Genomic DNA, 72,089 nt, shown 5'->3' on the forward strand with positions numbered 1-72,089 from the left:
TACATGGTTTGTGTACTTCATGTAGCACTGTTTAAATGGTCATAACTTCTCTCAGGGTAAGAGAGGTATATATCAGGAGTCTTTTCTGTTCTGAGACCGAGGTGGTGGAATGAACTTCCCATAGATGTTGGAACAGCTGAGTCACTGCCGATCTTTAAATGACGAGTGAAGACACTTACACGTTTTTTTTTTTTGTTTGTTTTTATATAAAGACATAAAACAAAGAGTGCTATAATTCCTCCCAACCGAGTTTTAGGCTGATGGCAAGTTTGCAACCTAACAAACTACTGTTTATTAATTTATTGATAGAGGCTTCAAAGCACTTTTGTACGTTGTTCTGGATAAGGGTCTGCTAAAAGCTGTAAATGTAAATATTTATCTATCCTATCATTGGAAGAATTGGAAGAGAGAAACGAAGACGCCCCAGCCATCCATGGCAATACACTCTGGGTCCGTTTGGGCATAAGTGATGTCCAAATCTCTTTCCAGCCAACTGTATCAGTCCTTCAGCTCATGTATGTAGAAGAAGGCAGAAAGCATCTTTCTCTGAGCAGGCTATGCTACGCTAAACATCCATTTTTAGCTACAGGTGTATCATCATAAGCAAGTGTAAGACTTTATCCATCCTATTTGCTAGCTGTGGGAACTGAGAGATGACCATATTGTTGATCAAATTCCATCAGTGCTTTCATGTGTAGGTTGTAGGTGATTCTATTTATCATTAATAAATATTACACCGCCTACACAGCCACTGTTGCCTTTTTGTCTGTAAAAAAAAAAATCCTGTTCCATACATGTGCAACATTACTTCTGATCAATCTAATTTAATCCCAATTATCCAACTTGAAGCTTTGAGCAACATTGTGCCATAAGCGGATGAGAGTGTGGTCACAAGAGAAGGGAAAGATTGCTTGACTGATTTGCATAAGGCAATGTGTCTTTGGGTTACACATCAGAACCACCATGATTAGACTGTTGGGCCCTTGAGCAAGGTCTTTAACCCCATGTAATCCAAGGGCATTGTATCATAAATGACCCTGCACACCAAATTCATTTCAAGTCAAGATACACTATATGGACAAAAGTATTGAGACACCTGAGCTTTCCTGCCAGATTTGGTTCTTCTCCAAACTGCTGCCACAAAGCTGGAGGCACACAATTGTATAGGATGTCTCTGGATGAGATATAAAATTTTGCATTTACTTGAACTTGAAACCCAAAGAATGGTGCACAAAGTGAGCGCCATGAAGATCTGGTTAACATAGTTTGAAAAGAAAGATCTTGAGTGGCTTGATATAGAGTTCTGATCTCAACCAAACTGAACACTTTTGGGATGAATTGGAACGCTGACTGCACCCCAGGCCTCCTCACTCACAACTCTGTTGTACCTCAGTTGTAAGTGAACACTCCTGTGGCTGATGAACACAAATGTCCACAAGCACACTTTAAAATCTAGTGGAACATCTTCCTAGAGGAGTAGACGGAAAAAGAGCAAATGGGGTCTAAATGTGGAATGCGATGCTCAAAAAGCAGATACCATACTTATGATCAGGTGTCCAAAAACTTTTGGCAATAGGTGAATGTGAAAAGAATTTCATTCTTCAGAGTTTTATTACTTTGATGTGGCTTTTCAAATCCAAGGAATAGGTTTTAAAAAATTGTATTCTAAACACATAACATTGAACCCACCCCATCTTTTTGGTCCATCTCAAAGCCAGTAATCACAGTGTCCATATTTTTTTTTTCTCTCTCTCCATTAACCATCCTTGTACCTTCCAATTCTGTCATTTTAGTGTATAGGACATGACTTTGGCTCAAACCCTGGCAGCACTTATGGCACAGAGCCCAACCTTCTATTGTCCCCCTGACCCTCATGTGAACCAGTAACTAATCAACAGGCCACTCCGGGTGGTTTGGACAGGAGTGATTAATGTTGAGTGCTCGGCAGAACAACACCTTTCTCGGAGTGAGAGCGAGAGGAAGAGCAGCTATGGTGTTAAAGAGAAACGCACTGTGCGGACAACATAAATGACTCGTTTTAACAAGCACTTTTCAGGCCCCTTGTGGCTTGATTTTGGCCCCCAATCTTGAGCTACCAGATAAGCGCTGCCTTTGTCTCTGCCAGCATTATGTAAAATAACAGTCTTCAGACAAACGCTACGAGAAAATGGAGTTTTAAGGTCACAGAGCTTCGAAATGTTCATTTTTGCTTTGGTTTTAAAAAAAAAAAAAAAAAAAGACCTTGAGTGTGTGAAAAGCACAAAAATATAAATAAAAACTACTACTATTTTTTGTAATCTACTTCATTGGGCACAAATCTGGCAATACAAAAGCCTATCAAACAAGTGTGATATAATAGACCTGAGGGCAACAAATTCAAATTTGTTTCTATTTCAGGTTTTTACCTATAAAAGATTTCAGTTGATTGAAGTTAAATGATTTTCATGTCTACACACGTATAGGAATTAAAATTAATTAAAAATGCATAAAGGGTATTTACATCCAAATCAGCTGAATGGTGTCAAATTTACACCAACTTCTAGATTTTCCCCTTTTCAAGGTAGTAAAAATGTATTGGAAAATGTGCTGTTCGGCAGTTACATAAGGTTAATGCTATTTTTCTCATTATTTCAATTACAAGTAAACAGATCAAATGTCTAGGGTTGGATTCAAGTGGAATTCGAACACATCGTAAAGATAGTTGACAATTGTTTAGTACATACAAATAAGGACACCAAGTTCCTAAAGATAAAAAAAAAAAAAAAAAAAGATAGTTACACTTACTTGCTGATCTGCCCCACTGTTGACTGTAAAAGTCAACAATGACGAAAAGACCACCATAATAAATGGAGATATTGTTTAATCTAGGGGAAAGCTTTTAAAATGATTAGAATTTGGCCAAAACCTCAAAAAAAGGCCCATAATGTTCTGGAACATCATCCTGTATACTGATAATACAAGCAAAAACATGTACCAGAATGATGAAAAGAACAGGAAGAAAGGAAGGAACTACTCTTAATCCAAAGCATAATGATATCTTATGCCATGAGCTAATATGTCTGCCAATAGAACTAGCTCCCTTGTTCATACTGATGATGTGATTGCTGGAAAGCAGCAGGGTGATTTTTTTAAGCGCATAAGGCTGCATTATCTACTCAGATTTAGCCAAATTCTTCAAAACTGAATGGTTTTAATTTTTTTTTTGCAAAGTGAAGACAGTGACCAGAAGAATGATTCCAAAAGTAAAATGTTTTGCAATGGCCAAGGCAATAGCATGACCTGAAATTAACTGTGGCTGCATTTCACTTGAAGGCAAAACACTCTGGAATTGTAGACATCTGCAGTAAAGCAATGGTAGAGAAACAGCAGGGGAAAAAAAATGCAGTCATTAGTTCCAAACTTCAATCAGTCACACATGTAACCAAAGAGACACACACTATATGGATAATAGTACTGGAAACCTGATTTTTCCAACTGTACATGGTTCGTCCCCAAATTGCTACTACAAAGTTTGCAGCACACAGTTGTATAGGATCTTTGGATTCTGTGGCATTAGATTTTCCCTTCACTTGAATTAGGAGACCCAAACCTGCTCCAACATGACCATGTCCCTGTGCACAAAGCCAGCTCCATGAGCATCTGGTTGGAATGGAAATCTAGATTGGCCTGCAAAGAGTGGAGTGGTTATTATTATAACAGCAAATGGGGACTAAATGTGGAATGTAATATGAATCTTATAGTCAAGTGAAGTAGTTCCAACACTTCTGACCGATTTGGACAAATATACCCTTACATAATCGAGACAAAGTCTCTCAAAGTGCAGACTTTCAAGTCCAATTTAATTTCAACTTGTATATAGTGTGGAAGACGGCTATAAAATAATGGGAGAGAGATGTATCCAGATATTTATGAACCCGACTTTAAAAACAGCCTTAAAGTGAAGAGCAAAAAACAGATCATAAGTGAACTTCATAAAAAAAAAAAACACTATGTTCAATATTCCATGCATCCTTTATTCCATTATATAGCAATACAACATCCAGTGGGTTGCTCTGAGGCAACAGCCAACATCAAGTGAGTAATAAATCTGTCTCACAGCACATTTAAGGCTTTTTTTCATTTCATCTAAGGAAAAAAAAAATAAAAATAAAAATTACACTAGCACATTTTGTACCAACTATTTTTTCTTCTTTTTTCCGGCATCATACTTGCATACAGCAATTCCAGTGTCAAAATCATTAAAAAGACTAAATACAGTTTCCCGTTTTAACGTATCTATCGACGGGAGAGATGATGTGTACAGTACGATTATCTTACAAACCAGCATTAAAAGAGGTGTAAAGATAATATTAATAAGTACTGGAAAAACGTTGTTTAAAAACGTCGGTATCAAAAGCAAGAGCGGGGCTCAGTTAGGGCTGGGTTCAGTGGATTCCTAAGAGTGGTCTCCGTAGCCCCCCACCCCCAAAAAATGAAAAATCCCAAAACCCTCCACTGAGGATAAAGAAAAAAAAAAAAAGCTTCATACTTGGTTCAGGACTTGTGGAGAAACACGATAATGTCCTGTACCACGTGTATCTGCCACTGCAGTGTTATCTTACAGCAATACACAGATGACAGACCGATAAGTTCAGCCCATTTGCTCAAAATAAAAGAAAATATATAAAATACCCTTCAAAAGTTGCAACACATTAATTGCAGCTACTTTGAATAAACCGAGTTCCTTCTTGTTAATTAAACTATTGTATCTTCTAGTGTCTAGTGCTACCCCTGAATACATTAACATTTGCAAAGCTAGCACTGAAATATAAGCACTTGAAGCATTTTAGTGTTATCATGTCTCCGTGTTTAGGGTTAGAGTCCATTCGGGTCAGTAGATGATATCAAGAATGAGGAAGCAGCTGCAAAAATTTGGGGTGGGTGAGATTTTTTTTTTTTTTTTGGCTCAATATGATTCACCTTGTACCCTTATTGTTTTGCCAGTCCAGTCTCACAGTGATTTTATTTTTCTCATCGGAAGAGTAGCAGCTAGTATTAAACCTTGAGAAAAGCCGGCTCCCGAGAAATGATAGACGGCAGAAATGTCCGAGAGCGTAAGGCTTACTGTGGCACTGGCGCCGAAACGGAGACCGAGATTTTCCCATATATGAACAACCTTATTTATGTAGTGTGTATGCACAAAACAATGCCCTGATTACTGTAGTAACACACAGCACCATGCTCCAGAGCCAGAAACGATGTAGTGGTTCGATCAGTCATGTGACATTGATGCGTTTTCAGTGGTAGTATTCCTTCACTTACTGGCTAAAAAAAAAAAAAAAAAACACACACACACACACACACACACACACACACACACACACACACACACACACACACACACACACACACACACACAATTTGTGAGCGAATTATCTTTCACCTTAGTCAAGAAAATCTAACTTGACCAATGGAATGCCTAGAAATGATAAAAACTGAAAAGAAAAATTGGTCACCCAAACATCGCACAATAAAAGTGCATCCACCGACTTACCCCTGCTGGGTATTTACACACACAGACAAGAAAAAAAAAATTAATAATCAGCTTCACAAATCAAAAAAACACAAAATATATAAAGTATGTGGTGCACTTTAAAGTTTTCTTCATTCAGTAGAAAAGAATCAATAATTAAAAAAAAACACATCAATAAAAGGCTTTTCCTTTACGCAGAAATGGAAATGCCCCACTCCTTAATACACTTAAAAAAACAACAAAAAAAACCCACGAATAGTCCAGAATTTGTGTCAGCAAGTGCAAATCCTTGACGCTGATCCTCGGCTCAGTGTGGAAAGAGCCGAGAGGAGCTCATCGCAGTGTGTGCCGTGATGTTGTACAGTGTGCTGCGGTGTGCTTTCAAGAGGTAGCCAGCTCGAAAGAGATGAACTGCTTGAGCCTCTCCAGGTACTGCGCGTACAGCTCGATGTCGTTGTGCCCCGCGCCCTCCACCCACAGCGGCTCCACGGCGCGCGGGCATCGCTCATAGATGGCGAGGCCGTGCGAGAAATCGATCACCTCGTCCTCCGTGCCGTGAATCACGAGGACCGGAGAGGCCACCTTGGACACCTTGTCAATGCTGTGACGAAAGGAGAAAAACAAACCGGGTTAGGTCAAGTACCTCCACACAATTAACACAAAGAGGCTTATTTAGGACTTAATTGTTTTTGAAGATGTCTTGAATTAGACCCATTTACATTTATGGCACTCTGTCGGACGCCCGTAGCCTGAGAGTGACTGATGATTATCTCATTTGAACAACTGAGCAGTCGACGGGTTAAGGGCCTTGCTCAAGGAGTGCGAATTCGGCGGGGCCGGGATTTGACCCTGAGCTTCAGATGTATGGCACTTTTTTTACAATAGACACTGCCCCAAAGCAGCTTTACAGAGATACGAAGTGGCATCAAAAAGTTTTGAGAAAAGAAAGTACTTCATCTATCTACGTCAAAATAGTCTCCTTGCACAGCAATACGACGCTCCCAGCATTCCTGCCACTTCTGGAATGTGTCCTCAAGTCTTCTTTATGAAGTGTCAAGCACTTTTCTCCGATTCGTGCAGGATCTGTGCAGGGTTGTCGAAACGGCAACATTTCGTCTGAATCTGACCTTCATAATTTCCTCCTGGTGTTTATTTACTCGTTTTGGCTTTTTGAGGCACTGACTACAAACACGTCCGCGACGCAAAAGCGGCGTTTTCCAATGAAAACCGTGTGGACATGGAGTTTCTTCACACGGAAACCACAACATGGAGACCTAAAATAATATTGGCAATATGGAGGCAATAATCCTAAGAACTGTTTCTACATACAAAATATAGTTTAGGATAAAATATGATTATGCTACAGTGACACTCCACGACCCTTTAAGGAACACGGATCCTTTTTAAAAAATTTAAACGAAGAGTCTAAGCATTAGCGTTAATGAACATAACGAGCAAGTCTGATCATTAGTCTAAACGCTGGCTCGGGTAGCACACTGGAGCGTTCAGTTGTCCAGCGGGTCAATGAATTTGAACATTTATGCTATTTTAATTACCAACCCCTGGGATCAACATGGAAGCACCACATTAAGAAGAAGAAAAAAAAACAAAAACATCTGTAACCACAAAGAGGATAGATTTTCTTCAAAAACATTACCAGACTACACGTTGCAGTGTCACCATGCCGGTGTGCATAAATCACCAATAAAAAAAATCTTTAGCGTTAAAAAAGAAATGATCTGTTTTCTACATGAGCCATCTGCTCATGCCTAGAGGCATTTAAGACTGAAGGCATAACTTTTTACGCTGCCGCGTATCAGTTTGGAATATTAATTCGGCGCTCCAAAAGGCTAATTAGTGTTTACCGTTTATGCATCCTGAACACGCTCGGATAAAGATTAATGTATGGAACAGTCGGATGGAATAATTACACCACAGGACGAATGGGAACGAGTATTATAACAAGATTGGGTGTGGATTCTCATGGTTGATTTCAAACTCGTAAACAGCACGATTATAGAGGGGTTTTGTGCGACGGGGTTTTATATGTTGAGAGAGAGAGAGAAAAAAAATTGCATGATACCACCAGCTATAAATCACAAAAAGGTCATTTCTGCCTTGTGAAAAGAGTTGCAATAAATAAATCGTTGGATTAAACATGCGAATCCAAAAGTTTCTGAATCTCCGGAATGGACTGGTTAGAACGTGACTATTTTGTGCTTCTTTTCGAACACAATAATAACGATCTAACGTGGTCACCCGGTAGACATGCACCCTGCTATCTGATAGGCTTTTAGTCCAATGCTACTCTGTGCTATTTATTACCAGTTTTTGCCCTTTGACCCAAAAGGTAGAACCAGGCTTTCAAGCCATTTTCCATTCAGCAGCCACACAAGATAAAGCAAACTAACAATTCTTCAAACTCCCCTCTATCTTTTTTTATTTTATTTTTTTACGGTAGTGCAGCTAAACCAGGATGGTCGGCTTCAAGCATTACAAGCCCAGCCAATGGAACTAAAAACACAGTTACAGCAATATATCTTTCACGACCACACAAGTCCTCACTTCCGTGCTTTTCTCCTTTGGCCTCGCTGTTCCTGGACGCGGTTTTAATATTCCAATCCATGCCATGCTGCAGCCCGAGAGGAAAAAAGTCCACAGAGGGTGTCGCGTCATTAAACTTTCATACATCCATTCACAGTTTTTCTCCTGCCACACACAGCTGTGAATCTCAAATTTGGCAAACGGAAAATCTGTGTCTGGAACAGAGATCCGTGGGCAGCTGGCTGGAGCTCCGCAGGGACCCGAGCGGTGAGTCAACTCATCTATCCAAAGGAGGTGTGCATGCGATCTTAAATCTCTAAACGTGTTAAGTTGATTGGGAACACGGATGTGAGGGAACGGCAGGATTTGTTGCAGATTGGCCGTCGCAGGTGGCAGCTCTGCAAGTGCTGAAGGGGCGCTCTGAAGTCAGAGGCTAAAAACAAACACGGACTACGAGGTGATTCGGCGAAAATGTCAGAAGAAAATCAGTGAGAGTAGTAGCATGTCAAGGTAAATGAAGAAACATCAATAGGACAGCATAAAGGCACTATGCAACTAACCAACTAAACAAAATGACGAGAAAAAAATAATTTTTTTCCCCCTATGCAACACACTACATATTACAGACACTTCAATCTTATGCTGAGGAAGAGGCGTCTACACCGGCAAAAACAAGTCATAAATCCATTAGCAAAACCCACTGGGCAAATAAAAAAGCTCCAAAATGCAGCCCGTGCTTCGGCTGCCTGGAAATCTACAATGGAATCCCCAATAGAGATCTAGTTAGCTAGTTCAGAGCTTTTATCCAGGCACAAACAACAGTCAGAGTTTCCCTGGAAAGCATCCACATTGTATTTGACAAGACCTCAACAAGTTCTTAGCAGACACGCATCACATGTAAAGGAGAGTCGGACCAGTGTCTATTTCGTACTCGCTGTTTTCTCAATGAGTTCCACGGCAGCTTCATGTTGCGCTTTATTTTGCTTCAGTTTTCTCAGCATTTTCTAGCTGCGTGTTCTTCGGGCTGAAAAGGTCGCGCGCCATCCGTTAATTGATCCGACTAGGTGGTGTGGAGTGTGCACTAGTCTGGAACAACGTGCACCGTATTATATTATGGCTCATTCAGAACTTAATGTTTTGCAAATTTTTTTTTTTTTGGGTGGTTTTCAATTTTAAAAGGGGAAAAAAAAAAAAAAAAGAAAAAAAAGAGCAACCCTCCTGGGTACATATGAATAAACAATAAATAAATAATAAAGCCCAGAAAGTCGTGTCTCCAGTGCCCAAGCTTCTGATTATCCACCACTGCAGACAGCATGTTTGTTCCCAAGATGAAGCCTGTCACTTGTGCATCACTTCTGCACTCTCCAACGTTGCTTATTTTGGACAAATCTAAAGCAGCACATGCAACTTTCTTGGAAAAGGTGAGACCAAATATTCACAGAGCACCCGAGAATCCTCAAAATAAAAAGGTTAAAAAGAGATACACGACAGAATGATGAATAGAATTGGTGTGAGTTTTGCACGCCAAAGAGAGGACAAAGGTAGAATTTTCACAACTTGTGTAAATTTAGCTCTACTTATCAGATTTAATCAAAACAGACTTTGAGAACTGAATAGAAAGTGGCTGTTCTGCACACGGTGGTCATTGGTCAGTCTGTCTCAACTCCATGCAACCATGATGCAAGAAAGAAGAGAGCAATTTGTTAATTCATTCCTGTCATAGAAAATGCAAACGAGGAAGCAAAGGATTCCCTTCAGGTTGTTTTAATGCTGAGAATGCCAATCTCAGAGGCGTCACATGACTTTTCTGCTGCGGTTGCCATATTAGAGCTGAAATCGAATTACTTCGACCAGGCCAATAAACAGACCCTGATCCATTTGTACTTTCCCTAAAATGGGACTAAAACTTGTTCTTTTCATAATACACATTTCTCTCCTATACAACCTTTCTAATTCCTCTGGAGTGTGTTTCGAAGCAAAGCGTCACCTGAAACCCACATTAATAGGTAAATGAATACTAGATACCGGCTGTTGGATTGGTGTGACTGTTAATTACGAAAAATCTAAAAATCACACGCTTTTCTGATTCACGTGGCAAAGGTAAAAAAGAAAAAGAAAAAGGCGGGAAAAGTGGCGGCACTGTTGCTATTGGCGATCTCGTTCGCAAAAAGGCCCACAAATGGATTTTGATGAGGCGGCAGCAGAAGCAAATACGATGAGGTAAGAAACATGAACAGTTGATCGTTGATGTCGATCTGAAACTGATTTTATTCTGGTGTCAGAATGAATTTATTTAGCTCATTACAAGTCTGTGGATAGATCGTGTGCCCTCGACTTCTTTTACATGTTTCACCTTCCATTAAAGGCAACTGATGATTATTCAGATCATACTGCTGTATAAGAGTCTTACACATTACATATTAATGAAAATTGTTCCACTGAAGTCTCTGAACGTCGACCTTGACCGAGTGGTTGCCATTTCCTTTATACAAGCACTCCAACCAGATTTGATGATCGCGAGTGATTTACGCCACAACTGTGATCCGGAATACGTTTAAGTCCTAATCGGTTTTCAAAAAAGGAAACGTTTTGAAACAATTAATACCTGCATCGGGGCTGGGCGATTTAACATTACAGTAAAATATAACAAGGCCCCCGCTGTGTTTTGTTGCAGGTGCCTACTGTTTCCACTACTATTGTAATGGAAAATCTTTGCAAAGAGAGAAATAAATCTTGCATTCATTCATCATAGATTTAAAGCCCCAGGGAGTCTAAACTGTACTGCTTTCTAATTAGATGCTTGTTTTGTGGGTGCAAAAAAGAATGAACGATACCCAGGATGAGCGGGAACCCAGCGAAGAGCAACACAGGCGTGACAAATCAATAATTGATGACTCTTTACACAGGGTTTATGCTTGTTTTTAATCTACTGTAATCAAGATGGCTGTCGCATGCATTGTGCGTTCATTTGGTGCATGAATAGTGCATGGGATTTCGAAAAATCTAATAAGAATTAAGCAGTACCACCATAAATAATTGGGGCAAGTGTAGTGCCATAAAGTCAGTGGAGTGAACAAATTAAAGCTGTGCCTCGAATGGCATAATCATGATCTATCCTAGGCGGTTTGAGTCTAAACTCCGATTTTCAGATTACAAAACATAAAAAGACCTGTTCCAGCATGGCAATGCCCCTGTGGCCTGCTATAGAGCTCTGATCTCAAGCATATTGAACACCTTTGGGATGAATTTGAACGCTGACTGCACCACAGGCCTCCTCACCTACATCAATAGCTGACTTTACCAACACCCTTGTGGCTGATGAACACAAATGTCCACAAGCACACTCCAAAATCAGGTGGAACATCTTCCAGAACAGTGGAGGCGATAAGAGCAAATGGGGACTAAATGTGGAATACGATGCTCAAAAAATACATGACCATACTTATGACCAGGTGTCCGCAAACATTTGGCAATTAAACCTAATAACTGGTTGGGTCGCCCGTAGCAGCAACAACTGCAATCACGCGTTTGTGATAACTTGCAATGAGTCTGTTACTGCGCTGTGGAGGAATTTTGGTCACTCATCTCTGCAGAATTGTTGTAATTTAGCCACATTGGAGAGTTTTAGAGCAGGAACTGCCTTTTTAAGGTCATGCCACAGCATCTCAGTAGGAATCAATTCAGGACTTTGACTAGGCCACTTCAAAGACTTCATTTTGTTTTTCTTCAGCCAATCAGAGGTGGACTTGCTGGTGTGTTTTGGATCAAGGTCCAAATTCCAGGAGTTTTTGGGAAACAGCAGAATTTATGGTTCCATTTATCACAGCAAGTTTTCTAGGTCCTGAATCAGCAAAACAGCCCCAGACCATCACACTGCCACCACCATATTGTACTGTAGGTATGTTCTTTTTCTGAAATGCAGTGTTACTTTTAGACGTAATGGGACACACACCTTCCAAAAAGTTAAACTTTTGTCTCGTCAGTCCACAGAGTATTTTCCCAAAAGTCTTGGGTAACATCAACATGTTTTCTGGCAAATCTGAGAAGAGCCTTTATGTTCTTATTGCTCAGCGGCGGTTTTCGTCTTGGAATTCTGCCATGCAGACCATTTTTGCCCAGTCTCTTTCTTATGGTGGAGTCATGAACACTGACCTTAACTGAGGCAAGTGAGGCCTAAAGTTCTTTAAATAATGTTGTGGGATCTTTTGTGACCTCTTGGATGAGTCGTCGCTGTGCTCTTGGGGTAATTTTGGTTGGCTGGCCACTCCTGAGAAAGGTTCTCCACTGTTCCATGTTTTTGCCATTTGTAAATAATGGCTCTCACTGTGGTTCACTGGCGTGCCAAAGCTTAGAAATGGCTTTACAACCTTTTGCAGACTGATGGATCTCAATTACTTTCTCTCTTATTTGTTTCTGAATTTCTTTGGATTTCAGCATGATGTCTAGCTTGAGGAAATTTTGGTCTACTTCACTTTATCAGGCAGGTCCTATTTAAGAGATTTCTTGATTGTGAACAGGTGTGGCAGTAATCAGGCCTGGGTGTTGCTGGAGAAATTTATCTCAGGTTTGATAAACCAGTTTTAACAGGGGGGCAAACACTTTCACACAAGGCCATGTAGTTTTGGATTTTGTTTTCCCTCAATGATAACCTTGATTTAATAACTGCATGTTTTGTTTGTGTTATCTTTTATTAATATTTAAATTAGTTTGATGATCTGAAACATTAAAGTGTGACAAGCATGCAAACACACACTAAAATAGTTACATTTTAGTCAATACAATCAGTCAGCCTTTTCAGTGGAAAAAAATTAAAAACATAAAGGAACGTCAAGGAGTAAAAGTGATGCGTGTACCAAACGACCTTATTCAAATCGTAAGATTTCTTTTTGCATATTTATTTGTATTTTATTTATTTTTTTCTTTGGTACAGCACTTAAAACTGCATTTGTAAGGTCCAATAATAATAATAATAATAAAACAAAATTATTGAAAAAATCAATCTAGATTAAGCAGCATGCAATAGATTTTTTTTAGTTTCTTGTACAGACTGCTGTTGAGTGCAGCAGATGTGATCAGGGCCTTGGAGTGAGTCATCACAAAGTGGCTGACACAATCCACACGTCTTTCTCTGCCTCTTTTGTACCGACTCCCTCTTGTTCCAGTCGCACGGGGAAGCAAATTAATGAACGCTATTGCTCTATTGAAATCAAAGCAATTCACACGCGCGCCCAAAGCTCTTTCTTCGTGCTTTTTTGATTGATGGATGAAGATGTAGGGGGTCTGGCTCTCCTGTTCGTGTCTTTGCTAGTGGCTCATTATGTTGGCAATCAGCATTAAAGTGTGTGGTTGGCAAACGGTGCACAGACCTACCTGGCACCAGAATCAAGAGGTTGTTAGTGCAGTATTCAGAAAGGGTGCTGCTGGATGACATAACCCTGATCTAGTGTTGAACCTTATTTACGAGGGTCAAAAAGGAAAAAGAGCAGAAGAAATGTTACCTCTTTTTTACCCAAAATATGATGTTATATACACACACATATGACTAAATATTTCAGTGTGAGAGAATCATTTGCATAATACAGGAGAATCTTTCACAACGGTGAAATCTCTAAATTCTACACTATATATTAGGTGTGTAACAGTACACTTACGCGTACCAAACCGTTTCAGCGCAGTATGGAACTTCAGCTTGGGAAATTCGTGGGTTCTCATTTGGAACCTAACTAACAGCAAGTTGCGGATAGAGTAGCTCAGTGTTACTGTCTAGCGAGATTTTATATATACCGCACCCACTGAATTTTACAAAGATTTTTAGTTTGAACATAAATACGCCGGCCTGTCTATAAGCCGTCTACACTGAAACTAATGAACTTTACACAGGCTTTAATGAAAGACAGTGTCTGTTACACGGCTTGTATCTAAACAGTAGCCTACCAAGAAAGTCACTGTGTACTGTCTTCCTCCTTCCTTTCACAACAATTTCTCTCGGGAGTTTTTTTGGCATCGTCGTGTGTTTAAAAATCACCATCGGTGAATCTTTTCTCCCGATGCCGTGCAGCTCAGAACACAGGTGAAGTGCGTTTTTTCATGCTCGGTTGTTTTCAGTGTGAAGAATGATTCGCATTTCCAGTTACCAGTTCGAGTGAGCGGCAGGTCAAACGTCAGAGGAACATCATCCATATTTATGATGTGGTGCGGCCCGATTCAGTGGGAGCGCATCTGATTTAATATAAAGAGTTTCATTGGTTATGTTGTATTTCCTTATCCCTTCACATGTTACAGCAGGACAATGCCCTGTATATAAAATAAGCCCATGAACACAGTTTGTCAGGGAGGAAAGCATGGAAGAACTTGTGACTGGAGGTCTGGGTGAACCCCAGACCTCCTGACTCCACTCATGCATAGCTAAAGAAGCACAAATCCCCACAGAATATAAAGGAAAGCCTTTACAAAGGAGAAGATTATTATGCCACCAAAAGAGGGACTAAATCTGTAATATTTAAAAAGACACCCCTTATGGTCAGGTATGCACATACTTTTGATCAGTGTATGCTGTATAATATCTTTGTACATCCAAAAGTAAAAAAAATAAAAAATAAAGGAAGGAGGAAAACTACTTTTAAAATGACATTGTGACACCACTGCAAGACAAACGGTACATTTGCCCAGAAGCAAACCCTGAGAACAGACCACCAGTGTACGAACTTGCTGCAGGCACTAAGAAGTATTTGCACAGAGTATCTGACTTTTTTGGGCATGCTTAGCGAGATGCTAATGGCAACACCAAACACGCGAGCGCTTGCACTGGACTATACTTACTCCGGGATCAGTATAAGAAGTCAACATTAAGCCTAAAAAGCTCTGCAGCACTGACCAGCTGTCATGCCACTAATACTCCGTGTTGCAGTCCTGCGAGTCAAAGAGCCACAAGCACGCGTACTTGAGATATCCAGACAGAGGCATCATGCAAATGAATCGCCACTACAGATTTCTAACAATGTCGACAATGAACAGGAATAGCACCGACCAGTGTGCTAACCAGCTGCTGCCTGGGCAGGCTCTTACTTCAGTAGGGAACAATTACATCCTGAATTGGCGGCCAAATCCGTGCAAATGCTGTTGGTTTAACGCCAAATTAAGGTTACGGGTTCACTCTGGCTCGAGTTTCTGGAGTAGCAGCCTCGATTCTTTAATTATTTTTTTTTACCCATTTATTTCAGTGCTTTAACTTATTTACTTGGGTTTTTCTGTGCAATAATACTCCCGATTCTTTTATTTCCATTTTATTTTTGTTTTGTGCAACTGGAATCCTTGTAAGTGGAACATACTTGGCAATAAGGCGCTTTCTGATTCTGATTTAACACCAGACCATGCAAAGAGAGACTATTTTGCAGAACTTAGTAATGCGTTATATGTGCACATCTTGAGCTACGGTGTGACCACTTCAGCATTCAACAGTGTCACGACACCTTAACTAAAAAAAAAAAAAAAGTCAGACTGTGAATAAAAGGGGAGAGGTGTGGAACAGGCGGGGGGGGGAGCCACCTTTAACCTCGCCAGCAGAGCAGAGAAAAGCTTCTTCCTGAATTAACATTACATCCAAGTCAAGCAGTGCAGATGGCAATTTAATATCGTGCTGTGAAAATTATAGTGATGTCTGTATGTATGAAAGAGAAATGGACTTCATGAAAACAACTTTCATTAAACAACTGTTCGGCATAGAACAGAATGGTGAAAATGCCTGAGAATCAAAGTCAGTCATGATGCATCATTAACGATAGAGGACCGCTTTTATGTAAATCACACCAACAGAATCGCAGGAAGCACCGGCCTGCATAAGTCAGTGTGCTGCAAGACCTCGTCGGCAAGTTGGACGACAATAATTAGATGCTCCACGACGACAATGTGGATTTCGCACTCTCTGTTTTTAACACCATTGCGGAAATCCAGCACGTTTCAAAAAGACTTCCGGGACACCTACCAGACGTGGAAGGAACGCTGGGACCCCTGTTTTGTGCAAGGGGACTATTTTGAATGTGATAGTGAGTAAAGTGTAAGTACTTTGTAATGTGGATTGCGAGTTAAAACGATTTCTGTTAAATAAAACAAGGTGTAATCAAAAAGATTTGACAAACACTTTTGCACATCTCTGGGTGTGCACCGCATCCACAAACCCATTTGGAAAAATGCTGCATGCCTTTCGCAGGGATCGTGTAAAAATGTTTGATACCAGGAGGTTATTATAGGCATGTTGAGAGGCGGAGTCTCTCGACTAGCTCACTGGCACTCTAACAGTTGACTTATTGAAGGCAATCTGAGTGACATAACATTACACAGCCATTTGGTGCGCTTACAAAGCACTCACAGTGAGCTCAGATTAAAAAAAAATCCGTTAGTAACTTTCAAACCGGTGACTGTATCTGTGATTGGTCAAATTCAGCTCTCATTAAATCCTGTTTGGTTTATTAGAGACAAAGCTGAGAGGCTAGAAGACTCTATAAACAGAATATGCACAAGCGTTTGTGTAAGACACCTGACCACGCCCATTCCACATTTAGTCCCCATTTACTGTTCATAAAACTTGGGAAGATGTTCCACCAGATTTTGGAATGTGCTTGTGAATATTTGTGCTAATTTCGCTAAAAGCTAAGTCCAGTATTGTTATAGGGTAGGGCTGGGCAATAAATCAATTTTATCGATTAACTCGAATGTGTAGTTCACATTGTTCTGTTTTAATAAAAATCGGTTTTCTCTTTAATGTCCGCCGACGCTCCCCTCTGGGCTTCCATAGTTTTGAACGAACTCAGCCCTCCCCCCGCGCGTTTGCCATAGAGATACACAAACATTGCAGCGAGCAGAGAAGAGCTCGTTCCCAAGAAAAGCACAGTGTCATCTGTAATTTGGAATTGGTTCGGTTTTGCCGTGTCAGACGCAGCACACACAACACCCCGCTGCAATGTGTTTGAAGGCTATTGCAAGCAAAGGTAGCAGTACCACCAATTTACTGCAGCACCTCAAACAGAGGCATGCTGTCGAGTGGGAGAGATGTAGGGCCCTACGACATGAACAAGACAGCGGCAGCACAAGACTGCGGTTAAGCACCCACCTCTGGAAAATACACGGTTAAGCAGCCGCACTTTTTTTTTTAGTGTTGCGTGTCTAATCGTACACTTACAGTATGGGTGGTAGGAGCAGTCAAAATACCTGTAAAGAGGCTTCAGAACGGCGTTTCCGTTAAGAAACGGAAAAATCAGAGCTTTTGAATCACCATATTCAAACACTCAAAACATTTTTTTGAGGTTTGCTCAAACTTTCAAATAATTCTTATTTAGAATCTCGCTGTCTATTATATTCTTATTTCAAATTTCAACTTCAACCATGTTCCACATTCAAACAGTCATAAAACATTTTTCTTTATAGGTTTGCTCAATCGTTCAAATTACTTTTATTAACCTTGTCCCTGTCTATTACTCTCTTAAATTTTTTCTCATTTTACTGTGGAATTTTGGAGAAAAGTAAAGGCAAAATCACTCAAAACCTCAGGTGCATTTTCAATCATGTTCCACATTTAAAACACTCGTAAAACATTTTTCTTTGTAGGTTTGCTCATTTTATGTTATGTTACGTTCTATTTTCACAATTTACAATGGCAGGGAGCCATCTTGTATTTTTGCCTTGTTGTTTCTGATTGCATTTTGACCCAAAGTGGGTTATAATCCCAGAAGGGTAAATAAACTTTATTTAATAAAGTGAAAACTTTTTTTTAACATTTTCTTTGTTATATGCATATTGATTTTAAGCAGGGGGGAAAAAAACGATTTAAATCGCAAATCTGGGATTTTTTTTCTAGGCCATATCGCCCAGCCCTATTATAGGGTGAGGAAACCTGGGATGCACTCAGCGTTCCAATTCATTCCAAAGGTGACCAACAGGAAAGCTCTATAGCAGGACCATTCAATATCTTTTACCATATCTTCATTGACCTGGATCTGTGCACAAAGGTAATGTCATGCTGGAACAGGTTTGGCTCTGCTAGTTCAAGAGTTTGGAAAATGTAAATGTTACTAGGACTGTGTAATATTGACAAAAAAATGTGTTTCATCAATAACACTAATTAGAACAGTTAAAACAAGTTAAAACATTTATGATATTATTGTAGACGATATTAGAAACGGCTGCATGTTGACTCGGAAAACTGCTATGGACAGTTGAATCATAACGAAGTACTATTATACGGTTGGATTTTCCACTTGATCGAAGTACTACATCGCTTAGCATAATGTTTTGTAAGGCAGCCGTATAAATGCTATGAACTAAAAATAAAATAAGAGCAGGATTGAATTGCTCATCTGCGAAAGGTTACATCGCACTGTGTACAAACCTGTTAGCCACCCCCGGATATAAAAACTCTTACAGCGCTGATCTCATTCCTCGAATTTCAAATAAATCAATCAGGCAAAGTCGATTGTGAAATGGAAATTATGACCTGTAGTCACACTGTTGTTTTGGCGTGTTGTTACGTGGGCTTCTGTGTGCGACAGAACATTAAGACCCTGGGTCTCACGCTGGCCTTCAATGCAACTTGGTTTCTACGGCAACTGCTGCAAGTGAAGGTGTGGGGTGAGTAGGGCATTAATTATTAGGTTTATTATGAGAATCCAGTTGAGACGGAGATTTGTTTAGGAGCCGAGTGACCAGGGCTCGATGGAAAATCAAAAACTATCTAATTGCAGGTTAGAGCCATTGTAGTGTTGGGAAGCAAAAAATTTTATACCAGCATATTTTCAAAAGTTCATAATCTGAGCACCTGCCCACATTACCTGGCAGCGCAGCCTTATAATTAGGCAATATTGCATGAACGGTTATAGTTTGTAGCTGAATATGTGGCGGCTGCGATTCGACCACGGGGCATGACACGGCAGGCAGAGTGCTCTACTTAAATCACAGCCGTGCCACGAGATACTGCTTTTATACAGAAGAAATGAACACCGAGCAACTGACATTTCCGACACAATACGGCCTCGTGCTCTGTTTACAGCAGAAACACATCCCAGAGGAGCCACATTCACGTTATAGCGTGTCGACTAGCTGGCTGGCACGCGGTGATTTGCACATTCTTGTTAAAGGAGCTCCTGATAAAACTGTCATCCTTTTTTCTTTTCTTCTTCATCTGACAACCCATTATATTTAAAGTTATATCCCTGAAATGTGTTTTTTTCCCCCAACAGCTGCTGCTGATGGCTTTAACACACCTGTAGCAACCGTATCAAGCCAGGAAGTGACAAACAAAAAAAAAGCAGTGTGAATGCACAAAGTGGAACATCACGGTGTGGTTATAGGAAATACAGGCACTCTTAAAATGCAGAATCGCAGTGGTGGACAGTAACAAAGTGAATCTAATTCGGTGCTGTACTTCAGTAGCCTCTTTGGTGTATTTGGTGTACTTTACTAAAGTATTTCCATTTGGGGAGACATTTCATTTAACTTCACTACATTTCAAAGTCAAATATTCACATTTTGCAAAATCAGTCGTTCCATTTCATTTATGAGCGGTAAAAAAAACCTAACTGCTCATACATGCAGCGAGCCACCAATTAGGAACGAGCGCCCGCTCCGATCTGAACTTGTTTCGATTGCCGCTTGGAGGTAGCTGTTTGGCACGACCAATTAGTTCAGCGCCAGCAGAACAGAGGTGGAACTAACTTCCCCTAGTTGTCTGAACAGCTGAGTCTCCATCTCCAAGCGACGGGTTTAACACATACCTCTTCTGAAAACTCTTCCACTTTCCTGGTTTGTGTTTTTTTTTTTTTTTTTAACTAGTTGGCGAGTTGTGGGCAGCTGGTATCTTAAATTTGTAATCTAGCAAACCAGTGTTGATTTATTCATTGATAAAGATTCAAAGCACTTTTGTACATCGCTCTGGATAAGTTGATCTGCTTATTGCCGTAAATGTGAATTAAGCAAGAGTCTATAGTGCATTACAGCCACAATAAACATATATTTGAAGGCAAATGTGGTATGTGTACATGTACTGTAAAAGTCTGTAGGATGACCCACCTAGGAAAAGCATCGAAGCAGTAGGTTTTGCGCGTATCGGGGAAGGCCACGCGCAGTCCGGACATGAGAGGAGAATGCAGGATGACCGCTGCGCACTCGTACCGTGCCGCCAGGTCCACCGTTGGCACCGTGCCGATACTCTGGCCGTACAGGATGATGTTTTCTGGAGTCACGCCATACCTGCAGGACAAGAGAAGGAAGATGAGACACTAACACATGGGCATTTTACCATTTAAAAAAGTTGCTACAAACTTTTAAAAAAATAATACATAATCATTACGTGAGTCTTGTTGTATATTTTTCTCTCCGCCGATGTCACTATAACGGCATTTTAAAAACAGTTGTGAATATTTTGTCTGTGTCCTGTGGGCCACGAGCTGTGAAGTGCTGTGGACCTTTGAATTACACTGTTGTGCTGCGGTGCATACAGATTTATACGTGTTTTCCTCGTCCAAACATCAAACTAACTCCGAGACCCATTCCGTTCCAATTTCTAAACGAAAATGTATTGTGTGTCCCTCGTTAATTTGGAAATGCCATTTCCTGCAACTGCCGTTCATGCTCGCTCAATACAGAGTGTATGTGGTATATGATGAGCGTGTTAAACTTCTCTTAATGTACACAATTTTCCCATTTTGCAATATTTGCACAGGACTTGAAGTTTGATAATGAAGGGGAAAAAATGGCAAGTAATTCAATGTAGGCAATGTTGCTTTCTAATCAACTGCAGAGACATACTTATATGTGTTCCTGTCATGTGTGTGTGGCTGTAAAGATTTTTTATTTTTTTTGCTGCCAGCGTGTATTTTTCCCCCCTGTTGGCGCTGATGGCAAATCCGGGTGTGCGCATGTGTGTATGGACCAGACAGCAGGGGACCGTGTCTAAAATCTGACCTACATGCTGGCGGTGCCTTGCTGAGGGTGAGCCCTTTGGAAGATGAAACCAGCTGGAGAACAAAACAGCCACATACTCTCAACTCTGTCTGCCTTGCTCACACACACACACACACACACACACACACACACACACACACACACACACACACACACACACACACACACACACACACACACACACACACACACACACACACACACACACACACACACACGGCAGGCAGCACGGAATGTACTGCTGAAATTTGTCCAAGTATCTGAACTCAACAAGACAGCAACATCTAATCGGAAATCAAGAAGCTGAGTGCAGGGAGGCTCCTGATTCTCCTCAGCGGAGGAGAAAAAGGAATTAATAAAAAATTGTTATTGATCGTTTACGCCGAGTTGGTCAGGTATAGAAAAATACTAAAGTGCGTTATAGTTGTATAACTGCCATTTTTTCTGCTCTTTGTCTCAAGTGTGATTAAATCACGCTCATGACTCGCTGTTCGTCCGACTACCAGAAACCAATTCTGAGGTGATTTTCCATATGCACGTGTTTTGTTTAGACTGTGAAAACACCCCAAAACAACTGGTCCAAGAGCGAGATCCAATTCCGTGTAAACTGTGTTCGACTCGACTGCAGGAGGTAAACCATCTGTTAGATAGCTACTGTTCAATTCCGAGCATCTTGACACTGCGATATGCGTTAGATGTCGACGATTGGTTGATTAAATGGTTTTTGGCAAGCACGATCCGACCTAGATATCGGTATCCATTAATTCCGCCGACCTCTAGTATGCGTTACCTGTTGTGATTCCCACAACCTGCTGCACCACACACATCGGCTTCAACGATCCTTTACCTGGTGGATAAATTAGTGTTCGTGAACACCTCGCCTTTTCTTCTTGGGTTTAATTTTGACCAATTCTCACCAGTCCTGTCCAATCACGAGGCAGCTACTCACCAGGGAGGGTGAAGGAAAACAAGTTTATCCTCAAAAGAGGATCATTAACTTTATCATTGTAAATTGCTGCTCAAGCTGCACAGATAGGACCTTAAACACACTATTAGCCAATTGCACATACAGAACAGAGCTCACAGGTGCCCACAACTGGCTAGTGTCACAATCAACGACAGGGCATGCCATCCTTCCCACCCAGTGAGCATGGCCATTTTTTATATTAAAGCTGTTACACCGTCACAATTAGGATACATTTCTATGACTGGGAGATGCTTTTTAGTTGCTCCACTCAAGCAATATTATGTAGATCAGAGTTCCTATACAGACCCACTTAGTGAGGTTTTCCATTCCGGCATATCTGACCAATGTGTTTTAAGAGTACGTTTACAGCCCTACACATCCCATGAACAACCTTTTGGCTTTCTGACTATGTGCAGTGTAAAAAACCCCAAACAGCAATAGGATTAAGACTAAGTGGTATAAAAGTGTTTGCAGAGTTAATAAAGAATCCTACTGAAAAGCAAACGCTGCGATACTCTAAACGTCTGGGTTGTGTATTGCCTTTAATTTTTTTTTTTTTTAAACATTCGCCAAATGAGTAAGTGCAAATCGTTACACACAATATACAGAGAAAGGTGCTGGAATCGTTTTTTTTACCGGCCAATTGATCTGCCCAAGACAGGTGCTAGATCACACAGAGATAAACAAAACCATGATTTTTGTCTCGCTGAAATCAACCCTGCAACCTGAGGGACTAAATACAAAAAAAAAAAATCCTATTTATGGACAGTGTGAAGGCCGGTGGCGAGCGGCATTACTGAGCTGGTGTATCGTTCTCAACATGACTAATCTATTCGTGCATTTCCCGCTAATCAGGAATCGATCGTGAAGCCGATTCTGAAAAATTACAGTGCTTCGGGGAAGGTCAAATAGTCCGTGTTGAGTTTGAGTCGCTCGTGCAAAGAGCTATTTTTCTCTCTTGAATGGAAAGCTACTGAAAGTGTGCGCATACAGAGCCCAGTTGAAGATGCTGTGTTTTCCATAACCTTAATTCAAGCCAAATGAAACAGCTTATCCAAACAAGTGCTGGCTTTGACCTCAAGGAACAACTGAAAACCGACAGAGAGCTGCGTGTGTGTTGACGGAACGAGACGAAATGCTCGTAAATAAATGTTATTCTGAAAAACAGAACGATAAAGGCAATAAATAAATTGTCTTTTTATCGAGGAGGCATACAGCAGAAGAAGTGGATCTTAATCTACGGATGGAACACACAGCGGACTCTGTTTGACCAAAACAGTGTTTTTGCCAATTAAAACATATGTGGATGGTTTTTGGGCCAAACCTAACACACCGTTCAGCAGTCCTTAGAGATTTAGAAGTGAAAGTCTCCGTCGTTCTGAATAACCAATACGACTATACAGACTGAAATGTTTTCTGCAAGTACTTCAGAAATCTTAAACTCCACATCCTCTCGGGTAGGCATCGGTGAGAAGTTCCAGTGTCTCCATACGACAACTTTGCACAGGAAAAAAAAAACCATTTTTACCCTTATTAAATTCAGTGCAATCGACAAATCTACACAAACATTCTTCCAGGATAAATGAGGGCCAAGTGTTAGGCAAAGAAGCTGGTTGCAGCAGCGTTGGCGGTATGAACCAGTAGCTCACAGGGTGTGCATGGTTTGAGAAAGGTTGCGGTAAAGGTAAGTAGTGGTGCGGATCACAAAACTCACGGTTTGGATCACATTACGTTTTTTTAGTCACGGATCGGACCATTTTCTGGAGCAGCAAAAAAGCTGGAGAAGTTTTTTCCATTAATTACAAGTTACAGTGAGGAAATGCTAGCCATTGTTGCGGCTGACTGATTAACACACCCCGTTCATGTAAACACGACAGCTGTGGGGTTACAAAATGAAAAAGAACGATACAGAAAAAAGAAAAAAAAACGCGTCTTTCAATTCTGCAACCATAAAAAAAAAAAAAAAAACAGATTAATCTGAAAGTTTCAAAATTAGCAATGAATCCGTGGTTTACGGACCAACTGCGATCCGTTGCACCCCTACTGGTAAGTCAACCAAGGGTTCAAAACAGTCCTGGAATAAATGTCTTCCTAATGGGGAGCAGTTAGAGTCTGTGCCAAGACTTCAAGCATACCCATCCCTTATGGCAACATAATTTGCTGAGAACGGTACAAATCGTTACCGGGATCTAATGGATCAGTGTACAGATCTTGGAACAGCTTATAGTCTTGTATACAGAGTTGTTGACTTTAGCAGGACCTAATGTCTGGGTTTCTGCATGTTTTACTAAGTCAAATTAAAGACTTTTTAAGACCTTTTGAAGACCATTGAGAAATGTAAGACCATCACACACATCAAAACACAAACAAATGGCCTTAAACAAGCCTTAAATTATTATTCTTTTCAAGCCGAGTATCGCTATACTTGTGCTTCCACAAAGCAAAAAGGCAAAATCCGTTTTACGTCTGCGGTCCAACTCGAGATTACAATAACAGAAAGCACACTCAGTGTATAGCGACTACCAAAGAGGCCAACATACAACAGCCAATTTTTTTCCCCCGGACTAGCGACAAAACTACAATATAATGGAAACTAACAAACTAAAATATACCAAATTATTCTAAAACAGGAGCATTTCAATGTGCATTTGATACGGTGTTAGACGGACATTTGGAAATAAAGACCGGTTTTTAAATTATTTAAGACCTATAACAAAAAATATAAGATTTGCATAAGGCCTACAATTTTTTTTTTTTTAAGTATAGACTTTTTAAGACCCTGCAGAGACCCCGTGCTGTGCTCACTCTTCATTGCACACCATAAAGGCAAAAACTTCCTCTTATCCATTTTCCAAAGAGAACATCCTAAGATAGTATCTGGATGAGTTCTTCTTCGTAAACAGTCGAGAGCATCAGGGTATCTTCCCCTTGGTTAAATGTTGCAAAAACGCTGCTTGCTCGAATCCACCAGAAGTTGGGGTGCAATTAAATTTCGAATCCATTCTTAGAGACAAAAGCGATCAATACCTATGCTGACTAGCTAACAGACAGCTCCAAGCTTGTTCCTTTCACAACTATTATCAGAGCTGTAATTTGAAATACATTCGCAAAAAGATCAGAACACATTTGCCTTTACACAGATTGAAAGCCACCGGATATTGATGCACTGTATGTTTTTCCTATACATGGCAGCTGGCATTCCGTCAATTAAAGCAGCAAATGAATGTCGGAATGTTTCGGTAGCTTTACGTGCTTCAGGCGACGCAAGCAGTGCATCTCCCTCCGCTCCACTGGCCTCCCTCAGCGTTGCAAATTCCTGCTCGGTACAGCTTTTTCATGACAGACGTAACCTCGCTTGTTTCCTTCATAGATCTTATGTAACCATGGCAACAGCATCACTACAGATATCACATGGTTGATAAGAGGGCAGAGATGGAATTGTCATACCTACAGACTAAATATTCAACGTAGGTAACTTGTCTGAATTCTGTAGAAAATGATCTATTAAAAATGGTTTTTGTATATGTATGTGTACAGGATGCTTCCTCGTATCAGGTTGCCAATGAAATTTTACCACCGCAGCATTTGACAGACTTTCCTGAAGGTGTTGAACACCAGCATTCTATTACCAAGAAATGTGAAAGCTACCAGGCTTGTATGGCTGTACATCATTCAATCATCCTATCGAGGTCTCTATCGCTGCCTGAAGAGTGTCAAATATGGCTTTCAGCAGAGTGGAACAAGGTCACAAATACACAATGCATGTTTATACACTATATCGCCAATATCTGTTTGCAGACACCTGGTCATAAGTATGTTATGTTCTTTTTGAGCATCGTATTCCACATTTAGTCCCATTGATCCCCTACACTCTTCTGATAAGATGTTCCACTAGACTTTGGAGTGTGCTTGTGGACATTTATGTCAATCAGCCACAAGGGTGCTGGTAAAGTCAGGTAATGATGGTGAGATCAAAGCTCTATTAGCAGGCCTCTCAAGATCTTCCTCTCCAATCCATATCTTCATGGAACTCGCTTTGTGCACAGGAGCAATGGCGTGCCGGAACAGGTCTGGGTTTCCAGGTTCAATTAAACGTAAAACTTAACTTTAACGCCATTCGATACAATTGTGTGCCTCAAGCTTTGTGTTAACAGATTGGAGAACAACACATCTAGCAGAAAAAAAGTCAGGAAACCCAATACTTTTGTCCATACAGTGGATGTGACATCAAAGTTGGCATCAAATTCACCAATGATCTTGAACATATTAGCTAAATATTCAAAGATGCACGACCCTATGAACTATATTATTGCCAATCAGTGACTACTAAACAACAAAGCTGGGCACTGGCATTTTCAGCACGATTACATGGCACAAGCCGTATCACAAGCCATACCATCCATGACATCCTGCGTAATCATCTTTCACTCGAGATACTGCTGAGGTCCACATCGGAACAGATCGTTCGGATTTTGCCGACCTGCAACGGAATGCAGGATGCCCCCTCAGCGATAGTGCATGAAAGATGGCGTCTTAAGCCCCAATCCAGGATCCGTCTTCTAGCCTACGGCTACATTTAACAAGATATAATCTCCCGAATTCTGCTGAACTTCTCTTGACATTTTATACAAAGTGCCTCTGGCATTTTAGACAGCATCAGCCAGACATTTTGCCTATAAGCACAGACCACATTAGAAACAGGCACTTAGAGCAATCCAAGCGCCATCGCCTTTAACGGTGAAGGGGGGGTTTGGAGTCGAACAGGGGAGCGCAGACAGGGATCTAAAAGGCATGCCGAGATGTTGATCGTACCTCTAACCTCTACTCCGGCATCCAGCTGAGGACTTGGAAGCACAACACACGGATTCCAGAGCGAAATCTTTATTGCTATCGCCGCTAACAAGAACACGTTAGAATTTCCAGTTGGTAAGCAATAAATCGACAGAAAAAAGCTCAGGGACTGGTGGCGTTAACAACGAATCAAGTTTAACAACAAAGAAATTAACATACGCTGGGAAATAATGTGCGTGTGTGTTGTGTTTGTTTTTTTTATCTAAACCGACTTCAAGCGTACAGGGTCACGCTGGCAAAGCAGATCGGTTGTAACCTACAAATCTGCAAAACAATCTGTACCTCCCTTCTTCCAAGAACACCTAACCAGGAACAACGCGCCACACAGGAAAACAACTCCTGCTCCATAACTGATCGTTGATTAATGCATAAGCTATGTGATGCGATGTGACATTTTATTCCTGGCAAGGCGACCCGTTTATGAACAGGCACTCATAAATTCGTCCAAAACACTCACAACAAGGCATGATTTGCCAGATGGCAGTGTCAGCTGGCTCAAACCACCAGCATAACATAGGGAGCTAAAAGGAAACCCTATGAATAAAAGACAGCCGACAGATGCGGGAGGGAAATGAGCGACTTTATGCTAAGCTTCTCCGACATAAACCTCTTACAGCTGTTTTTCCAGCATCTACTGCCAAATCCTTTGGAACTCCTCAAGCTACAATCAAGTCAGAGGCTGCTGATCTTAGATCCATCCAATGAGGAGCTAGTTGTTGATTGGAAAAGGCCAGAGGAGAATGGCTAGACTGGTTTGGTTTGGATCTCAACCACTCGATGCAAACAGGTTAGACAGAAATGCGTGTCAATTTGTTGGATGTGGAGGGAGAAGGGCTACAATTAGAGGTCGACTGATAGTGGATTTTACTAAAACCGATAGCTAGGTTGTATCGTACTTGCCGATAAAGCAATTAATCAGACTCCATTTTTTAAATGGATCCAAAAACCCATGAAAAAATAAAATCAAATACTACAGTCCTAAATCATGAAAATGTGCTGAAGGATGTAAATATGATAAATGAATAAATGATAAATATAATAGCACTAAAGTGCAGCGCACAGTCTCGCGTGTAAAAACAAGCAGCACGTGGTGTCAGTGATGCGCCTCTAGAGGCCAATTTTGCAATGACAGGGAAGAGGAAGCCGGAAAAACTCTCTGTATGGATTTTTGTCAATAGTTCCAGCAATCAACTATCTGTGAACTTTAGCTACAACAGCAGAACACCACTTCAGGTCACATGCCTTTCAGAACAGAAGTCACTGAAACTGGAAAGTTGAAGGTTGAAAAAGATCTGGGGACCGTTCAGATAACTGTAAACGATAATTTAAAAAATCCATGAATGATGCGCAAATAAAGAGTATACAAATTATTTTATAGAAAATCATTAAACTGATCATGTCTGGAAAAAATGCTTCAATTGTTTAAATCCTCATTAGAACAAATCTCATGTCCTTGCAGGCATCACTAGCTGCTTGTTAGCTTCAACCACTCCGACAAACCACTGTGTTAAGAAGGCACAAAATCTTCAGATTAAATGAAAGGTGTTTTTTTCTTTTTTACCGTTCCACTTGTATAAAATAATGTTAGCACAAAGAGAGGAAGAGTGTGTGCATATGAGAGAGAGAGAGAGAGAGAGAGAGAGAGAGAGAGAGAGAGAGAGAGAGAGAGACACACAGACACAAGCCACTAATGAGGAGCGGTCACGTGCCTTTTTTAAATTTTTTATAGGTGTCCTTGCAAAACTGCCGCCGGAAAAACAAAGCCTCCAGACACACTGCTAATCCACGGTGAGCGTGTCTTGACGCAGCACATCAAGCACGAAGTAAACAAAGTGCAAATGCTCATTACCTGCAGGCAGCATCACACCTGCTTACCTGCTGAAGGGTGGCCGACTTTCCTACAAACATGCCAGGCACGCAACTCTTGCGTTTGGTGAAAAACGCTCAAAAACTCAGAAATTACTATTCTAACACTACGTTCTTCTCTCAGATACTGACTAGTCCATTACTAATAAGTGAATAATCGCTTAACCACAACACACACATACTTTACTGAACACATACAAAACTGAAACTCTATCAAAACTATCAAAACAGAACTCTGGGGAAAAAAATAAATTCAGATGGTTCGTGCTTGATCCCACACCGCCAGACCTTTAGTGAGGTACACTGATGGCTGCATTATAACCTGGATGTATTTTAATGTTACACTGAAAATGTATTCTTATTGGTCTACCCCAACCACACGGCCAAAAGATCTCAAAGGCACACGTGGACTAGCTACATTTTGAACCTGAGTGATATTTGATGAATTTAAAATTAATTTAGAGTTCATCAGAGGAACCCTGGTCACCTTGTAACCTTCGAAATCTGATCTAAAACTAGACCAAAAAGATGTAATATGACAAAATCTTACATTTATGCCATAAGTCAGATACCAGTTATCCAGCGCAACTTGCACTCATCCCATTTATACTGATGACAAAGTTAAGAGCCTTGTTCAAGGGCCCAGCATTGGAAGCTTAGTGGTGCTGAGATTTGAACTCAGAAGTCCACCACCTCACCATACTGAGCTACCACTTGCGCCGAATTACAAAGGTTTGTAATGGAAGACACTATGAGCCATGTCATTACATTTTGCACCCTTCCCAAAACGACTTATATGACTGAATGTTAAGGGCCTTGCTAAGGGGCCCTAAGCGTCAGCTTGCTAGGATTTGAACTCATCGCTGTCCATTTAGAAAAACCTCTTATCCACTGAGATACCTCTTCTTACCATAGACATCATAAAAAACAAACAAACAAAAAAAACTATTTCCTTATACCATAGACATCTTTAAAGCTTTAATTGCAACCAACGACTTTGCGACATAAAACTAATGGAACAGTCAAAACCTATAGATTCATTGTTAGCCAAGAAATGTATAACCTACTGAAAAACATTTTTTTAATCACGAGTTGGTTTCCATGTTACATCCACATTAACTGAGAAATCAGCTCTTGTTTAGAGTCTGAACAAGCTGAGAATCTGACTTCACTTCAAACTCCATTCAAGTGGAACAGGCCTTCTGTAGTGGAACGTTCCTTCTAACAGAGGAGCAGTTTCTGAACCACGTACACTGGACATTTTTGGAATTTTCTGTGCTCCAACGCACCTGACTCAACTTGCTGGATTGTTAAAGCTATTCGGGGTCAAGCGCGGGTTTGTCGGAGCACAAAAACGTGCTGTTCCGAGGGCGCTCGTGACAGGGGCCAACTGAAAACCATCACTCACGGGTCCTTCCAGGAAAGCACCGTTCTAACTACATTTTAACCTTTCACCAGCCGCACAGTGAAAAGTGTAGGCTGAGGGGCTGGTCATAGACAGACTGTTTTAGAAAAACCCTGTGTGTGTGTGTGTGTGTGTGTGTGTGTGTGTGTGTGTGTGTGTGTTTGGGGGGGGGGGGGGGGGGGGATAATTCTGTCTACAGTTATCCATGCATGCAGAAACACAAAAATAAATGGAAAACGCTCACGCATGCCAGTCTTTCAACGATATGTCAAGATCCGTATATATGGGGGCGTGGCTTGAGATTAGCAAAGTCATTATGGCAGGTATCATTAATATGCACCTTTTTCCATAATGCATTAGTATACATCAGCGATACCAACATCAAAGATAACTGCTCAAGTGTTACTTCATAAACAGAGCAAAGATTGTTCACAAATAATGATAATACATATGAAAGGTGTCATCTAAGGTGCATAAGCCTGAGTCGTGTGTTTGAAAACTTAATTATGAAATAACGGCACAATATGTAAAATATATTATATATATATATATATAGATAGATAGAGATATATATATATATATATATATATATATATATATATATATATATATATATATATATATATATATATACACAGGAGTGCAGAATTATTAGGCAAGTTGTATTTTGAGGATTAATTTTATTTGAGGATTTAATTTGAACAACAACCATGTTCTCAATGAACACAAAAAACTCATTAATATCAAAGCTGAATATTTTTGGAAGTAGTTTTTAGTTTTAGCTATTTTAGGGGGATATCTGTGTGTGCAGGTGACTATTACTGTGCATAATTATTAGGCAACAACAAAAACAAATTCATACCCATTTCAATTATTTATTTTTACCAGTGAAACCAATATAACATCTCAACATTCACAAATATACATGTCTGACATTCAAAACCAAACAAAAACAAATCAGTGACCAATATAGCCACCTTTCTTTGCAAGGACACTCAAAAGCCTGCCATCCATGGATTCTGTCAGTGTTTTGATCTGTTCACCATCAACATTGCGTGCAGCAGCAACCACAGCCTCCCAGACACTGTTCAGAGGTGTACTGTTTTCCCTCCTTGTAAATCGCACATTTGATGATGGACCACAGGTTCTCAATGGGGTTCAGATCAGGTGAACAAGGAGGCCATATCATTAGATTTTCTTCTTTTATACCCTTTCTTGCCAGCCACGCTGTGGAGTACTTGGGCGTGTGTGATGGAGCATTGTCCTGCATGAAAATCATGTTTTTCTTGAAGGATGCAGACTTCTTCCTGTACCACTGCTTGAAGAAGGTGTCTTCCAGAAACTGGCAGTAGGACTGGGAGTTCAGCTTGACTCCATCCTCAACCCGAAAAGGCCCCACAAGCTCATCTTTGATGATACCAGCCCAAACCAGTACTCCACCTCCACCTTGCTGGCGTCTGAGTCGGACTGGAGCTCTCTGCCCTTTACCAATCCAGCCACGGGCCCATCCATCTGGCCCATCAAGACTCACTCTCATTTCATCAGTCCATAAAACCTTAGAAAAATCAGTCTTGAGATATTTCTTGGCCCAGTCTTGACGTTTCAGCTTGTGTGTCTTGTTCAGTGGTGGTCGACTTTCTGCCTTTCTTACCTTGGCCATGTCTCTGAGTATTGCACACCTTGTGCTTTTGGGCACTCAGTGATGTTGCAGCTCTGAAATATGGCCAAACTGGTGGCAAGTGGCATCTTGGCAGCTGCACGCTTGACTTTTCTCAGTTCACGGGCAGTTATTTTGCGCCTTGGTTTTTCCACACGCTTCTTGCGACCCTGTCGACTATTTTGAATGAAACGCTTGATTGTTCGATGATCACGCTTCAGAAGCTTGGCTATTTTAAGACTGCTGCATCCCTCTGCAATATATCTCACTATTTTTGACTTTTCTGAGCCTGTCAAGTCCTTCTTTTGACCCATTTTGCCAAAGGAAAGGAAGTTGCCTAATAATTATGCACACCTGATATAGGGTGTTGATGTCATTAGACCACACCCCTTCTCATTACAGAGATGCACATCACCTAATATGCTTAATTGGTAGTAGGCTTTCCAGCCTATACAGCTTGGAGTAAGACAACATGCATAACGAGGATGATGTGGTCAAAATACTCATTTGCCTAATAATTCTGCACTCCCTGTAGATAGATAGATAGAGATAGATAGATAGATAGATAGATAGATAGATAGATAGATAGATAGATAGATAGATAGATAGATAGATAGATAGATAGATAGATAGAGATATATATATATATATATATATATATATAAAAAACATTAATAGTCCCTTGCGGTCTTAATTTGACAATTGTAAAAACACACATTGTGTGAATAAACAAAGAAAGAAAAGGAAGTAATTCTCATTTTTGTGCATGTGCACTCAAACAAAAGCAGTTCTCCTTTTGTTGTTTTCACTATTAGATCCAAAAAAAAAAAGAAGAAATGAAAGCATCAGAATTCACATTACAAGTAACAATAAAAAAATTAAAATAAACACCGCAAATACAGACTTGTATATTCAACATATTTCACTTTTCGCCTAAAATGTCACAGAGTATGTAACTTTGCAGCGCACCCGGGTTCCAGGTTCATTTAGCTGAGATTAGCTACTGCCTGCACATGTGAATTTCTTCAGAATTTACAGGGTTCTGCCCAACTCTCATCCACATGCTAGACGGTGTTTACTCTGAAATTAACAATATTAGCTCATTAGCTAAGTATTAATGACCGTGTGAAGGTGTGTTAACTGTTGTCCTCTCATCAATGTGTATTCCTCACTGATATCCAGTGTTCTTGGGATAGGCTCCAACCCCAACCATGTTTATCTGTAAATTTCCAGTACTGCATCTGCTACAAGATTAATTAGAATATTAAAAAGAAAACTTTTTCACATGAAAATCAAAGCATACTCCCCTTCATAAACAACATATGCTGGAATGTAAAAACATTACCCTCTATGAATAAAATGTCATTTTTCTGTTCTCTATGTGCAACTATTCGACAAACTGTAGCTCTTTAACAAAGAAAAGCAATCGTAATTCTCCTATGTATCTAATTATTTTTTTTTAAAAAGGACTCAAGTAATACTACTACGTTACATAGTTAGGCTTATATAATACAGAACTGGTTACTAACTATAATATTGCTTAAAATGATCATAGTGTCTTGTGGCAGGAAAATAGCAAGTGATTACTTTGATTGCAGGTTTTAAACTGGATACAAGCTGATGGTTTTCTGTCCATTTTTATTGGTTTGTAACACTTTCTTGACCAAGCCTTAAAAAAAATCCGAGTTCAAACATTGTGTCATAACTGTGATCCTGAATTATTTTTAGTCTACAAACAAGAAACATTTCAAATGTAGGGCTGCAGCTATCGCTTATTTTAGTAATCGAGTATTCTATCGATTATTCCAACAATTAATCAAATAAATACTTTATCTTTATTAAAAAAAAAACAATAAATATATGAGATAATTAAACATCTCTTGAAATAAACAAGTAATTTGTTTACTTTTTGAGAAAAATTTACATTTTGTTGCTGAAATTGCGTATAATATCCATGAAAACTTAACCCATTAATGTATTTGCAATCGTACATTAAAATGCAAATTCATAAATATTATTGAAATCTGGATACGTGTGTGTGTGTATATATATATATGTATATGTATGTATGTATGTATGTATGTATGTATGTATGTATGTGTGTGTATATATATATATATATATATATATATATATATATATATATATATATATATAAACCACACTGTACAGTGTTTTTTTTTTTTTTTTTTTTTTGTTAGAAATGATCCCAAACTTTCCATTGTTTTCTTTGGAGAATCATATGAAAGCAAATTTTCATCACATAAAAAAAAAAAAAAGAATGTTTGCATAAATCCGACATTCTCAGGCAATTCTGACTATTTCTAGTAAGCATTCAACATTTCTGGTGCATCCACCGGTAACCATGTTGTCCTGAAGTTTGAAGCATGAACGAGGCTCCTCTGCTTCATCTGTCTTGCTCAGGAGGATACTGAACTGATTGTTGGACAGAGTTCTCTCAAGAGATCGGAAGCTTCGTTCGAAACCATGCAATTCTATTGATTGTAGCCTATTTTACAGCTTTATGGCACTACAGAAAAAAAAGTCGTAAATGTGAGGGGGAAAAAAAAAAACCCTTTTTTGGGGGACAAAGCTCCATGTGTAGTTAAATGGAAAAAAAAAGTTTTGTATTCAAATTACTCAAGTTACTCAAGGAGTCGTTTCATCCCTAAACACACAAGTATTGTAATGCCTGACTTTTCCAGCATATGTAGTTCTTCTTCAAATAACTGTGTAGGACAGAAGTCCTCAAACTATAGCCTACGGGCCAAATACCATTTGGAATAGCCCTCTAAAAAATGCAGGAGGCATATTTTCAAAATGTAATTTTAAATATGCGCTTTACTCATATCTGTATTTGACAATAAAGGTTGGCTTTCATACTTAAATTTCCCGTGGTTATTAACATAACTAACAATTATTTCCATTCAACATAACAGTATATAGCAATAAATATGAAAAATTTATTTTGATAGTAATAATGCTTTTTTAATAGGCTATATGTCTCTTAAAAAGTAATTTGTCTGTATACCATGGTTTACCATATATTGTAAATAACGGTGGCGAAAACCTGCTGCTTTCTAAATGTACAATGGTTTTTAAAAAAACTAAATGATGGCAGAATGACGAGAAAGTTAAAAACAAGTTTCCTACATGAGACTTCCCAGCTTTTAAACACAGTAAACCTTCAACCCAAGCTCATTAACTCCAGAGCAGGAGCCATTAAACTAATGGAGAGATGAGAAAAGCCTGAACAGACAGTGCAGACAGATGTAATGACTGCGCATGGAACCAGGAGTTTGGTGTTGACTCGTTTTCATTGGTCAAATCCTTCTTAACGTGGCGTGTCAGCCGTGTGGGATTAGCAATGTGCTCAGTATTTATAATTCACACAATTATTTTCCCGAATAAATCCCTTGCTGATAGGGTTCGCATTTAATGGGTAAAGAGGGCATTTTAATTAGGCCTACATGACTGATAACTCCAATTTAGCTTTCGCTCCAATCATTAGCTGTCCTCATGTACACAAACAGCAAACCACACAGGCAAAGTAACTTCACAATTACTGTGCTAGCGCTCGACGCACACTGGGAAAGTTTAGCTTAAAGGAATTTTTTTAAGCCAACATTCCCCCTGAACACATTCAGAATGTCACCAGTAGAAATGTACGAGATGTGTTTTATTTTTATATATATCGCTTACAATAATCTCAATTGTTTTAACGAAGCATGATTTGATATTGAGTACATCACAAAACCCAGACCAAACACACCTACAGATTGCACGCATTCATTACCTAATGATTTATAGTAGATCAGACTCGTGCGGATTTAGAATGTGTTCGGTGACTGCGTAACTCGGTCTAATAATATGCACTTGGAATGATCACAAAATTCCATGATTTTGTTGGCTGAAAAAAAAAATTTACATTTAATCAATAGACAAAAAGTGCAATTCTTTTATCAAAAAATCAGCTCTTATGATATAACTTTTATATTATATTATATAAAATGCTAATTTATTTTACCCAGTAATTGTCCTTCAACTGTCAAAATCTCAGTCAATTAGAATAATACATCTAAGAATACGATTTGAGAGAGCGAGAGACAGAGAGCGAGAGAAATACGACAGCGTGAGTATGAGGAAATAAAAAGTGCCGGGACAACCGTTAATGAAAAATGAACGGACGCTCGGTCTGTCTTCCATCCCTGAACCAGTGAGATCCTGTTACACGTATCATACGGCGTGACACTCGCAAACATCTGTAATTGTGTTTTGATTTGTTCGGGTAACAGGTTGTGCCTGGTTTCGTTCCTCTGTCTCTTTACTAAACAGGGTTTTTCAGGCATGCATTTATCATATTTTTGCCGTTTTAGGTGCTGATATAAACGTGTTGTCTTCCCACAAGAAGTATTAACGTTCATTTTGCATATCTTGCACAGTACCTCTTTTTGCACAATGTCTGTGATCCTAAAAGCGAAAATATCGACAAAGTTGGTGACCACAAACTCACAGGCACTAGTAAAAATCTATTTAAACTTAGTGGAAAAATTTTCTCTCTGTCACTGATGTGAACTGAACACAACATACTATGAAGAATATAAAACATTTTTTAGGACTCAGCTGTACATGGTAGTCCTTAGAGTACTAGCACAATAACTTGTCTATCATTAGCGCTAAAAATGTATAAAATAAATATTATGAATATCGCACACCCAGTCAATAGTTTCACTTTTTGTATCAAAATCAAACTACCAGGTTTATGACATTATCTGATCTTTTTTGCTTTCATTTACACCCTTAAATTAAACAGAGATTCATGCTACAGCACATTAAATCCTTCAGTTGGTTTATTTTATACACGTAAATCTGAGAAAACCTTAGATGTCTGTATAAATAAAAAAAATGTAAATAAAATGAAAATTGTATAAAAAAAAAAAAAACTTTTACTCTACAGCAGGCCACTCAAGATCTTCCACTTTCACCCATAAAACCATATGCTTATGCATTATACATCATTGTTATGCTTGAACAGGTTTGGGTCTCCTACAAAAAAAAATAAATAAAATACACAAAAACGTCCTACTGCATCCAAAACAATTAAATGCCTGTAACTGTTAACAATTTGAGGAAGAAGCACATATGACTGGAAAAGACAGATGTCCCAATACTTTTGTTAATATATTGCACAAACCAGCCTTGTCCTGGTCTCTGTGCTGTTACATGAAAATAATGCACACTGGAGGAAAAATGATAAGCTGAATTTAGTAACGAACAACAAAATGTACTGCTGAACTGTTTATAGTTAGATTTAAATGTTAATGTTGTGGAACATCCAAGAGACAAGTTAGTTCGCGTTTTCTTCTGTCGTAGTTCCGCTCGGCAGAATCGGAACACTTTATTATTCCCGAAGGGAAACTGTTCTAAAGAGCATATCCCTCTCTCCTACCATTCCTCAAAAATCTAAATGCGGCTCATCATCTCACCAGGAAATTGGAAAACAAAATTCCTGTCCTGGAGACTTGTTCCAAAGTACTCAAAGCCAAGACTCTTTCCGTATTTATTAAATAAACAAAAACATCACCATCAGATAAACTATCATACCTTGCTCTTTGATAAACCTTTAATACGAATATTAATTTTGCATTATGACGCGCGTCTGCAGTAGGTCCCTGCGTACGCGTTCCTATAGAAACTACCAGAACATGCATGTCAATATAAACTTTATATATTCAAGTTACAGCCTGAACTGCCTGTCTGAGGTGTGTGTTAACATGAAAAATAATCAGTTCAGTTCAGGTGCTTGTTCAGTCGCTTGTCATTTCAAGACTGGACGACTGAAACTTGTTGCTAGTAGCTCTGCTTACAAGCACGATTTGACATCTGCAACTGATCCAGAATGCAGCTACATGACTTTCCAACCGTACTCAAGTCTCTAACATTACCACGTTGCACCCATCCCTCCACTGGCTTCCTGTGCTCTATTGGCTATGGCTAGTCCTGAGCTCTATTCCAAACAGCACCTTTACGATGAACTGCTCGCCCAAAGTCACTGTCTGTCCTAGGTAAACGCTCAAATCCTAAGCATCGACTATCCAAATCTAGCATAAAGCCATTCCAGAGGACTTGAAGCGATTATTTGAGTCAAGGACCAAATCCATAGTCTTGAACTGGGATGTTCATCCATCAAACATGGGTGTGACAACCAGATACTAGAGTTGTAACGGTACACAAAATACATGGTTTGGGATGAATCACTGTTCGGGTTGAATTTTAGTACCGTTAGAGGAAAGAAGTGCAAAACATTAAATTGCTTGTCTTTTTTTATTAACGCAGTTTATTAACATTTGTGAACAACAGTTTGTATTTTTTAAAGAAAGTGTCTGCTTGCTAAAATAATATATAAAGCAAAATTTTGCAAAAAAGAAAAGGAAAAAAAATATACACAAATAAAAGAATAAATCAAATGAAGGCAAAATTTAATTAATTAAAAAAAAAATTAATTAAAAATGTAATTAAATAGTTAACATTTGTTAAACTCTATTTGTTTAATTCAATTGTGTATACAACTGTTGCACTTATTTTCAGAATACTTCATTCTTACCATCCTTCACTCGTTCGTTCCTTCGATATGCAGAATTGTCAGGATTTTCTCCTTTTAAGAGAATTTCTTGAAGCTGGACATAAACGCTAAAGAATTCGTTAAAAATAGAAGTGCAGGCACAAAACAAAATCCGAGTTTTACAATGCAGCGCAAATCGTATTTCCGGTTGTATGATACCAACTAAAAAAAGTGACACCGCGCGTGTGGGCCGTTACTTGATACGTTCCATGTGGGAACTCAGATTTTAAATATGTTCCACATGTAAAAAATAAAAAATTAAAATTAAAAAAAAGGATTGCATGTGCACCAAACCGAAATCCCTGTACCAAAACGGCGCGCTGTTACACCACAACCAGATACCCAGATATTTCAGGAAACGGCATCAATGCTGCAGCAAAATGTACACAAGTCTACAGAAATTCAGTTTACAATTAGACACCAGCTTCCAAAGTGACTGGTGCTCCTGCACAGTTTTATGAACTCAATAATCAGTGATTATTTCCCTGCTGATAAGAGAACACTGATCAGTCAAGTGACGAGATGATGACGACGACGAGAAGCCCTCAGGTCGTGAGACAGAGACTGATGCGTGATGCTGATAATCGCTTTGTGAACACGTGCTTCATTGTACAATTTAATACATAGTTAATGCTGTGAATTGGTTCTTTTATTAAAGAAGAGGTAGGAGTTCAGGACAATTAGTTTATACTCATTCCAACTAATATGCTGAAGTTTCTGATGTAAATATAAACCTCTGTTCATCTGAAACCATCTACATGATCAGATTTCAAACATTTATTACATAAGTGTAGGGCTGCAGCTACCGATTATTTTAGTAATCGAATATTCTGACGATTATCCCATCGATTAATCGGGTAAGAAGCACTTTCTTTAATTAAAAGCAATACTAAATCTACGATAGAAAATAAAGACGGGTCTCTTAAGTCGTTCGTTTCCTTTTTTCTTTTTTAAATAAACATTGCTGCAATTGCATTAAAATCTGTGAAAACTTGGGGAAATATTTTAAGTAGCGCCAAGTGATCTCCGAGCAGAAGTAGGGCCTGAGGATGGATCAGGAGAAGGTATCAGGATGACTTGTATACAGTTCTACTGTCCTGTCCAGTTGTTTAGTTTCTCTTCTTTGTACTATGCTACTGGATTGTTCAGTGTTACCCCATGGTCCTGAGGAACATCACTTTCAAACATCAGTTCAGTCCATTAAATACAGAGAAAACAACCACTTAACAAGACCAAACTACAGTGTTCAATCAGTTTACACATGATGTTTGTTCATACAGCATGACTATTAGAAATGTCTCCAGGTTTTTTTTATTATACAAATATGAAACTAAATGTGTTGATTCATTTTTTCTAAAACCATCAGCACTAAACTTGGATTAACTTGATTAAAAACCTTTTTCGAAAGTATCAACAGAATTAAAAGTTTCTCAAAGAGGTAGAATTAATACATTTTGGGGAATTTAACTGATAAATATTTGTGTGTTGATCCCAGCAAATATTACAATGTAAAATACGTTTTGTTTCAACATCAAGATATATTTCATGTAATTTGTTGTTTAAAGCAATGATCGCATTTATATTTAGTGTGTGCATTTAATGTTGGTGATCTCTGATCTGTGGAAGGTATAAAGCATTTTACTGGTTTTATGAATAATGCTTTTTCTTAAATGTATTGTTCCAGGGAACAGACAAATGAGAAGTCTCTAAGGCTTCCTTTACGATCGGTGGAGGGACGTCGGCGGCATGTGCCACTTTTATTATTTACACCTGATAAAAAGTCTATCTGCTGCTTTTACAGAACTGTATGTCGAATTTTACTCTAGAATCTCTATAAGCTCCGATTTACAATCCACAATCAGTCAGCGCTCTAGACGCCGTTCCTGCTGGCAACGACCTGATGGCATGCTGTGTTATTACATGTCAAAGTAATAAAAGAACGAATAGCCATTTTAAGAGGATGACCCTCGACCTCAAGACATCCGTACAGAGTTACTTTGTGTGTAAACACCGATTTACTACGTTGAGTCGAACTCGTAAAGCGGCAGCACTCGTATGTTTACCGCGCCACAGTTTGGATTGTGTTGATCTGAGCAGATTAAGGGGCGACAGGACTGAAAGCATTCTCATAAAACAGTGACTCGGGGGCTTGTAAAAAGGAAAATTAACTGACGCAAGAGGAAACGCAGAAAGACACAGGGCGCGATAAACCCGCTGCGAACACTCGCATTGTCTCACTGGATATTTTCGATTTCGGCCATGTGATACGGCTTGATTCCTGAAACCGGTATGTACAAAAAATAAAAAGACAGACGGGTTTCTCCAGAGCCTGGAAGCGAGTTGGGGGCAGATCGGTTCTGTTCTTACTGCTTCGATAAGCCGTGGAAATCTTAACTAAAAGCGAGAGCTGAAGGAAGACCGTGTTAATTTCGTGCCGGTGCCTGGAGAATTTACCCGAAAATTTGATGTACTGCATCTGGCCAGTGTGTCTGACCCTGACTACACAGAAGGGACCGGACGTCTGAACGCGCTACCAAGCAGACGATTTCAATTACTAAAACATCATTGTCGAGCTCTGTTTTGTAAACAAGACTCGAAACATTAGGGACACTTTGGGCTGTTATTACACACAGCTCTGTAATAACTCCATTAATGTTATGTTTCCACATTCAAAAACATTTTTTGGGGAAAGGGCAGAAAAAAAAAACAGGAAAACACGAAAGCAAACAACAGTACACGTATTCGTACTAACACTTTTCAGGACAGGGCTTTCGGTTCGGTACCCATGTGTACCGAATGTAATCCTTTTTATGTGTGGAACATAATTTTATATTATAAAATATATTTAAATAATTTATCACACACACACACACACACACACACACACACACACACACACACACACACACACACACACACACACACGGTTCAAAAAAAAATTGTCCCCCTTCCTGACTTCTTATTTTTTTGCATGTTTGTCACACTTTAATGTTTCAAATCATCAAAATAATTTAAATACCAGTAAACAACAACAAGTGAACACAACATGCAGCTTTTAAATGAAGGTTTTTTATTATTAAGGGAATAACAAAATCTAAAACTACATGGCCCTGTATGAAAATAAATAATGACCTGCCTGATAAAGTGAAGTAGACCAAAAGATCCCAAAAAGCTAGACATCATGCAGAGATCCAAAGAAACTCAATCAAATGAGAAAGAAAGCAATTGAGATCCATCAGTCTGTAAAATGTTATAAAGCCATTTCTGAAGTAAACCACAGTGAGAGCCATCATTCACAAATGGCAAAAACATGGAACAGTGGAGAACCTTCCCAGAAGTGGCCGGCCGACCAAAATTATCCACGAGGCCACAAAAGACCCCACAACAACATCCAAAGAACTTTAGGCCTCACTTGGTCAGTGTTCATGACTCCACCATAAGAAAGAGACTGGGCAAAAATGGTCTGCATGGCCGAGTTCCAAGATGAAAACCACTGCTGAGCAAAAATAACACAGGCTCGTCTCAGATTTGGCAGAAAACATCTTGATCAGCAAGACTTGTGGGAAAATACTCTGTGGACTGATGAGACAAAAGTTGAACTTTTTGGAAAGTGTGTGTCCCATTACGTCTGGTGTAAAAGTAACACCGCATTCCAGAAAAAGAACATCATACCAACAGTGAAACGTGGTGGTGGTATTGTGACGGTCTGGGGCTGTTTTGCTGCTTCAGGACCTGGAATTTTTTATTTAGATTTTTTTTTTCTGAGACTCCCTCGGGAACACAAAGCGGGGGATCACAGCATTTTTTTTTTTTTTTTATATTCCCGTGCCATATAAAACCACCGTCACTGTGGATCCTCGCCCCATACCGAAAATGAGATTTATATTGCACATGCATGAAAACACTGAAGAACCCGTAGCGCTGGCACTGTGGATTATTTAGCCTTTTATGTCCAGCTTCAAGAAATTCTTTCAAAAAGGTGAAAATCCAGACAATTCCACATATAGATATCAAGGGAGTGAAAGAATGAAGGATGGAAAGAATGAAGACATTTGTTAAAGTATACTAAAATAAGAACAGTTAAGCAGATCATACGTTTCAAAAATGTATCTGACACACACACACACACACACACACGTATTACTCAAATGGGGTCTAACTAAAGTAAACTGCTTTATTTTTCCATTTATATAATAAACTTAATTTGTGCCAATTTAATTAATTACTCAACTAAATCAATAAAATATAAAAGTGTATTGCATTCATTTGAATGTCTATTGTAAAGGTTTATATTTTATAAATTATTTAACCAAGCAGGCATTTAATTTAAAATGGTTTAAAAATCTGTTCAAATGTTGATCACAAGTGTTAATAATAATCGGCTTTAAAAAAAAAAAAAAAAAAGCAATTTTATGGTTTTCATACTTTTCTTCCCCCAACTGTACTGAAATTGAACCAAACCGCGACTTGAACCGTACTGAACCATGAGTTGTATACCATTACAACCCTATACGATTTATTTACATACAGGCATTTTCAAGCTGTTACCTTGGAAACTAACTAAACAGTGCATTAAAGGATTTCATGGGCATCTGGGAAGTTTTCCGTTTACTGGGCCATTACTATTCATTCAAAACTTGAAAGCACCAGCTACCCGAATACACAATGTTCAGATTAAGAATACAACACACAGCGGGTCATTTGAAACTCGGAAGGGTGCCGGGAGAAACCCTGCCCTAGTGCACACACATACACCCATCATTTAGCATTACAATGTGTTAAGAGAAAGGGGGCTAACACACGCTGTTGCCCACATGAGCTCAGTTGCTGCGAGTCGGCGTGTTAATGAGAGCAGATCGTGAACTAAGATTAGCAGAGATGCGCGCTCTCATACTAATTACTGCACAGAGAGAGACACCTGCAGGGCTGACAGGTGCCACGGCATCGACACGGCCACAGGTGGGAGAGAAGAAAAGCGGGAAGGGGGAAACAGGAAGTTGCTCGACGAAAAGCTGCTAGATCCGGCTCAAGTATGAAAGATGGACCGTATTAACGTGTGAGTGATTGTAAATTAACACTACACATGACTGCACACAAGCACAAATCATCCTGTCAGACTGGCAACCCTGAGCAGTGCGATCTATTTATTTATTTAATTTCCCTAAACTTAAAAAAAAAAAAGGACAAAACTCTCATTTAGTGCAAATTCACATTCTCCACTTTAAAACACTAGTTTTTTAGTCAATCAATTAATCGAGTAATCGGATAAGAACTATTTTTTCTTCATTACAAAACCGTGCTAAATATACATGAAAAAATACGACTTTTTTTTTTTAAATTAACAAGTAAACTGCTTCCTTTTTAGGAAAATGTATATTTTTATTGCTAAAATTGCAATCTGTGAAAACATTTTGCATTTGTGCATTTAATTGCCCTGTACACAAACCCAGCGTCATGAATTTCTTGTTGACATGGGTTGAAGTGAAGACCCCAGGCCCCCTCATCCTACTTCATTACTTGCCTTTACCAACACGCTTGTGGCTGAAATCTCCACAGACACACTCCAAAATCTAATGAACATCTTTCTGGAAGAGTGGAAGTCATTTTAGGAGCAAATGGGAACTAAATGTGCACATGCAAATCTTACGGTCACGCACCATAAACTTTCTCTTATTAGTGAAAATATGATTATATATATTATAAATATATATATATATATATATATATATATATATATATATATATATATATATATATATATATATATATATATATATATATATGCGCTTGAAAACACTGCACAAGGTACCCAGAGCACAGGATCGAACCTTCAAGCTGTGAGACGACAGTGCTGTCCACTGTGCCACCCTAAATCCTTCCAAATGACCATATTTACTAAATATATTGACACTCAAATGAGACCCAGATTATTAACCATTCAATAGGTGTCATGGGATTGATTGGAACTGTGCAAATTCCCTTTTCCTTCAGGCTTTGTGTAGCTGATTAAGCAAAGAGCTCAAACTCATGAGGCGATTCATACCTGTAAACCTTCAGCGATTAAACCCTGCTCGCGCCGCAATCCCGAACACTGCGCCAGGATAAAGGAGGAAACCCAGCGTGGGGGCGGATTAACATGCAGGAATGAATGCGCATGGCCCAGCGAACAGGCGCGCAACTCCCGAGTCGTCGAATGAAGCACTCTAAAATAGAACGACGGATGATAAAAGCTCAGAAATCCCTCACTAGAGGATGCAAGATCGAGTCGCAAATAGAACCTGGTCTGACCTGAGCCGAACTAAACAAGGAAAAGAAAAGAAAAAAAAAAAAAAAAAAAAAAGGCCGTTCAATTCGGTAAACACGCTTCGACGATCCATTTTCAAACTTTGCTGCAAGGTTTCAGAAGCAAGAAACTGAAGGTAACTCGAGGTAACTGCTGATTTATTGTTTAGGAATAATCGCTGAAAAGGTAACGGGAACGCGGAACAGGTGTAAAAGCCGTTATCTGATGCCTGTGTTGTTCAAGATGGCAATGAGGCGAAACTCTTTAGCTGACTTTAACACTCCTTTGGGTGAATGAGCACAACTCTCCACATAACTTTCTTTCAGCTTTTCCCCATTAGGGGTCACCACAGCGGATCCTCCGCATGTTTGATTTGGCACGTTTTTATGCTGGATACCTTTCCTAACGCAACCATTTATCCGGGCTTGGGACCGGCACTGAGAGTGGCTGGGGGTTGGTTCCCTGACCGGGGATCGAACCCGGGCTGCAGCGATGAGAGCGCCGCATCCTAACCACTAGACCACCAGGGAACATGAGCACAAATCTCCACATCCCACTCCAAAATCAAGTGGAAGATCTTTCCAGAAGAGTGGAGGTTATTAGCAAATAAGGACTAAATATGGAAGGGCGTTCAAGCAGCACATACAAAGCTTATTTTCTTCTCACTGAACAGCAGTTTTATGAAAAGTTGGGTTTTGACATCAGACAGGCAGTAAATGCAAATCGGGTGTACAGCATAAGTTCTCCGTGACATACCAAATATTTCACAGTGTCTCGAATTTGTCTTCAGAAAGCATTTTGGATGGCATCATGCGAGGAGACGAGTTTCCAAAAAGTAAATCATATCCCAAACACACAAAGCCTACCGCACTGCAAGAAGTTACTCTGAAGTAACTTGTTTGAACTGCTAATGTTTTAAACACCCACAAACCAGACAACTAAATCTCTGTGCCAACAACTTTAGTTCTTCTTGCTATCAGTCTGTATGCCTTACACGCTCTTAAAATTCACAATACTCCAAACTCGGAGAAAGCCATTAAAGAAACAGAGACTTGTCATTCCTGTGACCTTGACCATATTTGGTTTTTATGTACATGCCCTTAACCGGAGCGAAATACATTAATTTATACACCTGAGCATTTAAGAGTTAAGGGTCTTTCCCAGGGCCCCAGGAGCAGCAGCTTGGTGCCACTGGGATTCGAACTCTCATCCTTTCAATCAGAAGTCCAACATCCTAACAACTGAACTGCCACAACCCACTATCAGCTAGTGATACTGATAAATCCACAGAAATCCTCTACTTTCGATGAGAGCTGAAGGAAAGTGACACGAGTGCCATCAGTAGACTCAAACTTCACCGCAAGGAGGAGTGTTTAATGCCCTTAAAGTATCAAATTTATGCTCCATTATATGTTTGCACAAGTCTTGGAAAGTAGTGTGAAAACATCTCATTTAGCTGCAGAACACATTTCATGGGTTACAGTCTTTAACTGTCTTTTCTTTTAATGTGGTGTCCTTTATATGGAGTACAGTGTCCCTGTATTATATCTTCACATTTTGTATTTCTCAACAGGAGTACTTAATCACATTTTTTTCACTGCATGCTAGGTCTATTTAACTTGATGGCTCAGTGATAATAGTCTCCTTCAAATATTTAAAGCACAAGCAGCATGCCACTGCTCCCTAATCCTCAAACTGAATTATTTTCATAGAACGCCATGGTCTGGGGTTTCTTATTTCTATAATTTGAAGTTTAGAGTTGAAACAATTTATATATAAAAAAAAATAAAAAAAGATTAGATTGAAAAAGATTCACTGAAACGTAATGTGAACAAAGAGCTCTAAAGACGGTTAAAATGCCCGTGTTTCTCTGCGTCATTCCCTGACATGAGAGCTGAGGGACACCGTTAAATAAAAACCTCTGAAGAGAACTTAAGCATCATAACACTGTTGTGTAACTGTGTAATGTGTGTTAATTGGTGCAATACGAAATTAGAGTGATATTAACCAACGCAAAGTGAAGATGATTCCTTTTTGGGTATTAAGAAACTATACAGCCTATTCAAAAGAAAGACTAGATCACGTGACAAGAGTGCACTCTGTGTATTTAAACTCCATTGGTGGTGCAGATTGGACTTGCATGCATTACTAATAGAATGTGCATATTGCACTTTTTAACGCTGCACATTTTTGCATTTACACCAGGTAAAATTAAGGGGACAAAAATGCATGTCCCTAAGAAACTACAGTAGGATGTGCAAAATGTGTGCAAAAAAGCATCATGTCAGCGCTCACTGCTGCTGCTGCGTGTAATCAAGTCGGCTTCTGTCACACCCCCATCAAAATATTATTTATATATAAAATATTTTCCAGGAATTTTCCAAACTGGAAAATTTCCATGGGAGTTAAAGAGAATATATAGGAATTAACAGGAATCTATGAAAATTGCTGGTTAGCCTATAACAGGGAACTTGAATGTAATCTTGCTGGATAATCTTGGATATAACAACCAAACTGAATACAATCTTAATTCCTACCCTGTACATTCATCAATCACACTACAGATAGCACACTGCATGGCTACTGAGGTCGTAACCCCTACATGCACTGTGCTTTCCTCCATAACACTGATCATTTCTTGAATCCTGCACAAAAATAAGGTCAAACAAATGACTATTTTGGCAAGTGTTCATGCAAATGACAAATATTACATGCATTAAAGTTAAAAAAATTCCTTGTGCGATGTGTAAGCTAGTCAAAGGCAACATTTTATCTGTATTAGTTTGCATGCAGATCAGCTAATTATTTATGCATTTATGTACATTTATGTATATGATATAGGACTATATATATAGGATTAGAACTGAGTATTAGAGGAACCTCTCACGTAGGTCATTTCGGAGACAAGGTGAGGGAGGTGAGATTGGGATGGTTTGGACATGTGCAAAAGAGGGACATGGGGTATATCAGTAGGAGAATGCTGAGGATGGAGCCACTAGGAAGGAGAAAAACAGGAAGGCCAAGGAGGAGGTTTATGGATGTGGTGAAGGAAGACATGCAGGTAGTTGGGTTGAAAGAAGCAGATGTAGAGGACAGGGGGATATGAAGACGGATGATCCGCTGTGGCCACCCCTAATGGGAGCAGCCGAAGTAAAAAGAAAGATTATGGTTTATATAAATGTTTTTCAAATTTCCTATTCATTCATAATAAATTTCTATAAATTCCTGGAAGCTTCTAACTTGGAATATTTCCATAAGTCCAAAGATAAAGTTCCTCAGCAACCCAATCCTCAATAGTTTTTACAGAGCACAGAATAAGCTTTGCTTTGCTCCGAAATGGGGCCTTCAAAAGCTTACGTCACAATAACGCATGGTATCTGAGAAATTTTTATTTGTATCGAAGTGACGCACACCATCGGCACTTACACTCAAATCTGCATTTAAGAAAGCTTTGGTATCTCGGTGAACATTGGCCTGGACAAGCAAACAAAGGTATAAATAAAGCAGTAATCTACAAAATAACAGGCAACTAGTCATTAGCGGCGGGTACTTACCCTTATGCTAATTACATAAGCTGCAGGAATTAAAAAAAAAAAAAAAACCTATGTAAAACCAAAACACTACATAAAAAAATAAAAATCCCCCAAAACCTGGCCAGTGCATGTGCAAAGGAAACAAACTAGAAGCAACTTTGGCAACTTGTCACCGATTGTCAACACGAGCCAAACCCCAATCCACAGCGAGTGAAACTCTGCGTATACTGAACCGTACTCGTCCGCGCACACTTCCAACACCGCGGGCGAAGCTGGCACAATTTCAGAAGGAGAAAAATGATTTTGGGGGGAAAAAGGTGCCGGGTGGTGATATGCTAATGCTCAAACAGATTAGCATGAACCTCGACTTTGAGCTAAATTTGCCGCTTGGCGAGTTAATTTACTCTGACAAGGTTCAAAAGTTTCCGGTCTTTGTTTGGGCGCACGGGGATTTCTTTTTAAGTTTCCGACTTTAATCTAGAGTCTAAGATATACTCATAATGCGTTGCGAAGCGTAAGAGCAGATGCAGCGTGACTTAGGGGCGTGGGGGTGGGGTGGGTGAAGGAAGCTATTAATTACTAGATGTTTTTCAGCCAACAAGCAGCACAGTGTTGGGCGTCAGGAGTGTGCGCTGCACAGCTAGTCAGTTATTAAACATGCGCCTCTTCTGTTTTCAGAGCAAATATAGAGTGGAAGAAATGTGACTGTCGTGTCTAAGAGGAGAACAAACTGCAGAAATACTATCGAGACTGAATATTAGACGCGTCAGTCGGTGAAACTGATCCCTTATCCTTCACGATATTTCATCTCATCACAAGTGCAGCAACGCTCCCATGACCTCGTGCTTGCATGAATTCACTCGACACCAAAAGTGCGTGGACACCCGGCCATAAGATTCGTATTTAGGTTTTTGAACATCCTGTTCCACATTAAGTCCCTATTCACCCTCCACTCTTTTGGGAAGATGTTCCACAATTTTTTAAATGTGGTTGTAGAGCTTTAAGCTCATTCAGACACAAGAGGGTTAGTAGTCATGTATGTAGGGTGAGGAGGCCTGGGGTGTTTAGTAGCGATGTGGTCAGAGCTCTATATCAGGCCACTCAATATCTTCCATTTCAAAACTATAACCTCATGGATCTGGCTTTGGGCACGGGTGCATTATCACGCTGGAACAAATACATCCGATACAATTGTATGCTCCAACTTTGTGGTAACAATTCAAAGAAGAACCAAATATAACAGGAAAAGTCAGGTGTCCTGATACTTTTGACCATAACTAAACTGTAAACAAAGAACCTACTTAACATAGTCACTAGTAGAGCATTTAGAATGACAGATGGTCCACTGTTTAATGTCTCACACCATTATTTTACAGGTGCATCTAACTTTTCAATAATGCAGATTGATGATTAGTTTTAATATAATGTTTGAGTGGACACGCTTTCTGAGCAAACATATACCACTGGCTGACAGTCACATTGACTTGCAAATGCCCATCCTTCAGCATGTGACCTCTGACTGAAGTTGCCAAGTTTAAATTCCCACTTGTCGGCTCACTGAACACTAAGCGATGATGGCGAATTTCTAAAAAGTGGAGGTGTGTTTTAAATCCAGGAACACTCATCGAAACTACTCTCTGTCCTTTCCGATTAAGACACTGGGGTGTGCATATAAAAACAGACTGATGACTGGTGCTCTATTGATTTGTGTCAGAGATCGATACAGATCCAGCCTCATCTCCGGGCTCTTTTGTTGCAGAATTTCCCACAGACTACTAACCAGGTCTCATTACCCATTCGCACAACAGCCTTTCCCGCCCGAGATCACTGTAATCACTGCATGCTGGCCATCAGCGCTTGGGTCAACCATGTCTAAAACGCTTTTCATCCCTGCGTGAGCAAGCACTTATCCAGAAAATCAAAGCCACTAAAATCTGATTTTTAAGAAAGCAGCTTGAGAAATGAGTAATATCATGCCATAAGGGACATTAAAAATGTATAGATAAGCAGGTACAGCTCAGAGTGTTAGATTAAGAGCATTCCCATGCTGACATATAGACCTGTCCTGCAATTTAGATAATGATTTAAATCACAAACGATTACTTGAACGATTCCACTATACAGTAGGGATGTAATGGTGCATAAACATTCACGGTAAATTTTGGTACAGTTAGAGGGAAGAAATTTCAAAATTGCTTGTCTTATTAATTTTGAACAACGGGTTACATTTTTTTAAACAAAAAAATAAAAAAATGGAGTGAGCAGCCATACTGGCACTGCACTCTAGTCTGAACTCCAATTTCTTTTTTAAACCCATGGCATTGTTGTGTATGTTTACCAACTAAAAAAATTCTTAAAGAAAGAAATAATCAAATACTTTATTATGTTCAACGCGTAAAAAGGATTGCATTTAGTACACGTGCTGTTAAACCCCTACTATATGAACAAAAAGTATTGAAACACCTGCTTTTTCCAGCCATATGTAGTACTTCAAATTGTTACCACAAAGTTGGAGGCATGTGTATAAAATGTGTCTCTACACAGGGTAGCATCTAATATTCCACTCATTAGGAGACCCAAACACAATCCAGCATGACAACGCCCCTGTGCACAAAGCCAGATTCATAAAGATATAGTTTACATGGGCAGAAATAGAAGAAACCCCAGATCTCCTCATTAAACATCAGTACCTGACATCACTAAAACCCTCATAGCTGAATGAGCACAAATCTCCAGGAACACACTACAAAACCTAGTGGAACATCTTCCAAAAAAGTAGGTTATAACAGTAAATGGGGACTAAACGTGGACCCTTCAAAGTGCACACATGAATATGATGGTCAGCTGTCCATGGCTGCACAATTCGTTGGCTGATCACCACTGCGTTCTCTGGAAAAGCAATAAATCACAGAGGCCTACAATATACAAGTGAGCCTAATGATTTTCTGTGTCGTCAATCACGGTGCATTAGACAAATTTATCGAACCGATTAATAGGCTCAAAATAATACAAGGGTTTCCCCCGCTGTTGGAAGTTTACAGGGGGTCTAAATGCACCCTTTGGTATGTACAAGCAAAGAAAAGTAAAGCCTAAATGGGTTCCTCAGTGGCTCTTTAGACAGTAATGGTTTCAGAATCAGAAAATATTAAGGTTGGGTTCGCTTTCAGGGTAAGAAGATCTCTTAAATGCTGAAATGAATGTCTTAAATTGTAAAAAAATAAAAATTGGACACCAAGAACAGCTGCTAATGAATATGAATGAAGAATGATACACTGTATAACCAAAGGATTTTCTTCTGCCTCAACAACAAGGGCTATTATTGTGAAATGGAAGAGTCTAGAAGGAACAACAGTGCAGCCAGAACGCTGTAGACCATGCCAACTTCCTAAAAACAAATCTAATAAATGAAATCACAGATCCTCTTTTGCATCACTCACTGCAGAGTTCTGAACTGCCTCTGGAAGCAACATCAACCCAAGAGCTTTGCTTCAGGAGCATCATGGAATGGGTCTCCACGGCCAACCAGCTTCACACAAGCCTAAAATCACGCCATGCAAAAGCCAGCCGGAGTGGTGTACAGCGCCCCACCGCTGGACTCTAAAACAGTGGAAATGTTCTCTGTTGAGAAGTGATGAATCACGCTTCACTATCGAGCAGTATGATGAATGAATCAGAGGCGGGCGAATACCTGGAAAACACAACCTACCGAAACTGCTGTATACAAAGCGAGGTCCATAAGTGCATGTGTATCAGCAGATCTTGAAAAGCCACCAAGAGTCTAGGTAGTGTCAGAATCCTTCATGGATCATTTGCATACGCTGGTGATGACAATCAAGTGCTGGTGGTAGCTCAGTGGTTAAGGCATTTGACTTTGGATCGGAAGGTCACAGGTTCAAATCCCACTATCACCAAGCTGCCACTGCTGGGCCCTTGAGCAAAAGCCCTAAGACCACCCCCTGCTCAGTTGTAAGTCGCTCTGGATAAGGGCGTCTGCCAAATGCCGCAAATGTAAATGCTAAATATTTACATGGGGAAAGGGGGAACTCTGTGATTAAGATGTTGGACCTCAAATCCCACCACCACTACGCTGCAACTGCTGTGCCATTGAGCAAGGCCCTTAACCTTCAACTACTCAGTTGTATAAATGGCGTTAAGTCGCTATGATTAAGGGCATTTGCAAAATGCTGTAATGTAAAAGTAGGTTTATTTTAATAAAACTTGCCAAACATTAAGCAAAAAATACAGGAAGTTTTCACCTGTGCCCCATACAATCAATAACCAAAAATAAAAAGATCTAACGGTCCTACAACATGGCTTGACAAGTGCAGTGTTGAGGAGCAAGCAGCTTGACCTCAACCTCATTGACCACCTTTAGGTGTCTCCATGCTAGCGTGCTGGGTTACTGATCGGAAGGTTGAGGGTGCAAACTCTGGTATTCTTCCACATACACAGTGTACAAAAGAATGAATGTGATTACTAACAGACCAACAGACACAAACAGTAAACATTCAACAGAGTTATGGTGCGATACATATGAGGTACATGTGATAAATACGTGTGTAATAAAATACGATAAAATAAAATACGTGTAAACAAAAATACGAAGTGTAAGTCGTGTAAGACCAGAGTTGCACAGTCAGAGGTGACGGTGTGCAATGTCCAGTGTGCACAATTTAGCAATACAATGTCTATAGTAGAGATTTTTGTTGTTGTTGTTGTGCACACATGCAGATGGATGGACTATGAAATTCTCTTTTTGCATATACCAGCATATTAGAACGCAGGGGTCAAAGTGCAGGGTCACCAAGAATACAGCATCCCAGAGCAGAAGGGATTAAGGGCCTTACTCAAGGGCCCAACAGAGGCATCTTAGTGGTGCTGGGGCTCCAACTATTGATCATTAGTAACCGTTGAGTTCATACTTCCCCAGACTAGAAATCAAAGTTTGCATGGGTATCTATGATATGCACACAGAAAGCAAGAGAGCGCGCGAGCCTGGGCATCAGTTAATGCCCAGGTGCCTTTGCGGTTGTACTCACTTTGTCCTGAGCACCTGCCAGGCCGCCTCGATGTCCGCGTACAGGTTCTTCTCAGACGGCTTGCCGGTGCTCACGCCGTAGCCCGAGTAGTCGTAGGAGAAGACGTTGCAGTTGATGCGCGAGCCGAGGCCGATGTAGAAGCTGCACATCTGGCCGAGGTCCACCGCGTTGCCGTGCGAGAAGAGCAGCGTGTAGCGGCTGGCAGGCGCGCAGCGGACGAACATGCAGAGCACGCGGTTGCCACGGCTCGTGCGCGTGCCGAACACCTCGACGGCGTCGAGCTCGCGCTGCGAGTACTGCCAGTCCGCTCGCTCGCTCAAGTGCAGGCTGCACGCGCCCTCGGCGTCCGTGTGCACCGAGTAGGTGGGCTCGGGCGGCAGGAAGGCAAGCTTGGCGGCGATGCGGCTCGGGCACGGCGGGCAGCAGAACAGCCAGCACAGCTCGCCCAGCGAAAAGCCGTTCATCCTGGGGCCTTGCTCGGGCATTGACGTGCCGTACTACGAAGCGGTAAAGTACAAGGCACAAGAAAGACAACGAGCCCCGGTAACGACTAACTACAGACACGAACCGATGCTAATACAGCGCTAGCTGGCTAAATAACCGTTCTTTCCTCGCTTTCGTGCGGCTCTTAATTATTCAAAACGCGCGCTAATAGTGAACATCTTAAAACATTTGCTTACCGCAAACACGCCGTATCTTACTAAGATCTCCGACAATGTACATGAAAATAAATCCAATCCAACACTGAGTTAGCTTAGCCGTACACAATGGAAGCGGCCATGTCTCCTTCTACACTTAGGCCAAATATAAGACTTCCGGTAAGAAGCGGAAATCCTGTCCTGGCGGAAAACCCTGACGTCACACGACCGCGTGCCATAGTGCAAACTAGAAGTGATAGATTTTATTGATTGATTTATTTATTTTAATATAAATTTTACAAGAAAAAAAACAATAGGCTTATATGTATAATATGTAATTTAATTTAATGTAATAACATTTCATATAAAAAAGGAAAAGGTTCTTTGACACAACATTTGCTACAAAATTATTTATAAAGTTTGCTGCACTCTTGAAATGTTATACTGGTTTTGCCTAAACTAAATTGTATACTTGATTTATTAAAAAAAATAAAAATAAATAACAAGTACCGCCTGCTGGATCTCTGGACTGGACCCCTGAACCAAATCCAACACTGATCAGTCCCACAAATCAGACACACCTGTTGCCTAAAATTAAGGACAAGGAAACTGTTTCCTTAACCAATCCTATCGTCCCTACATTGGCTTCCTGTTAAATTTCGAATAGATTACAAACTATTACTTCTCACTTATAAAGTACTAAATGGTTTGGCTCCCATGTATCTCTCTAGTCTTTTAACACGCTACAATCCGTCACGCTCCCTGAGATCTCAAAACTCTGGGCTTCTAGTAGTTCGTACAATAGCAAAGTCCACTAAAGGTGGTAGAGCGTTTTCACATTTAGCTCCTAAACTCTGGAATAGTCTTCCTGACAGTGTTCGGGGCTCAGACACACTCTCCCAGTTTAAGTGTAGATTAAAAACATATCTTTTTAGCAAAGCCTACACATAACACACATCACATATCATAACCTTGTGCTCCAGAACATCTGATCACATGCACATTATCAGCTTGTGCTGTTAATATCATGAACAGCAGCTACGCTAATTCCTCTCCACTGCTTCTCTTTCTCTCCCCATCCTGAGACACCCTGAGGTGTGGCCAGCTCCAGTCACCTCCCACCTCGTGATGATTACGGACCTTTGAAGAAGTAGATGCCGAACTCGCAAACATCCCGAACCATCTAGAGATGTACCAGTGCCATATGGATCCCGCTACATGTGTGGAGTTTTGACATTGGACCTCCTGGAGTGTTTAAAGGCTCTGGCATGGAGCAGCTGATGCTGGATCTATGATGATCACAAATGCTGAGCTTATAAAACTAGGAGCTACTAACCATAAAGACTGTATACGACTACAGAAAGAACATCACTTATAATCTTGTACTCCAGTAATCATGTTAGTTCTCACTCTCCAGTGTTCTGTATTGTTGAAAGATTTATGATCAAACTCTTGATGTCACCCAAATGAGGATGGGTTCCCCTTTTGAGTCTGGTTCCTCTTAAGGTTTCTTCATGACATCTAAGGGAGTTTTTCCTTGCCACAGTCGCCACGGCTGCTCATCAGGGATAAATACACACCATTCACCTTAACTGTTGATTTCTGTAAAGCTGCTTTGAGACAATGTCTGTTGTGAAAAGCGCTATACAAATAAACTTGACTTGACTTGACTTGACTTGACTTAACCAATCAGATTTCTGCGACACCTGGGCCATCTAGCAGGCATACAGTAACTGGCATTTTTACCTCTTTTGATTGGATGGTAGGAGAGCGCACTAGTCAGAGCTAGCAAACTGCATCTGTAGCAAACTGCACAATCTCGAATATATTTGTGTAGACATAATAGCTGTTTTTTTTTTCTTGTATAAGCAATTGATTAGGGCACAGTTATAATTACAAGGCCATTTTTAAGACAAAACTTTTCAAGAAAACCTGGACATTGCGAGAAAAGGTCAGCCAAAAGAGTTGTTAAGCATTTTTTTTAGAACCATTTATAATTGTTAGGCTAATATTGATGCTTCTGCTAGAGGCATAAACGGGGGCGGTTCAGCTGTTGCTGCACTGACAGGCGACTTGTTGAATTGTGGTAATTGGGTTTCTCGCTTTAGGGCCTTTATTCTCACTGTATGAGATACTTGTCTGCAATACTGCGCTCTGTTATACAGCGTTTCTGTATTATATTGATGGCTTCTATAGCCGTGGCATCATAATGGTGGTTTTAAGAGGTGGATTGCTTCAGGTAGGCCACTACTGAAGGCTCATGTGTGAAATGCACGTCCCGCCACTGATATTCAGCAGTACACAGTAAACAAACAGCTGTCTTACATCTATTTTAGTACTACATTTCATTTTAGTCCCAAAATAATTTCCAATTGATAAGCAAAGAAAAAATACAAGAGCTGTGATGTGTATTATTTTAAAATCCTCAGATTCCTCTTCCTGGCTGACAGGAGTGGAACGTAATGTGGTTTTCTGCAGTTGGAGTCACAAGGCTTGATGGGTTTTGTGGTTTGAGCTGCTTTTCTGCTTACCATGGTTGTACAGAGTGGTTACAGTATTAAACCAGTCTGGCCAATTTGCTCTGACCTCTTATATCCCACTAATCACTGCAACTCACCACATGTAAACTCCAAGAACATTTGTGCTTGGAAAAATCCCAGGAAATTATTAATTTCTGATTTACATAAATCAGCTTGTCTGACACCAACAACCTTGCCATGGTCAAAGCTTCTAAAACTAATTTTCTGTTTAATGTAAACACCAACTGAAAGGCTTCACCCATATCTGTTTGATTGTGCTCCTGTCTTGTTTTTGGGTAAATGAATAATTGCAGAGCAAAACACAGACTGGGAACAAACTGCATTATCTACATGATTGCACCTTCTAAAAAAAGAAAAGAAGTCGTTGAAATTATTAGCAGATCCAATGTTTTTTCTTTGTTTGTTTGAACCCCTGTGCAACCGGCCTTGTATAATCCAGTGCTCTTGTCTTGATTGTATACTTGCTTTATTAAAAAAAAATAAGCCTTCTTAAAATGAAATGCTACCTAATCAGGGCCTTGGGTCACTAATAAGTGCATGAGATCAGTGCCTGGTATCATATTAGCACTCGTTAGCTCATATGTCACCTCTGGATAATCATCGGATCTGTGGAACATTTGTAACCAGAATTTGTGGACTTAAATATCTACATTGATCCAAAACCTTGGTTTACATGAATAACATTGTAGAGTAAAATCATGACCATAGTGAAATATGGCTCTTTCTATTGTTTCTATAGTGGATATGGAATAGAAATATATAGTGCCAAGCTCCCAACATAATAATCATTATAACGGTCATTGAATAACATGTAAAGTGTTTAATTTTTTTTTTTTACGTTTCAATTTTCGTGCTTCATTATTCTTTGGAGCCTTGTCTTGTTTAATAGTCTTACAATAGATTAACCAAGAAATCCACAGGACAAAATGTCAAAACTACAGTCGTGGCAATCAGACATTCACTGGTTCAAATGCATAGGATAAAATCGCTGTTTTATTTGAATAATATGAGCAATTCATTGGGTGTGATATCCAGGCTTGTGACAGGACCTGTGGATGAGCTATGCAGAAGAACGAAACGATGAACACTGCGGATTGTTTTTAAATTTCAGATGCTCAGGTCAGAGGCTTTGGTTTCTTCAGTCACAGTCCATTGAGAGAAACAACAATCTGCGGTTTGGATTTCTACAGACATTTTGCCTTACTGACTTTAATGTGTTTCTTGATGTACTCGTGTCCTCAGTGTAGCGGTACATGTTCACAGATGCTTCAGGTTTTACTAGTTTTTAACATCCACCTCAGGCTCCTTGTGTTATTGCCTGTGAGTTCAGCAACAAAAATCTTATATCGAACAAAATTTATAAAAGGAGCTGCTGGTTTAATCAGATTTTCAGTGGTAACACCTATTTATTCCAACTTATTATCAGAGCAGATGCTCTTTTATAACCCAGCGGATTATAATGTTTGTGCTATTTCAGCACTTCTCTTTTATCTCTCACATATGCACCTTCTGCTGCAAATAAATTCAAAAACCCAGAGTCAGGAGGTTTATTTGTGTCTTGGGAGAATGCACAGTAAGAAGGATCAATTCTATTTGTGAGAACCAAATATTTTTTAAGAGTACTACTTGACGAAAAAAAGGATGTTTAATCATTTGGAAATATCAGAAAACCCATATTCTGACTTGTAATAAATCATGACAAAAGGCATTTGTGGTGAAAACCTTATCAAAGGTTGACAACGTTGGCTCACAACAAATTGCTGGGTGTATTAGAGCCACTGTGGCTAGACTGCTGAGTCTGAGTGTGTTGTAAGGGGATACATTTCAGCTCTTGTGCAACGGTGTCTCATTCCTCTTCTCATTTATATTCAGACGTCACTAGTAAAGGTCAACCGGGATTTAATTAGAGGAAGTGACACAACAGGTTGTAGTGGAGAAAGAATGGGGAGAAATGACCAATCTTCCTGTCATCCGTTTTCCTGCATTTGATCTCACCTCTCTCGTATTAGTCTTCACAGCATCTCTTCTGTATAGTTCTTAAATAAACACTGATATATAAACACACACTCTGATTTACGTCTATGTTTCTGAGTCATTTTTTAGCAGAGTGTGAACTTTTTATTGTAATTGAGGAATCCTGTGGTTACAGACAGCAAGTTGTGTTATGTGCTCTTCATGTTTCTGTGGGTTTCATCCAGATTCTCTAGTTTCCCCTGTACCCCCCCCCAACCATTTTTCAAACCAGTGTGTACTGCCTCATGATATATATGCTTTGGCTCTACCAGAACCTTGAACCTAGTGCAGTAATCCCCCATTTATCGATAAACGAAAAAAGGTGATAAACGGACACCACCACAAAAATGGGGCCGTAAATCATCCTCCCACACATTTTAAACACACACAGAAAACATTTGCAAGGATCTAGCGAGATGAATTTTGTGTAAATTGGTAGAAATACAGTACACTGTGTCACATTTATAGTAAGTACATGTACTGTACAGTATACAGGTCTGTAGTAGCGAAGCCTATGCGTAGTGTCCTAATATGTCAAAAAAGAGGCTGAGTAAAAAAGGCTGAGTTCATTTCATAATTAATAATTATATGTTTATTATTACATTTTATTATCACAACATGAAACTCTATAAAAGCAATTCCCTTTAAGTGTTTTCGTCTATCGTGCTATTCGCGAGAGACCGGGAAAATCAGCCAAACCAATGAGTTATGTGGCAGTAAACGGGAGATTACTGTACATATTTACTGTGTTTTTCTATTAGTGTAGTATGCTAACCTTCTTTCTCTTAGAAAATGATGTCCTTTGTATTCTGAGTGACAGATAATGATTAGCACCTTTAAACTACAATTTCCTTATATGTTGCCTCATTAGTTAATTTGAGCACTAGCAAATGCTCTTTGTTCTTCCAAATGTTGCAGCTCAAACCTCTGGCAACGGTACTCTGACCGACAATTGTCGACCAAGACTCTTTATATTTGGGTCCCTTTTATTTTCTGTATTTCATTAGCATAACAAGACACAGATCTCCAGATGGCCTCGCATTAATGGCTTTGTGCAAATGAAGAGCAGTTGCCTCGAGAGCTCAAGTTAACAATGACCAGAATGCTCATGCGCTGCTGCTAAGCAAAACAGCAAAAGCAATAACGACAAAAGGCTTCTGGATGGTTTAGATCAGCGCTAGTGGGAGCCATCCAGCGTGATGAGTCAACCTGGATGTGGCCCACCTGATTCACATCCTGCATTTGGGAACATAACAACCCAAAACTGATACTCTGTCACAAACAAACAGCATTGTTGAATGTGCTCTAAGAGCCACTTCGGCACAGTAGTGCTTATTTAAGTGGTGAGTGGTGGCTCTCAGCTATCAGCTATCACCGCCTTTTGGAAAGACAGAGCTGTGTGTTTTTGAGGATTAAAAGCAGGAATACTTGAGTGCTAGCTCACTTGGGTGCTAAAGTGCTCTCTGTGAAGCTAGCAAAGGTTATTGCTAGTGGAAAGATCCTGTGAGAAATCCATTTACAGGGCTACCATTTGAACAATGCTGGGAGGTTTGATTGAGCCTCCGCATATGTGCACTTCCTTTTTGAGTGAACAGTTCCCTGGTTTTAAAGGAACCTCTGGGACTTGGAGGCAGCAGAGTGAGACTCAGTTCACAATGAGGATTACATGCTCCATCAAACTTACTGTAAGGCTCACACATACCCTTTTCCCTCTATTGTTTCCTCTGGCCATTAGACACCAAGGATTAACTTTTTATAACCACAATTGTCTCAGTCCCATCCTTTCCACACCTTTCCTTTCCTTTCTCAGTTCCAAAGATAAATATACAAGAAGCATGTGCCATGAAAAACGGAAGACTCCTTGTCCATTTAAGGGGTCAGAATAATTTATTTCTTGTGTGCCACCTAGATATATTCTGACCCTGGCGTTTCACACCCATATCCACACGTTTTCTTGTTTCCTCACACCTGTTAAAAAAAAAAAATCCAGTGGGACTATTGGCTATTCTAAATAAATTAATATATGTTTGAGTGTGTGTGTGTGTGTGTGTGTGTGTGTGTGTGTGTGTCCATGATGCCCTGCAATGAACTGGTCTCCCATCCCAAAGTAAAACCCTGATATGCATTCTTTTCTGGTTTCAAATCATTTTGCATTATGCTGTTATGTAGCAACTACAGGAGAACCTTCACTCAACTTTCATTGCCTTCTGGTTCAGTGAAATTGTCACTTGCTTAACCACAGTGCGTCACATTTCTTGCATAAAATGGCATTAGATATTTGTCCATTCTTGATCTCATTATACACGTAATAACAGGGTTTAGTGATCAACACTCACAGGACCTTTAACCCCTTCTACACCGTTGACCCGTTTACCTGGTTAACATCACTTTATTTGAATTAGACCCATCATTTGAAGCCAAATCTCAACAAACCACAACTGATTTACTTGTTGCCCATACTGAAACTCTCAATGAACCTGACATTCAGATAACCAGCATTGGGACCTCTGATTGGGTGGGCAGTCTACAGCCAACGAAAAAGTATCCATTTTTAACAGTCCTACCCAAAGCCCCACCCCAGCAGCACAGAATAGTTTTTTATCCCTACCTTACACTACTTTCAGTTCGACACACTAACAAGCTGTAGCTCCATACTGGCTTTTTGAAAAATTTGACTACTTTTCTCCGTTTGTGATTTTTGTGCAGTAGTTAACAAATGCTCGTTTAACCAACATCAAATTACACTTTATTCAACTGCCGTTACAAATTTATCCTAAACCCCTATCGCCGCACAATGTTAGATAAAAGAAAGAGAGATTTTGTGATCTTGGTCATAAAAAATCCATAACGAATACTTTATACATCGAATAATTTTTAAGGATTTTTGATAAGGGAAACAGGAGAGATGCTGTGGATGGATGGATGGATGGATGGATGGGTTGATCGATGGATGGATGGATGGATGGATGGATAGACAGATGGAACAATAGCTAGACAGACAAAAAGAATTCGGGATATAACAAACAATACAAATAATGTTTTAGGTTGCTGTAGGTTATAATGTAAAAAGTGAAGAAAAAAAAGAAAAGTTGTTATATAATGTTCTGATACTGTCTTTGGTTAAGTAATGAATTGATTTAGATTTTCTTTATTTTTGTAAATATTATTTATGGGGAGAACTGGATTAGGTGTTAGAGCAACTACCACTGATTATTTGTACCAGCCCACCCTAATATCATTGGCTAGAACTAGCCCTAAATTCCACACAGCTAAGAAACTTAGTGTGACCCTAGATTCTTCTCACATCGATCAGCAGATTCTACAGTTTCAGCTCATACTGAAACATGACCCCTTTTAACCAACAGAAGCTGTTAAAATTGCTTTATAAACTCTAGCTATTTCCAGACTGTTCAAAACTACACTTCTTGCATCACAGGGCTCCAAAGGGCTCTAAGGGCTCTGTGGCACATTAGCTGCCACCCTATGGTTCAGAAGAAAACGCTTGCATGGCACAGCAAATCTTTATCTCCAGGGTGCCTTGTCTGTCCTTCTCTTAGCTTAAATATGCTTGTTAAAGCAACATCATTCTACTTTAGTGTCTAGTTTTCTTCAGTCTTCGTATTCCAGTCCAAATGGACAGTTGTAATCAATTCTTGCACAAAAGCCTGAAAAAACACTCCCTGTTTTGGCATTTATTGCTTTTGCACTTTCTTCCAGAATTATTCTCAGGATATAAAACCTTCACATGGACAAAAACGCATTCTTCAAGCACTTTATATCATTATTATCAGTATGTATTTTATTGGAAGCTGTGGTTGATAAAATTGTCTGCCAAATGATAAATATAAATAATTCAACTTGTTCCTCAAGGGTGCATTTGCATAGTTTAAGCTTATAGTTTTATTTCCAAAAACTCCTACTTAGAAACCTTTTGTTTCAGGGGTCTACAAAGTACCTTCAATACTTTTACATGAACACAGATTTCATTTAATTTTTTCTTTCAAAATATCAGATTTATTTATCTAATAAAGTGATATCAAACTGATTTGGGTTAGAGTTTTTTTTGCCTCAGAGTCAAATGTTATTACTGAGTTGGTTTCTCCAAATTTTCATTTTATGCTACTTTATTAATTTATGATTTTATAAATGTATCATCTTTTCATTTGTTTGATTAACTGACAACCCCAATGAACATTTAATGCACATCCATTTTAAGCAAAATTATCCTTGCCGAGGTTACTGCACCTTCTTTTCCCACTGCCAAAATTTTCCCATAACCCCCTTAACTTTTGCTGTCTGGTCAGTGTGCTGATATTCATCACTGCTTTGGTTCTTGTCATTCCCCTGCTCAATATCACCACCTCTGTTCTTTATTTTCCTGGCCTCCATAACTACCTGTATAACCCTAATAACTGCATTCAATCTTACTACATGTTGGGAAAGAATGTCTAAAATATTAATAATAAAAAATCTACAAGCACATTAATATCATTTATATATAATTAATAGAATATATATATAATATAAGTAGCATGAATATACAAGTCATGAATTTTAGAATGTATGAGAAAATAGTGATCACATGTGACTGTGGTGCCGGTTTGACTATTTCAGAAAATGCAGATCTCTGACCCACATTAGTCTCTACACAGAATGCAATGAAATACAAAATATACCAGTGAAAAGCAGTTCAGTCAAAAAAAAAACATTGTTAAACTAAATGAGTGAATATGCAGACAGGTTCAGGCTAACAGAAAATTTATAGCAATTCAAATATCCCCTCTATACCGCCTAAGCATGTAGAGAAGCACCTCAGAAAGCACAAAGCATTGAACCATCCCTTAGATGGGCTGGAACAGCTGAGGAGTCCAATCCTTTCAGCTTAGACCCCGAATCAGTGACTGCAGTGAATGCAGGCTCACCGATTTGATGGGTTAAAGACTGAAAAAACTTTGTTGACTTGCAATATGTACTTTACAGTAAAAAACTTTACATATAGATCCAAAAATAAACATAGATGACCAAGTAAGTTTAGGGAGAGACTACCCAACACAAATGTGGACCCCATCCATCCATCCATCCAGATGGATCCATTCATCCATTTATCAATCCGTTCAAGTCAAACTGGGACTTTTAATTTTACAGCTATAAAAATTATTTCTAGCATGGCAGTACTACACGCAGTAGTAAGTGTCTAGTGTGTCCTATTACTGATCGGTGGCGCAAATATAGTGGGCCACTCCAGAGACCGTTAATCAAGATGGCAGACAACGGCGTTGGTGCGCGCATGAAAACCCGCGGACATCTACAGACTTCAAGCACAGCAGGGTGATGAGACTCAGCCACAGTAAGACATCTAAGTAGGTGAAAAAGTTGTAAAGATAGCTGTACGTCAGTCAGTGACGATCCTGGTAGTGGTGGTTCCCAGCCCACAGCAGTTTTTCTGTACTGTCTTGTTCTGAGTGATGTGCATACTTGTCTGTGAAAGAAATGGTCTGGGTTGATCCCTAGGTCATACTGCTCAACACACTAAGTGCACATTGCAGAAAACTCGGAGAGCCGAGTTGCCACACTCCCTCACAGCCTGGTCCTTGTTCCAAGTGATTTCCACTTATTTGGACTCTTAAAGGAGTTCCTCGGAAGTCAATATTCCAGCCAGTGAAACAGGCTGTCCTGGGATGGTTCAGGCAAACTGACAAATATTTCTATGTCGAATCTTTCCAGGCCTTAGTTAAACACTGGGATAAGTGTATAGATTTAGCAGGGGAGTATGTCAAAAATATTTATGCATTTTTACCTCCTTGAAATATGTTCTTTTAATTTATAAACTCAAAAGTCTTCGTTTGACTTGAACACCCCTCGTATTTACTTATGTTGGAACCTGGAGCCTATACCAGGGAACTCTGGAAGAATTTGCATTTGCAGGGCCACATAGAGTTTCCTGTGTGCTACAATTATGAATCCTCTACTGTGCAACATTAAACATTTGCCTAAAACAAAGTTAAAATTCCATAAGAGGAACCAACCAAAGAATTGATACAAAGCTTTTGCAAAGAATGTGCCAATGTACCACAATTCTAATCATTCTAATGGTAAATGCATTCAGATTTGCTATCTCACGGAGCACATAATAAGCACAGAGCTGTACAGCTAAGGGTTAAGATTCATATATAAAGGTCCAAAAGTATGTCTTGGGATTTGAAAACAACCTTCTAGTCTGAACCAGGATTTGCTGATTGTGAGAACCAAACTGCTGAGTTACCACTCATACAGTTGATGAAACTGGATTGATTCATATTCTGTTTCTCTTAAAAAAAAAAAAAAAAACACTTTAGGCTGGTTCAGAAGAGATCTCACACCTCTTCAACTTCATTCTGATAACCGTTCACTCTCAGTGCGGCTGCTAAAGACAAATAGCACTGTCCAAAAAAATCTAGGGCACATAAAATTGTCAAAGGCACCTTTGTTTTGCAAGTTAGGACAAAGACCTGCTGGGGTTAGGATATGTATTACTGGCAAGAACTTTGAAAAAACACTAGCACTGATTTTCTTTTCTTTACTTTTTTTTTTATTTCTTTTCTTTTTTTTTTTTTTACTTTTGGAAGTTTCCAAACTACTCATTTGATTTATAGCTCTGACACATCGCTGGAGATGATATTAATGCTATACTGCAGCACTATCTATCTGGGTCAGATAGAGGTTCCAGAGGCTGCAGGCAATGACTGTAAACAGGGTTTTAAATATATTTTAGTGTGGGGAATTTGGGGTTACTACACATGCATATGGATATAGCATCAATCCTAGATGAATCAATGCTATAAAAAGAGTTATTTACCAATAATGTACTGCAGAAGTTCTATTAATAAATTTTGATTGTAGACAACCCATGCAGTTCATATGGGAGGAAACTGCCTAGCTATGAAGAATTTTTAGAGGAAGTGATTGTTGTTTAGGGAGCATGATGCTATAGCAGGTCGCATTTTCACTTCACAGCTTGTGGACCTTTCACATGGGTTACTTTCCGTACAAATAGACACACTTATTTCTAAGTGCTATGGTTTTCTCCTTTCTTTAATAATTGGGGATTGTAATTGGTAATTGGTTAATATTGTAAATGAGCTTAGAAAAGTATGCATGCTTCTTCCAATTTGTTAAAAATTAAGAAAGACACATCTCTCTAATGGATTGTCATTCTACCAAGAATTCATAGCTGTCTTTCACCTCCAAGTCCACTACAACCCTGACTAAGACCAATTAATGAATGTGATAAAGTAAAAGTACAATTGAGAGGCTTGATGGGGATAAATAGCCTCTCTGGGAAACAGGAAGGAATACAACATAGAAAAAAACCCACAATCCCTCACAACCGTTTGTTTTTAGAGTTAGAAATTTGAAGGAGTAATGCATTCTTAGATTATGACATAGCTCATAGCTTTTGGTTTGACTTTCTCAGAGTAAATTCCAAAACTGCCACAGAGAAAACAATGATGGCCTCTTAGCTCTCAGTTGAGGACTGATGTACAGTATACTTGGATTAGCAATTTAGATATAGGCGTTCCATAAATAAATGTATTTGTAATCTAACAAGCATGTTATGATTTTGCTACTTCACAGGCCCAGAAAACTTGTCTCAAACTTTTTGTGCACTTTTCTTTACATAATTTTCATAACGATTAAGGTTTTAATCTAATTGGCTCTCTGCATGTCTTTCTGCACACACTTCTGTTTCATAATAAATATTTATATTGATAGAAACCTGTGTTTCAAACATTACGTACCAGACATGCCTGTTTATGTCAGTGGAGTGAAATGGCTACTCAGAATTGTCCTAGATATAAGTGTGTGTGAGTGTAGTGCACAGCAAATGATGGATCAACGTTCCATACAGAGAGTATTCCTGCCTCACAGCAAGTGCACCTCAGATAATTGTTCACATTTTTCACTGCTGTTTGTCTGTCTATCTATCTATCTATCTATCTATCTATCTATCTATCTATCTATCTATCTATCTATCTATCTATCTATCTATCTATCTATCTATCTATCTATCTATCTATCTATCTATGGGCATCACAGATATTATCCATCACAAAAGCAATAATAAAAATAATGAATCAAAAATATGTCTTCTAGAAGTTTCTCAATGGAAAAAAACCCTAAAAAAAAAAGACAAAGAAAATTTGGAAATGTGAAAAATGACACATTACCAACCAGCAGCATACTACTCCAAATATCCTTTTACTCTTCTTCTTTTTCTTCTTCTTCTTCCTCTTCTTCTTCTTCTTCTTCTTATTATCATTATTATTATTATTATTATTATTATTATTATTATTATTATTATTTTTATTTTTATTCTTAATTAGCTCTCTTTATCTACCGTTTTATTATGTTTACTTTTTTTAAATGACAATAATTATTTATTATTATTAGTTATATTATATAAGTATTATTTAGCTTATTTATGGCTTACGCAGATTCGCTTTGGGACAAATGTTACTCAAGAATGAGGGCCTATAATGTAATATTCTTAATAGCAATGTTGCAGTGGCAATCTCAGCAGACTCAGCAAAGCATTCCTACAGGAACTATTTCTTTTATTATTATTATTATTATTATTATTATTATTAAGGATAGTGGTGTGAAATATCAAATTGAAATGTCTTATTTAACTGCATTCACACCATTTATTGAAGCAAGTCGACCCAAGGCTCCCCCACACATTTTTTTTCTCAATTTGTCCTCAATTTTTAGAATGAAATAAAAAATTCTTTAAAATGTAAACAAATTAGCAGTTTAAATTTCTGTGACAATTGCATAGTTACTGAAGGTGAACGAATGAACATATCAAATGCCCTCCAAACACCTAGTACACTCCCATGTAAATAAATATACAGTACATAACTGCTCTTTGTCACATATAAAACTTAAGTCTCTCTGTGCACCTCTAATACTGGACTTAACATCACAATAAGATACACACATTTGAAATTCCAATCCATAAAACAGCAATATGACAATAACATAAGTTTTGGTATAACTGAGGGGAAAAAACATTGCTGCAACATGATAACCCTTCTTTATTTATTTCATTTTATGCCTTATCTCTCTCTGTGGACAATGCAGTTTGTAAAATGTGTTTTTGCAGAAGATTGGCTTCAGGCCCCCTGACAACTGGTTTCATTAACCTGGCCTGTAATCAGTCCCAGAGGGAAGAACACTGAAAAATGTGGGCTTAAAGAAGCATGACTGCGCATGATAAGCATGCCATAACTCTATACCTAATAGTCAACCTTTGCATCGTCTTCAGGTTAAACTATACATTTTACCAAAAGGTAAACAACAGTGGCTGGCATGCATCACAACAAGGGGTACCTTACATTTATAGAGTCCCCAGTTCAATCCTTAACATGGTTTACTGTCTAGGTGGAATTTCCCATGGTCTTCCTTTGCCTATGTGGGTGTTTTACATCAGCGGTCCCCAACCTTTTTTGGTGTGGTGGAAAAATACAACAAAATAAAATTATAGGACCGGCATAACAACTAGTATTTTCTAAATATAATAATAAACATGAATCCACTGTGTTGTTTTTTGTTCATTTTGCTAGCCTGGAGGTTTTTTCATTTAGCGGTAATGTATTATGTGTTAGTGGCCGGAGCAGCCCCTTTAAGAAGGTAACAGACGTTGGTAGGACATGTGACCGAGGCATCTTGACATGCATCAAGAGTGAGTCATAGACAGATGTTGCGGAGAGAATCCTGTAATTTTTCTAAATAAAACATTGTTTAGAATCAGATAATAAATAAAACAGAAATAATGTAAGTTATGTATTCTTTCTGTGCGGCCCAGTACCAATTGACCCACGGACTGGTGTCGGTCAACGGCCCGGGGGTTGAGGACCACTGTTTTACGTGTTTCAGTAGGTCAGTTGGCTACTCTTAAATTGCCCCTAGGTGTCACTGTCATTGTGGATGGTGTCATGGTCCAGGTTGGATCCCAGGAGAGGTTCAAGGTCCCCCACATCCCAGAAGATAAATTAATAAATAAGTGAACCATTTTCTGAAGTTGTGCTTCATTGAATTTTAAATGATTACATTTTAGCAACTGAAAGAATGAGGACACAGATACAAGCAGCGAGAATGAGCTTCTTCCGCTGGGTGGCTGGTCGCAGCCTTAGAGCTGTGAGGAGCTCGAGGGGGAACTCAATGTACAGTCGCTGCTCTTTTGCAAGAAAAAAAGGAGCCACTTGAGGTGCTTCAGGCATCTGTCTAAGTTGCCTTCTGGATGTCTCTCTTTAGAGGGGTATGTTTAGGCATGTCCAATGGAAAGGAAACCATGGTGAATAGAGAGATTATATATTTGGTTGGGTTTGGGTATCTTGGGAGTGCATGCGTATCCTGGGAGAGGAGGTGAAGGAGGTGACAGGAGAGATAAAGATCTTGGTGTCACTGCTTAGACTGATGCCCCCAAATAAAATAAAAGAGGATGGATGGATGGATGGATGGATGGATGGATAGATGGATGGATGGATAGATGGATAGATAGAAGGATAGATAGGTGTTATTGTAATCACATTATAATGTTATTTAAATTTTGGTGCTGCATGTACATCAGTATTCCAAAATGTTCTATATTCTCAATATTTTACATATTCAACATATTGTAATATAAAACTCCATAACAATTAACCACTGCAGCTAATAATGCAAGGTTAGCAGAACGTTTTATTACCAAATGCAAGTCAAGGAACCTTTCAAACTATCTGCCCAGAGTGTTTAAGCAGAGTTTTATGTGCCCTTGATACCGTAAGCTCCTTCAGCGTTTGAGAAACATTTTTAGTTGCATTTAAGTTAACACAAGTTTCTCCATGTTGGTATTTGTTTATCTTCCACAGTTGTTACAAATACACTTGTTCAGAATTTTGCAAGAATCTTATTTTTTGTGACATTTTAGCCCAAACGGCTTACAACCTAAACCTAAAGAAATTCATCATTGACAACATTGTTAGTTTAAAAAGATGCATCTCCAGGCTTTGTCCTCTGAATGCCTTTATGTACCAACACAAAACATTCAGGAACAAAAAAAAAATGATTATGGCTTGTTCGCACCAACCGAGAACTTGATGACAGGGTGCCAGTGCAATTTGATTTGTTTAGAAATGGCCTTGGTAGGGCTGCATGAAGCCCAAGTGGGCATGGCTAAAGTGTTGTCAGGATAGAATGAAGACATCCAGTACCCTCCTTGTGCCCTCTAAATCAGAAAACAGAGATTCAAAAGCTCTTCATATTTACCACGCTGTTTTTAGGGGGTTGGGGAATAGGGGGATGGGGGGGTGATCGAGTAAAAACAAAGTAACTGGAAATCAAGCATGACGTGTGAAAGAGATTGAATGCAAAAAAACAGCTGAATGGCAAGCAGCTGCAGAGAGTACTTTAAGCTCTTTACCTTCAAGAACAGTCCATCAGCAGCATTGCAGAAGCACTTGGCAAATGTCAAGCACAAATTCAAGGACCTTGATCCAAAACGCCATCAGCCCATACCGGAATGCAAACGCAATGTGAAATGAACTCTTATGAAATGAAGGGATAGCACGCAGCAAAGTTGATTTCACTGACCTCCGGTTGACACGGGGACCGAACCGGGACATGCCGTCCCTGACTACGATGAAACAAATGGAAAAAGTCAAATTTTTCCTGCTTCTAACACCAACTTTGAGGACAAAATTTAACAGATGCAATGATGACGAGATAATCAGTGTTATTCACTTTAAAAGTTAGCAGTCATAATGTTATGCCTGATTGGTGTATTTTACATTTTAATACATTTGATAGCAAACAATATAAGTGCACTTTTATTACTCAGTCTGTATTTTCTATCTCTGATACCGAGGCCTCTGGTAGCCTCAGAGGCAGGTAATACATGCAGGTGATCTGTGTACTACACCCACTGCATAAAATATTAATGTAACTTCTAGACTTTAGTTGCAAAATTAAAATACAGCCCCATTGAGAAGACCCAGGATTTATTAATCTGAGCTCGTACCACATTTCCAGGAGCCTTTCCAGAATGAACACAGTTTTTTGTCCCAGTGTAGCACTGTCAAATGTCAAATTACATAAAATCTTGCGTATTATTACTACAAACAGCAAGGAAGTTTTCCATTACAGGGTTTTGGTGGAAAACCTCAGTGGAAACATTGAATATTTTTGTTCTCTTTTTAACTTCTCCTGAACCATACAATTGATCAAAGGAAGCAGGATGGGGGATCTGGGATGTGTTTCAGTGTGCTTGTGAGCATTCTTACATCCTATAGCCAAAATGTCTTGGCTGCTATAACAATGTTTGAAACACATCCTGCTTCTCCATCCTGCTTCCTTTAGGATATGATGAGTCGGCCATTTTTCTTTTGAGGCGAGAGACTCAAAATACTCAAATATCATTTTTCCTCCAAGAATTTCAGGGAAATTTGGCAGTGCTGAGACTTTTTTGGAACTGGCAGTCATTTCTGGAGGCAAAAGTGTTAGCAGGTAGAGTTGGTGCATTCCTGGCCCCATGTTGCCAGGTTCTCTGGTTTTCAGTTCAAATCATTTTAGCTTAGTTTTTATAGCACGTTTAAAAATGGACAAGATAGTTTTGTTCTTATAACTTCCTACCTATTAGTTTATCCCTAACGAGCAAGCCCAGAGGCGATCATGGAAAGGCAAAGCCTACTGAGATTATATAAGGATGAAACCTTAAAATAAACCAAACTCAAAAAGGAACGCAGCCTGTCACAGAATGTTCATTTAAGTTCTATCATTGTTAAAGTTTACTAGCGAAGACTTGAGGGCAAAAATGTTCATTGCAATTGAAGTCTTAATCAATTGTAGAAGAATTGATTGTATTAATTGAAGTCCAAAGTCATTATTTCTGCTAACCATCCACAGTAATCTTAAGTGTTGTTTTTTTTTTTTTTTATGCAGCAGCAGTGAGTGGTTTTCAATTGATAAGTAATCCATCCAGAAGTTAGGCATCAGGATGCAGGTCCTGAAAGCTCAAAAGTATGGATATAACCAGGATTCTTTAGAGGTTCGGCAACATTGAGGATCATAATCTAGTTAAGGAAATTTCTAATAAAGGTGTTTCCTTACAGTTTAGTTCCAAATTCCAAACCAATTATCCAAAACTCACTCATATCATGGCTGCTACCAGGACACTGGAATTCATTCCCGTTATTGCATTTAACGTGAACTGCCAGACTGCTTTCCAACCTGTAGCGCTGTTCATAATTCATCATTGAATTATTTATTGGACGATCTACCACCGCTAAATCTTGGCCCATTAATAACCATAATAGGCATACGAAATAAAATAAGTGTATGTCAATGGCACTACAATTGATAAATGTTGTAGTAATAAATGAAAAATTGGACCTTCTGGACCTTTCCCTCCTGCACTTTATCAGCTGTTACTTTGACTGTATTCTACTGGGGTCGTTAGCTAACTACTAGCATAAAAAAAATTACCCCATTTGGCTAACCCTGGTTTCAACATAGCAGCTAATAAAAAAAGGAAAATAAGATATTGGCTGGCTAAATATGGAAGTGTAACAATGACAATGCAGATCATGGTATGCATTAGCAATTAGCCCCCGCACTTCAGTCATCAGGGCATGTGACTTTTTTATTTCA

General features: G+C 39.4%; 1 protein-coding gene across 1 annotated transcript; it reads right to left on the reverse strand.

Annotated features, from left to right (window-relative positions):
* Window positions 1–3,992: 3,992 nt before the first annotated feature.
* abhd17c (abhydrolase domain containing 17C, depalmitoylase) lies at window positions 3,993–54,574 on the reverse strand. The gene is made up of 3 exons (XM_046858156.1): window positions 53,231–54,574; window positions 20,114–20,293; window positions 3,993–6,113 (listed from the first exon to the last, which is right to left on the reverse strand). Exons 1-3 carry the CDS (start codon window positions 53,713–53,715, stop codon window positions 5,894–5,896), a joined length of 885 nt encoding a protein of 294 aa, XP_046714112.1. The 5' UTR covers window positions 53,716–54,574; the 3' UTR covers window positions 3,993–5,893.
* Window positions 54,575–72,089: the final 17,515 nt, after the last annotated feature.

This window comes from Silurus meridionalis, chromosome 9 (genome assembly GCF_014805685.1).
Source record: "Silurus meridionalis isolate SWU-2019-XX chromosome 9, ASM1480568v1, whole genome shotgun sequence".
Lineage (NCBI taxonomy): Eukaryota > Metazoa > Chordata > Actinopteri > Siluriformes > Siluridae > Silurus > Silurus meridionalis.

What these genes read in the sequence shown, in the direction of transcription:
- abhd17c (XM_046858156.1), bottom strand. Translation starts at nt 53,715, where the DNA reads ATGCCCGAGCAAGGCCCCAGGATGAACGGCTTTTCGCTGGGCGAGCTG. An exon ending in TGGCAGGTGCTCAGGACAAA is followed by an intron (nt 20,294 to 53,230) that starts GTGAGTACAACC and finishes CTTGTCCTGCAG; the next exon opens with GTATGGCGTGACTCCAGAAA. An exon ending in TGCTTCGATGCTTTTCCTAG is followed by an intron (nt 6,114 to 20,113) that starts GTGGGTCATCCT and finishes CTTTCGTCACAG; the next exon opens with CATTGACAAGGTGTCCAAGG.